This window comes from Trichosurus vulpecula, chromosome 3 (assembly GCF_011100635.1).
Source record: "Trichosurus vulpecula isolate mTriVul1 chromosome 3, mTriVul1.pri, whole genome shotgun sequence".
NCBI classification, from domain to species: domain Eukaryota; kingdom Metazoa; phylum Chordata; class Mammalia; order Diprotodontia; family Phalangeridae; genus Trichosurus; species Trichosurus vulpecula.
Genome location: NC_050575.1, coordinates 250,002,207 through 250,074,295, shown reverse-complemented (window position 1 = coordinate 250,074,295; position 72,089 = coordinate 250,002,207). Strand labels below are relative to the sequence as shown.

The 72,089-nt window shown below is 38.3% G+C and overlaps 1 protein-coding gene across 1 annotated transcript; it reads right to left on the bottom strand.

Moving 5' to 3' along the window:
• Positions 1–44,090: 44,090 nt before the first annotated feature.
• CLN8 (CLN8 transmembrane ER and ERGIC protein) lies at positions 44,091–60,090 on the bottom strand. Its single transcript, XM_036750300.1, has 3 exons — positions 59,902–60,090; positions 50,440–51,091; positions 44,091–47,028 (listed from the first exon to the last, which is right to left on the bottom strand). Exons 2-3 carry the CDS (start codon positions 50,980–50,982, stop codon positions 46,705–46,707), a joined length of 867 nt encoding a protein of 288 aa, XP_036606195.1. The 5' UTR covers positions 50,983–51,091; positions 59,902–60,090; the 3' UTR covers positions 44,091–46,704.
• Positions 60,091–72,089: the final 11,999 nt, after the last annotated feature.

The window sequence follows — 72,089 nt, the reverse complement described above, 5'->3', positions numbered from 1 at the left end:
AACCGTCCTGTTTGTCTAGGCTTCCTTCCAAATTTCCTTGTTCCTGTGCATTTAAAAAAAAAACGACACTTTAAACACTTTAAAAACACTTTTAAAAAGTGTTTCAATAGCCCTATTTTGGGGGGCAGCACTAATACTACTACTCCTCTGACTTCCTCTCCCCTCTCTCTACTTTCCCTAATTAACTGAAATAAAGAAGAAAAGAAGCTTAATATGTTGGGGGCATACTTGTATAATAGTAATTACTTTGACCTTTACTGTCTGAAGGCCAGATATGTTACATTTTGCCCCTCCTCCAGGGTTCTCTGGTGTCATAAAGGGGGTTTGGGGGTGCCATTGTCTCCATCTCCCACTAATTATGTTTCCTTAATTTTAAGGGTTCCCAAATCCCAGTTCCAGTTAACCACTTAACAGTCAGATTGGTAAATGTTCCTTTACAAAGGAATATTTACTTCAAAGATATGACAAGAGCAAATATAAGTATTCTCCTCTAACACCTGGGAGGGCTACCTCATCTTCTTTGAGAGGGGCGAAAAGATTAGGTTCACAATTTTCAGTTCCTATATAATATAGGACTATGAAGTTTCAAGCTAATCAAAGAGCTTCTTATTCACCACAGGATTAGCAGACTGGAACAATTCCAGAATATCTAAATCTATTCTAAAGTCTCTCCAAGGCACTTCTATTTACATATCATCATGACTCTTAGAAACAGACTCCTCATCTTTCTCCAAGTGGGGAGTTGTATGTGCCAGTCCCTGTAACTAAGTTTTCCAGAACCTTCTTAAGCTAACTCAGAGAATAAAAACTTCTCCCAATGCCATTCAAACCACTATATATGCATAAAACTTTGAAATACAAAACCCTTAAAATAAAGAATAAAATGTGCAGGGACATCTTTGTATAATAGACATGTACTAAGTAAACATGTCTGTGATTTTTGTAACAGAAGCTCATTTTCTATGTAACAAGAGAATTCATTATTTTAAATACTGAATAGTATTCTATGAAGAGAATAATTTAATATTTTATTTCTTTTCTAACTGGATTCTCATGTCAGTTTTTCATCATTGGGTATACTCATACTGAGAAACATACACTGTATGTGTAGTGTATCAAAGTTTGGCATATGCCTAGACTACCAAAAAAGCATTACCCATGTGGGAAAAACTTAGGACCTGCTCTTTGGAGACAGGAGTGGTGGTTGCCTGGACATTTCAAGTTAGCCTAACATGAGTTGGGAAACAGCCTTTTTACATTAGTTGCTTAACCAGAACAACCTGGGTTTGGATTGACTTTGCTGAACACAGTCACTCATTCTCCCACATTTTTCCTACATTTATTTAAGAATAAATTACTCACAGTGGGTGATATCATGCATTACAGGGGGGGGGGGAGGGTGACTGTCATCTCCCCTTCCTTTTAGGCAACGTGAACCTAAGAAACAAATTGCAGTTTTAATATTGTTTTATTTTTCTTGTTCAGTTCTAGGTTCAGGGAATAGAAATGCAACCCGAAGGAATTACCAAAGGAAATAACTTCTGGTCCTGATGGAGTCACAGGGGAATTCTATCTAATGTCTAATGAAAAAGTAGTACCAATACTATGCAAATTATTCTCAAAAACTGAGGAAGAAAGAACTCTACTAGACTCCTTTCATGAGACAAATATAGTCCTAATACCTGAACAAGGGAAGGATAATGCACAGAAAGAGACCTATTTACCAATATCATTAATGAATATTGATTCAAAAATTTTAAATAGATTTCTGTCAAACCTACTACAATGATTCATCTAATAAATCATTCATTATGCCAAGTTGGATTTATACCAGGTATGAAGGGATGGATCAATTTTGGGAAAATAGTCAACATAATTAATTATATTAAAAACTAAAACATCTAAAACCATGTGATTATCTCAACAGATGAAAGAAAAATTGTTGACAAAGTACAACAGGCATTTAGCATTTTTGTTTCTCTTTAAGGCTTGCAAAGCACTTTACATGTGTTATCTCACTTGATCCTTAGAATAACCCCATGATGCTGGTGCCTTTGTTATACATATTTTATAGATGAGGAAACTGAGACAGGTAGAGAGTAAGTGGCTTGCTCAGGGTAACATGGATGGTAAGTAGCTGAGACCAGATTTGAACTCAGGTCTTCCAGACTCTAAGTTCAATATCCAATGTGCCACTTAGCAGCTATTGATAACCCTACAAAGTATAGGCATAGAGGGACCCACCCCACCTTTTAAAATATCATTAAAAGTATCTACTATAAAACCAAAAGCAAACATCATGTTCAGTGAGTATAAGCTTCTCAATAAATAAAGGCATATCCAGCTTCCCTGCTATTGATTATTTTACATAGAATTTTTTTTGTGAATTCTTTTTGTAAATTTGTAATTTTGTAAATTGTAAATTTCCAATTTGTAAAATTGTAAATTTTGTAAAATATTATTTTACATAGAATAGGAACAACAATAATACAAGAGATAGGAAAGGAATAAAAGAAGATAAACACAAGATGATACTACTCCTATTTGCTGATGTCATGGTGGTTTACTTGGAAAACCCTAGGGAATGAGCAAGGGTATTAATTGAGACAATTAATAGCTCCAGCAATATTGTGAGCTAAAGAATAAATCAGGAAAAATCAATAGCATTTCTGTATAATTACAAAATCCAAGAGGCAATAATAGCAAGGGAAAAACCATTCAAAAGAATCACAAACTACATATGATACTCAGAGATCAGTCTACCAAAGCACACAAAATCCTTATACAGATTCAATTACAAATTGTTCTTTAAAGAAATAAAGAACTTGAAGGGCTGGAGGAATATTCATTGGTCATGACTGGGTCATTCAAACATAATTAGAATGACAATATTACCAAAGTCAATTTACACCTTTAATACTATACCAATCAAATGTCAAAGAATACTTTGCAGAACTTGATAAAATAATAACAAAACTCATTTAGAGAAACAAAAAATCTACACTATCAGGAATAATTAAAAAAGAGATGAAAGGGAAATGGCACTTCTAGATCCAACACTAAATTATAAAGCAGAAGTCACAAACCATTTAGGATTGATTAAAAAATAGAGAGGTAGATCAATGGAACAGACCAAACAAGGAAGAATTAGAAACAATGGAACTTAACAACCTAGTGTTTGATACATTGTAAAACATAAATTACTTAGGAAAGAACTCCATGTTTTAGAAAAACTGCTAGGAAAATTGGGATGGAAAAATATATATCAATAAGTTTAGGTAAGAGTATAATTTTATTATATTGGCCCTGCCTACCCATGAATTTCTCCAATTGTTTAAATCTGATTTTGTTTGTATAAAAAGGTTTTTTTTTATAATTTTGTTCATATAGTTTCTGTTTTGTAAATTGGAAAGCAGTCTGAGAAAAATGAAATTTAGACCAACAAACTTGCATCATATTCCACAATACTAAATTGATTCACGATCTTAATATTAAAGATCATATCTCATGAAAAATTAGAAGAGGAGTATATATCTTTTCACCATTGGGGTAGGAGATGTATTCTTCAAGAAACAAGGGGAAAAGTTCATTACAAAATGTAAAATAGATCCTTTTGGTTTCATGAAACTGAAAAGCTTCTGCACAAACAAAATTAATGCAACAAGAATAAGAAGGGAAGCAGTTGAATGGGGCAAAATTTTGTATTAAGTTTCTCAGTTAAAAGATTGGCATGCAAGATATATAACCAATACATGTTTGTGTGGTTTGTGTGTGTGTGTGTGTGTGTGTGTGTGTGTGTGTGTGTGTGTGTGTGTACTAGATAGTAGAGTAGATAGAGTATGTAGCCTGAAGTCAGGATTTATATCTGGCCTCAGATACTTATGAATAGTGTGACATTGTGCAAGTAACTTAACATTTGTCTGCCTCGATTTTCTCATCTCACAGATAAGGATAATAACAAATAGGGATAATAACATCTACCTTGTAGAGCTGTTGTAAGGATTAAATGATTTAATATTTGTAAAGTGCTTAGCACAGTGCTTGGCACATAGTAGATGCTTAATAAATACTTATTCCCTTCTATATATGTGTATGTCTATGCATGTACAAAACCAAAAGTTATTCCCCCCAATGGATGTGGTCAAATTAAACATTTCTCAAAAGAATTACAAACGATTAATAACATATTAACTACAAATTGGCAAAGATCACAAAAGATGGGACTAACCAATGTTGGAGAGGGTGTGGGAAAATAGACACATCAGTACAACCATTTTGGAAAGCAATTTGGAATCATGGAAATAAAATGACTAATATGCCCATATACTTCAATCCATGTACATATATATATTCATATATACATATATATATACACACACACGCATATATACATACACATACACATATATGTATATATATGTATATACACACATACACACATAGATGTATACATACATATATGTATGTATATATATACTTATAGCATAAGGAGGTAATTGATAAGAAGAAAATCCCCATATATACAAAAATATTTACAGCAGCATTTTTTGTGAAAGCAGCAAATTGAAATAATAGAAGGCATTTATATGTCTCTTTAAACTTTGCCAAGTGCTTTACAAATATTATCTCATTTTTGTCCTTATAACAATCCTGTGAGATAGGCACTCTTATTGAGACAGACAGAGGTTAAGTTACTTACTCAGGGTCATATACCTAGTAAGTGTAGGAGGCTGGATTTAAATTTAGATCTTCCTGACTCCAGGTGCAGTGCTTTATCCACTGTGCAAAGGAGATGCCCATCAATTGGGGAACGGATAAACAAATTTTGGCACGTGAATGTAATGGAATATTACTGTGCTGTAAGAAATGATGAATGTGATAAGTATAGAGAAGTATGGAAAGATTTAAATGATCTCATGCAGAGTGAACTAAGCAGAACCAAGCAAATAATATTCACAAAGAAAATAGAAAAACAGCAACCACAAAACAATCAAAAGTAAATTGTTGCAAAATTACAAAGAATAAGCATAACTCCAAGGGCAGCACTGAGCCTGGAGTCAGGAAGACCTAAGTTCAAATTTGGTTTAAAACACTTACTATCTATGTGACCCAAGGAAGTCACTTAACCTTTATTTACCTCAGTTTCCTCAACTGAAAAATGGAAGTAATAATAGCATCTACCTCACAAGGTTGTTGTGGGGACCAAATGAGATACTTGTGAAGTGCTTAGCACAGAACCTGGCACACAGTAGGTACTTGATAAATTTTTATTACCTTCTCCTTGCAAAATTGAGATATGAGAAGACACTCCCACCACACTCCTTTGCAAGGTGAGAGGACCACAGGGGTGGTATATTGCACATATTACCAGACTTTCTGATGTATTGACCAGTTTTGTTAATTTTTTTTTTCTTTTTGTTTTCTTAAAAATATTTATTATGTGGGATGGCTCTCTGGGAGCAGGGAAGGGACAGGATTTTGGGAGATATTTTGATGATCTAAAAAAGGTATCAATAAAAATATATTTTAAAAAACAAGACTTTTAGTAATCAGAAACTTTGTCTTCTGATCATACAGGTTAACAAACTGATTGCTGTACAAAAATTTGAATGATATTTAAAGTCTAAGGAAATGCAATACTCTATAGCATTTGTGTGAAAAGCAAAGTACAGCATAAAAAATTAACGAGTGATATCTTCCATTCAAACATACATTAAAAGGACAAATTGTCTTTCTCTGGTATAATCTTTTTATAATGTTATTGTAATTTCCCTTTCCTGGGCCTCAATTTACTTATCTGTAAAATAATAAGTTGGACTAATTGATCTCTAAAGACTCTTCTACTTCTGAAATTCTCTGATTTTAAAACCACGAACACGAAGTGTAAAAAAAGCTCTTTATATAGTTTATAGGTCCCTATGTTCTCATGAAAATACTGCCACCCTGTGTAAAGAAAGAAAAAAGACAGCTATGAAAAGACCCAATATTTCTCTCAGCACTTGTTGAATTTGTGGATTCCTAGAAAATCCCTGAATTGCTTGACATTTTTATTTTCCATACTTAAAATAAAAATGAAAGAAGACCACATCATTATCATGCTGGTTTCACCAAACTGAAACACAAAACTGATACAGCCATACAATTTTGTGTGTGTGTGATGTTTTTGTACTTTGTGCACCACCAGTTTCTTTTCTTGTGATTTTTGGATGCTTTGAGTCAACATTACTTCCCCTACTAAAAGTAGCGCAGCAGCCTGTCAGTTTTTATGTCCTTGTAAATGTGGCTATTTGACTTCGTACACTCACCATCACCGGGCCAGGCTTCTATATTTTCCCCTCAGAGTCCTAGTAGTTCCCCCGCACCCCGCCCCAGTCTCTTTTATGCTATCAGCTTCAGCTCTCAATAATTGTATTCCCTGCTTCCTCCACCCCCACCACTGTAAGCTAACAGTGACAAAAGCCACAGTTGCATTTAATTTCAACTTAATATCAATCAGCTTTTACAATAGGGTTTTACATTGAGGATATAACAATAACAAAAGTACAAACATTTCCTCCCAGTACATCCTTCCCTATGCTGTCTATGGGGAGAGTGGGCTCAGACTTAGCAGTTTGTACATTTCATTGGTCCCACCAAAGCTTGGGTGCAAATGCAGCATCCCTGATGGATGAGTCCTCACTGTGTCTAGAAATTCTCTCCTCAGGGTGCCGATATTAAAACTTCTTGGAATGAAAAAAAAATTGGCATGGAATCCACCGCTGACTCCTAGAGGCTCACTCCCCTGAATTTTAAACTTATAAGGCTATAAAGCCTATGATTAATTTCTATCTAAAGCAAAGGAACGAATGTTGAGGCAGGCAAAGAGCAGAATGTGGTGTTCATGGAGCTGTATCTGAGCATCTAAGGGAGAACAACCATGACCTGTTTCCTCATAGCATTGTCTCTCTTCGGGTGCTGTCAGCCAATGAATCTAACCCCAGAGGGAGACAAATCAAGCAGGACCAAGGCCTTTTGAAGGTGTCCCCAGTTCCAATTCTATAATGACAGCCTATCAAAGAAGGTGCTGTTCTTCTCCCCCGCTTCCTCCCCCACCCCCCATTTAGCAGACTGGAAACAGTTATAGAATGTCTTCACAAGGTCCAAAGTCTCTCTAAAACACTTAGTTTACATGTCATCACAATTCTCCTGGAAACAGACTCCCTGCCCCCCCCACCTCTTGCATTTGGGGAGTAGTACCAGAGGCAAACTTCATATAAGCCAGCTCCCATTACACAAGCAAAAAAAAACAAAACATAACCTCTCGTCTTACATTGGGCACAAACTTCTGTTAGCTGCCATTTTAGAGATTCCATTCACAACCAGGAAGGCACTACAACTGAGCTGCGAGAGTGGCAAGGCAGCACTTCCTATAAACAGACTCTAGTGCTGGGTTTGCCTAGTGCCAAGCACATAAAACCTCAGAGAAGTTGGTGGTTTGCTGCTAGTCCATCACACTGCAGTTGGAGAGGTGGTAGTCTTTAAGAAGAGGAGGAAAAAGAGACATAGAGGGAGACAAGCGAACCATGATCATAGCAGGGCAGCAAGGAGCAAGTTTTCATTTATGCTGTTCAGTGCTGTGTGAAGAGGAATTTTGTGTTACGTTGTGGTGCAAGATGCCTGAAATTTTAGGGCAGAGGGCACATTTGGTAGTTGATAGCTGTGTCACAAGGTTAGTGACAGGTTTTTCTTTGGCCTCCTGAGCCATTCCCAATTTTCTGAGGGGTGCTTCTGCCAGAGTCTCATGACCACCTTTCTATAACACTCTCTTAAGAACAAAATGTTAGTAGTGTTAGGAAGAATTAGTGAAACCTCTTTATTCTCTGGAAGGGCAAACTAAAGCCTAGAGTGGTCATTTAATATGATCAAGGAGACAAAACTAGTTAATAACAGAATTGGTCTAGAGCATAGGTGTCCTGAATTCCAACAAGAAGTGTGCTGGTAAATCTTTTAATTACAAGCTCTCTGGAAAAAAAAAATATATATACATATATATATATATATATATATATATATATATATATATATATATATGTGTGTGTGTGTGTGTGTGTGTGTGTGTTGTGTGGTTGTGTGTGTGTGTGTGTGTGTGTGTGTGTGTACACACAGGGCATGCTTTAAAATTTAATATACATTATTAACATTTTCTTAAGTGTAGACAATCAACATAATAAATCAAGCTGATTTGTAGCATTTGCTGTAGCATGTGTAGGTGTAATGCTCACACTGAAAAATGAACAATCAGCTCTCCTGCCAGTAAGAGCTGGCTCTAGCATACTCCTTATTCTAAAAGTGAGGTAGCATGATTAGCTCCAGAAAAGACCAAGTGAGTAGGCAGCATAAAATATCTGGGGGTATACCTGCCAAAATTAATCTAGAAACTACATGAACATAATTATAAAGTACTTCTCATGCAGATAAAGTCAGAGTTAAATAATTGGAGAAATATTAATTGTTCATGAGTGACCAGAGCCAATATAATAAAAATAACAATTCCACCTAAACTAATCTACTTATTCAATGGCACTCCAATTAAATTACCAAAAAATTATTTTATTGAGCTAGAAAATATAACAACAAAATTCATTTTGAAGAACAAAAGGACAATAATATCAAAGTAATTAATGAAAAAAATGTAAAGGAAGGAGGTCTAACAGTACCAGATCTTAAACTGTACTATAAGGTGGTAATTGTCAAAATGGCCTAGTATTAACTAAGAGATAGAGAGATGGATCAATGGAACAGAGTAGACATAAAATATTTTCTTCTTTCTTTTTTTTAATCAAATTGGCCAAAGGTTTATCAATTTTATTGGTTTTTTCATAAAACCAGCTCTTTGTTTTATTTATTAATTCAATAGTTTTCTTGGTTTCAATTTTATTAATCTCTCCTTTGATTTTCATTATTTCTAATTTGGTATTTAATTGGGGGTTTTCAATTTGCTCTTTTTCTAGCTTTTTCAGCTGTATGCCCAGATCATTGATCTCCTTTTGCCCTATTTTATTCATGTAGGCATTTAGGGATATAAAACTTCTCCTAACTGCTTTTGCTGCATCCCATAAGTTTTGGTATGTTGTTTCATTATTGTCATTCTCTTGAATGAAGTTATTGTTTCTCTGATTTGTTCTTTGGCCCACTCATTCTTTAGAATTAAATTATTTAGTTTCCAATTAGTTTTTGGCTTATTTTTCCATGGTACTTTATTAAAAATGATTCTTATTGCATCATGATCTGAAAAGGATGCATTGACTATTTCTGCTTTTCTGCACTGGATTGTGAGGTTTTTATGCCCTAGTACATGGTCAATTTTTGAGTATGTGCCATGTATTTTGAGAAGAAAGTATATTCCTTTATATCCCCATTCAGTTTTCTCCAGAGGTCTATCATATGTGCCTTTTCTAAAATTCTGTTTACCTCCTTAACTTTTTTCTTATTTATTTTGAGGTTAGATTTATCAAGTTCAGAAAGGGGGAGGTTGAGGTCTCCCAATATTATAGTTTTGCTGTCTATTTCTTCCTGTAACTCCCTTAACCTCTCCTCTAAGAATCTGTATGCCTTACCACTTGGTGCATAAATGTTAAGCAATGATATTGCTTCATTGTTTATGGTGCCTTTTATCAGGATATAATGTCCTTCCTTATCTCTTTTAATTAAATCTATCTTTACTTTTGCTTTGTCTGAGATTAGGATTGCTACACCTGCTTTTTTTACTTTAGCTGAGGCACAATATATTTTACTCCAGCCTTTTACCTTTACCCTATGTGTATCCCCCTGTTTCAAATGCGTTTCTTGTAAACAGCATATTGTAGGATTATGGTTTTTAATCCATTCTGCTATCTGCTTCTGTTTTGTGAGAATGTTCATCCCCTGCACGTTCAGGGTTATGATTTCTATCTGTGTCTTTTTCTCCATCCTAATTCCCCCTGTTTATGTTTTTATTTCTCCCTTTCCCCTTCTCCTCCTCAACAAAGTTTTGCTTTTGACCGCCGCTTTCCTCAGTTAACCCTCCCTCTTTATTCCCCTCCCTTATCTTACCATTACCCACTTGCTACTTCTCCTCTCCCTTCTGACCACCCCCCTCCCTTTTTCCCCCCTTACCCTCCCACTTCCCGTAGGACAAGTTAGATTTCTAAACTTATCAGAGTATGTTATTCCCTTCTTGAACTAGATCAGATGACAGTAAAGCTCAAATACTGCTCTTCTCCCTCCCTTCTTTCCCTCTACTATAATATGTTTTTGTGCCACTTCATTTGGTGTAATTTACCCTTTTCTACTACCTCCTTACCGCTTCCCTCATAGCCCTCCCTTTATATCTCTTATATTTTATATCTTTACATCAGTTAATTTATACAGGCATTCACAACCTATGTATATCCTTTTCAATTGTCATAATAGCTGTACCATTCTCAAGAATGACTTATATATGTGTATATATATATATATGTATATACATATATACATATATATATATATATATATATGTATATATACACATAACATACATAAGATGATATAATCCCACATAAAGATGTAAACAACCTGCCCTTATTGGTTAATAAGGTTTGTGGGGTTTTTCCCCTTGATTACCTTTTTATGTCTCTCTTGAGTTTTGTATTTGGAGATCAAATTTTCCATTGAGTTCTGGCCTTTTCATCAGGAAGGTCTGGAATTCCCTTATTTCATTGAATGTCCATCGCCTTGCCTGGAAAATTATGCTTAGTTTTGCTGGGTAGTTGATCCTTGGTTGTAGTCCCAGCTCCTTTGCCCTTCGGAATATCATATTCCAATTTCTCCTGTCTTTTAATGTGGAAGCTGAGAGATCCTGCGTGATCCTGACTGTAGTTCCACGATATTTGAATTGCTTCTTTTTGGCTGCTTGCAGTATTTTCTCCTTGAGTTTATAGCTCTGAAATTTGGCTATAATATTTCTTGGTGTTTTCAGTTTGGGATCTCTTTCAGGGGGTGATCGGTGAATTCTTTCAATGACTATTTTGCCCTCTGGTTCTAGGACCTCTGGGCAGTTGTCTTTGATAATTTCTTCGAAGATATTGTCAAGGCTCTTTTTTTCATCGTGGATTTCCGGTAGACCAATAACTCTTAAATTGTCTCTCCTGGATCTGTTTTCCAGGTCAGTTGTTTTGCCAATCAGATATTTCACATTTTTTCCTATTTTTTCATTTTTTACATTTTGTTTTATTACTTCTTGGTGCCTCATAGATTCATTAGCTTCCACTTGCTCAAGTCTAATTTTTAATGAGTTAGTGTTTACATTTTGCTTTTGAGTTTCCTTTTCCAATTGGTTGATTTTGCCTCTCAGGGTGTCCTTTTCTCTCTCTAGGTTCTGAATCTCTGTAGCCATTTCGCCAATCTTATTCTTTAGGGACTTGATTTCATCAGTGGATTTTTTTTCCCTTTTTTCCATATTTTCTTTTAGCTCCCTAATTTGGTTTTTAAAATCCTCCTTTAGCTCTTCCAGCAGTGTTTTTTGGGCTGGAGACCAGTTCATATTACCTTTTGAGGTATCTGATGTATCTACAGTATTGTTACTTTCCTCTTCCAAATTTGTATTTTGATCCTGACTGTCTCCATAAAAAGAATCTATTGACCTCGGTTTTTTTGTGTTCTTCTTCATGTTGGTTTGCCTTTTGCTGGCTTTACAACGAATTTCTATCTGTGGGCCTCAGGGCTTTCTGTCCCAGCTTTCTTATTCTGGGGGTTGTGAGTCTAGAATTATAACCTTCAGTTTCCTGAGGTGTGGGGGAGGGGTCTGGCTCCCTGGCGTCTCACTCCCTGTGGGTGCTCTCCAGCACTTGCTTTTCAGCAATGGTCTCAGCTGTTTGTTGTTTGAGCTGATGTCTGGCACTTCCCCTGGGGGAGCAAGGTTACGACTGGGCTCCTGGCGTTGACCCCTGCCGACTCTGCCCCTATGGGACTAATGAACTTCTGCTATTTGACCACTGAAGCCCCACTACTTTCTGCTCAGTTCCAGCGTTCTTTTTTTTTTTTTTTCCCGAGGGATTCTCTGGGTGGGGAGGGGAGGGATTAGAGCTGTTTACCTGGCCATTAAGGCTCCCGGAAGTTCAAGAAGCCCCGGTTCATTTGTGTGGGCTGCAAACTTCTGGAGACGATATTTCACGGCCAGTGGTGTTGCGCTGCCTCTCGTCGCTTCCACAGACTGCCGTCCTGTGTTGGGAGTCCTGGGGATCTCTGCCGGTTTCGGGTGCCCAGCTTTCTCCCAGCCCGTCTCCCACATGGATTTCCCGGCCAGCCGCTTCCGCCTTGGTCTGGAGCGGCTCCGCACCGAGCACTCGCTGAGCCTACAGGTTCGTGCCTCCAGCCTTTCAGATTCTCCGGCTCGGAAATTTGCCCCACGCAGACTGCTCGCAGTTTCTGACTCTCTCAAATCTGCTCAAATTCACTTTTTTATAGGAATCTGACAGACCTTGTGAGAGAGCTCCGGTAACACGCTGCCTTCATGCGGCCATCTTGGCTCCACCCCGTAGACATAAAATATACAATAGTAAGTGATTGAATTGGAAATCAAGGGGATGCCCATCAATTAGGGAATGGCTAAACAAGTTGTGGTATATGAAGGTAATGGAATACTATTGTGCTACAGGAAATGAGAAGCAGATGGACTTCATAAGAACATGGAGATACTTATATGATCTGATGATGAGTGAAGGCAGCAGAACCAGGAGAACATTGTACACAACCACAGACACATTGCTTCTGTGATGACTAACTTTGATAGACTTGGCTCTTCTCAACAATGCAAAGTTCTAAGACAGCTCGAAAAGACTCATGATGGAAAAGGCTATCTACATCCAAAGAAAGAATTATGGAGTCTGAATGCAGATTGAAGCAAACTATTTGCTCTTTCTTTTTAAAAATTTTATTCAATTTTATTTGAGTTTTGATTTTGTTTCATCTTTCTCATGGTTCATTTTATTGGTTGTAATTCTTCTTTACAACTTGACTATTGGGAAAATAAGTTTAATATGAAAATATATGTAGAACCTATATCAGATCACAGGCCATCTTGGGGCAGGGGGGAGAAAATCTGGAACTCAAAAACTTGTGGAACTGTTGTAAACTAAAAAGAAATTAATTAACTTTAAAAAAAGAATTGTTGGAAAACTGGAAAGCAGTCTGGTAGAAACTACTTATGGATCAATCTTTGCCAAGATGAGAATACATGACTGTAATGACAATTTAGATTTGAAGTTCTTTCCTACCCATTAATAGGCCATGTGACCTGCTTATGTCACAGGAAGCCTAAGTCACATGTGGTAGGAGGAGCTTGCTGAGAGGAAAAGGAAAATGTGTCACAGGAAACAGAGAGAGAGAGAGCAGTTAGAAGTGAGGGAGAGAGCAGATGTGTGGTGACTGTGAGTGTGTTTGAGGGAAGGCCCCAGCAGGAGGGTGGATGCTTATGGGATAGAGTGGTTCTCTGCTGTGATATTGTGTATTGAATTCTTTGCTGCTCTGATGGATTAGGCTTATTAGTTCTGGGATCTAGTTCTCTGGTGTCTGAATAAATGATTTACTTCTTCTACCTTCTATGTGGAGAGTCTTATATTTTGTGAAACAGAACCACATAGGCATTTTGACAATTATCGTCTATATTGTGATTATTGCCTTGCTAATACAATGACCTAGACATAAAGGGAGACATCATGAATAAATTAGAAAAACATGGAACATAATACCCATCAGACTTATGGATAGGAGAAAAACATTGTGAGGTATAAAATTGATAATTTAGATTGCATTAAATTAAAAACGGTTTGTACAAATAAAACCAATGCAGCCAAGATTAGAAGGAAAGCAGAAAATTGCTTAGGAATTTCTCTAATAAAGGTCTCATATCTCAACTATATAGAGAATTTTTTCAAATTTATAAGAATATGAGTCATTTCCCAATTAATAAATGGTCAAAGAATATGGGCAGGTTTAGGATAAAAAAAATCAAAGGTATATATAATCATATTAAAAAGGCTTTAAATCACTATTGATTGGAAAAATGCAAATTACAACAACTCTGAGGTACTACCCCTCACCTATCAGATTAGCTAATGTGACAAAAAAAGGAAAATGCTAAATGTTGGAGAAGATGCGGGAAAACTGGAACACTAATGCAATGTTGGTGGAGTTGTGAACTGATCCGACCAATTTGGAACTCTTCCCAAAGGGCTATAAAACTATATATACCCTTTGATCCAGCAATAGCACTTCTAGGTCTATATCTAAAAGAGATCATAAAAATGGGAAGAGGACCCACATGTACAAAAATATTTATAGCAGCTCTTTTTGTGGTGGCAAGGAACTGGAAATTTGAGAGGATGTTCATCAATTGGGGAATGGCTGAATAAGTTGTGGCATATAAATGTAATGGAATGCTACTGTTCTATAAGAAATGATAAGCAGGCAGATTTCAGAAAAACCTGGAAAGACTTACCTGAACTGATGCTGAGTGAAGTGAGCAGAACCAGGAGAACATTGTATGCAGTTAACAGCAACACGTGTGATGATCAACTTTGATAGCCTTAGGTCTTCTCAACAAAACAATGATCTAAGACAATTCCAAAAAATTCATGATAGAAAATGCTATCTACATCCAGAGAAAAGCCATGGAATCTGAATGCAGATCAAAGCATACTATTTTCTCTTTTGTTTATTTTTGTTTTTTCTTTCTTGTGGTTTTTCTCTTTGTTCTAATTCCTCTTTCACAACATGACTAATGTGGAATTATGTTTAATATGACTGTACATGTATAACCTATATAAGATTGCTTGCCATCTTGGGGAAGGGGAAGGAGAGGAGGGAGGGGGGAATTTGGAACTCAAAACCTTATAAAAGTGAATATTGAAAGCTAAAAATAAATTTTAAAAAATTATGAAAAATTCTCTAAATCACTATTGAATAGAGAAATACAGATTAAAACAACTTTGAAATATCATCTCACACTTACCAGATTGGCTAAAATGATAGAAAGGGAAAATAACAAATATTGGAGGAGATGTGGAAAAATTGGGACACTAATACACCGTGGGTAGAACTGTGAACTGACCCAACCATTTTGGAAAGCAATCTGGAATTATGCCCAAAGAGTTAGTTATAAAATTGTGTATACCCTTTGACCCAGAAATACCATATTAATTCTGTTTCCCAAGGTGATCAGGGAAAGAAGCAAAAAACCTATAAATTATTTATAGCAACTCTCTTTGTAGTGGCAAAGAACTGGAAATTGAAGGGATGCCCATCAATTGGGCTAAACAAACTGTGTTATATAATTGTGATAGAACACAACTTTACTGTAAGAAATCAGGTTGATTTTAGAAAGAAACATGGAAAGATTTGCATGAAGTAATGAAGGATGAAATTATCAGAACCAAGAGAATGTTGGATATAGTAACAGTAGTATTGTTTGAATAACAGTCAACAACTAAGCTATTCTGAATGTTATAAATATTCATATCAACTACAAAGGATCTATGAAGGAAGATGCTATCAACCTCCAGAGAAAGAAATGATAAATAGAAATATGTATAGTATGGTTTTATATATATCTATATATTTGTGTCAAATGGTGGTCTTCTCTAACGCAGGGTAGAAAGGGTGAGAGCTTGGAACTTAAAAGTGTAACAAAAGAATAAATTAAATTAAATTAAAGAAAGAAAAGAAAAGATCAAGTGAATAAGGACTGGTCCACAATGAACTCATTTCCTAGAGAGGACTAGAACCATCTTCCCTCCTGTCCCTCAGACCAGATTTATAGAAAACCATATGAATGTCTTCCTACTATGTGTGTTGATTCACTAAAATAGATCCCCCTCCAGCAATTCTGAGAACCTAGTTTTCCTGAAATATCAGCTGGAATCCTTATAGTCTAGTAGCATGACACACCATATTGTGGAAAGCATTTTTGCCCAGAGGATATGTTACTAAGAGTCTAGGCATACGTTTTTGTTTGTTTTCCCATTTAGCTATCACTTTGCCAAAACTTCACATGGAAGACACCTAAAAAAGAGTGGACATACAGGAGTCTCCATAGGGAAGATATAGAATGATCAAAATGAATGTTGCATTTCTTTTAAGTTTAAAAAAAATGTCAATGGCAAATGAACTGGAGGTATTGAAAACACAGTAAATTTGCTAATATGTCCAAGTGTTCAAAGTATGCTAATATGACACTTTAGCCAGACATAAACACATAACTTTCTGAACTTACCCTAGTAGATGGGGAAATGATGGATGCTAAATGAAATACAAACTCCTTAGCCTAGTATCCCATTTACTCTACCATCTGGTTTTACATCCTAGTCATAGAATCATAAATCAAGAGCTAGAAGGAACCATAGAGATCTATTCCAAACATTTAATTTTATAGAAAAGGAAACTGAGGCCCAGAGAGGTAAGGTGACTTGTCCACAATCACAGGGGTAGTAAATGGCAGGTCCAAGACTGAGCCTGAGTTCTCTGACTCCAAATTCAATGATCTTTCCATTGTCCCACATGGCCTCCTTATCTTATACAACTCCCTCTTTGTGCATCCTGTGTGCCAACCAAATTGAAACATACACAATTACCCAAACACTTTCTAAACTTTCTCCTCTCATTCCCTATGCCTGAAAATTCCCTCCCTCAACCTCTCTATCAGTTGAAATACTCACCATTCTTTAGGATTTAATTCAAGTAAGTCTTCCTTCATTGTCTTCCTCTTGAACCAGCTTGAATTTATCACTCTCACCTTTGAATTTCTCTCGCCCTCCCCACCCCCTGTCCTTTCTTATTATTGGCCCAGATCTGTGATTTCATAGGTCTAAAAACTCTCAGTGAGGCATCTTTGTCTGCCAATGTAGATTGAAATTCTTCTTCTCCTTCTCCTCCTCCTCCTCATCCTCTTCTCCTTCTCTTCCTCTTCCTCCTCCTCTTCTTCCTATCCTTCTCCTCCTCCTTCTCCTCCCCTCCTCCTCCTCCTTCTTGACTATTCTTATAGAATTTCCTGGGGACATTGAAAAGTTAAGTGACTTTCCCATGGTCATATGGTATCAAAGATAGGCCTTGGACTCACATCTCCTGATGCTGAGATTCAGTTTCTAACTACTAGGTCATTCTGCTTCTCATTCTTCTCTTAAATAAAATCATAATAAGCATTAATAATAATAATAATAATACCTCACATTTATGTGTCACTTTACAATTAATAAAATTTTATATTCACTATCTTGTTTGATCTTTACTCCAACCTTGGGAGATAGGTAGGGAATAGGTGATTTACCCATAGAGCTACTAAACTTCAAAGGTAGGACCTGAACCCAGGTCCTCTGATTTCAGAGCCAGCGATCTTTCTATTGTACCGTGCAGACTCCACACATTTTGTTCATCTTTAATTCATTCTTTGATGCCCAGCACTATACCTTGTACATAGAAGACATGTTTAATGCATTTGGTGGATTTTTAGTTTTAGGAAAAGTAACACTGAAGTAAGTCTATTTTCAGTAAAAACCAACAAATCAAAAATTTTCTTCCCCAACACTGACATCTTTGTCCTGTCAGATGTCTTAAATGTATACAAATGTTTCAGCTATGACCATATTTTCCAAGCGAGTAATTTGCCAAAGATGTAGAGGCTGAAACATTGATGCCAGTCTCAAACTGTCAAAATGCAAATTGAGAGTTAATTGAGAAAGATATGTCTGTCCTCTCTTTTAGCTCACTGGCAGGAAGCAGAATGAATGAATGTTTGTAAAGAAACCAATGCCAGGGTCATAAAATTTCAAAGAAGAAATAGTAAGTAAAAATCTATTGATTGCGGAAAAATTCAAATTAATGAGGGATACATGGCATAAAGGAAAATTTCAAATATCACATAAAGTAAAGCATGTATTATAAAATGATAGATAATTGAACCTAATGTGAATATAATAGGGAGTCATGCGAAGGTCAATTTTTGTCCCCAAGATTAGAGAATGAGAGACTCATGCTCCATTAAAGACAAATTGAGAAGAAATACTCAAATAAGATAGCTTAAAGGGAAAATGTCATAAGATGATCAGCAGCCAAGAGAAAGAATTGAAGCCATGGTATTAAATGTCAGAAAAAAAAGACTTCTCAGGTATTATCTGAAATTCAGTGATGCTGATGACAATACTGACCTTTAAACACTGAGCATGAACTTTGAGATTTTTCTCTTTTTTTCCAAATAGTGATGGATAAGCAGGACTTAGCATAGTGACTCCAACATTTAGTCCAATAACTGGCACACAGAAAATTCTTAATAAATGCTTGTTGATTTGGCTGCCTTCTTTTACCCAGTCACCATTGTGGCGGCAAGCAGGGTAGGACTTTCTGCTGTTTTTTTTTTCTTTTGGAATGCTTCTCAGCACTGGGGAGATCAAGTGCCTTTGATTGAGTCTTGCCTTTGTCTCAATCAAGAGTCTCTGATTGAATCAAGAGTCTTTGATAACCTGCTTAAGTCACAAGAAAGCCTAAGTCATATGAGTGAGTCATATGGTTGTGACACCCTCTGACCCTGAAGAAGTGTATATACATTCTGAGGTTAGCATTTTGCTTTGCAGGCTCACTCATTGAAAGAGTGGAGACTCTGGGTAGCTGTTAAGGAGGCCCCCCACCCCCACCCACAACTTTGCAAACCCAGATGTTGGTGCTTCTCTCTCTGGGTAACTATGTATGTATTGCTATGGTCAAACAGAAGCCTGTCTGTTGATTTGTGTTATTTTCTCTGTTTATAATTTCTGCTTGTAATTTCTGTTTGGATTCTCTCTGAAGTCTAGGGTGCTAGCTTTTCCCCCTGAACTAAGTGAATGACATATGTATGTTTAATTAAAGTAAGATTATTAACCCCTTAAAGTTGCTTTCCTTAGAGAAGCAGATCAAAGAACCTGTGCTAGCAGCCCTCCTATGTGCTGGTGTTGTTGGTCTTGTTGTTGGTCTTACACCTCCACAGCAGCTGCTAGTAACATTGTTGCTACAACCATTTTGACAAATAGGTTTCTTTTCCAAGATGGTTTATCACAGAAGCACAATCTGATGTTCGCTAAGCTCACATATGACCTTGGCTATATTAGCAGAATGATTTGATTCACTGAGATCAGGAGCAAAGACACATAAACTGTATGGGGTTTTCTTGGCAGAGATACTGGAATGGTTTGCCATTTCCTTCTCTAGCTCATTTTACAAATGAGTAAATTGAGGCAAGCAGGGTTAAATGACTTGCCCAGGGTCACACAGGTAGTAAGTGTCTGAGGCTGGATTTTGAACTCAGGTCTTCCTGATTCCAGGCCTGGTGCTCTATCCAATGTGTCATCTTGCTATCTTATGTGACTATACATACTTCTGACTTTAATTCTAAAGGCCAAAAAATGCCATGTAAAGACACTTTTAAAAATCATCCAAGCAGCAAAACAATACAAAGCCATATCAGTTCTTCAAATTTGATCCTGAAAAGGACCTCAGAGATAATTTAATTGAACCTCTTAATTTTACAAATGAAGAAACTAAGACTCACCCTGGTGGTAAATAATAGAGCCAGGATTCAAATCCAAGTCAAATGACACCATATCCAGTGCTTCTCACTACTCCATGCTTCCTCTATCTGCTAAACCCCTAACTCAGAGAGGTTAGGGAAAAATAAAAATACTTTATGAAGTTAAGAATGAAGGCTGCTATACCATAACTGTCAACATATTAATTCTCAACAAGGGAGTGTGGTGGACTATAAAGAACATTTGATTTGTAGTCAGAAGAGATGGGTTCAAATCCTCTTTCCTCTACTTATTAACCCTGAGACCTCTAGTAAATCATAGGATCATAGGTTCATAGATTCAGGGGTAGTTGTTCACCTGTTTTCAGTTGTGTCCAACTCTTCGTGACCCCATTTGGGGTTTTCTCGGCAAAGATATTGGAGTACTTTGTCATTTCTTTCTTCAGTTCATTTTACACATGAGAAACTGAGGCAAACAGGGTTAAGTGACTTGCCCAGGGTCACACAGTCAGTAAGTGTCTGAGTCCAGATTTGAACTTGGGAAGATGAGCCTTCCTGATTCCAGGCTAGGCACTCTACCCACTTAACATAGCTGCCTCAAAATTTAGAGGTAAAAACCTTCAAATCATTCCCTCATCATACAAGTAAGGAAACTGAAGCTCAGAGATGTTAATTTACATATCCATGGTCACCTAACCAGCCACTGTCTGAGGCGGAGAACTTCTCTCAGTCTCCTAGAATTTCTGAGTCTAAAGAGACATCGAAGGCCTTGTTTTCTAATTTGCTTGTGAACAAGAATTTAGAAGCTGGAATAGAGTCATTTAGGCTTTGTGTAAAGATTCCAAAGATGGGTCTAACTTCTGAAGCCCCGCATTCTAGTTTTGGTTAGCTCTAATTGTTGGAATTCTTTATTTTCTTATGTTGAGCAACTTCTAAGTTTTCTCATCTTTAAAATGGAGATAAACTACACAACTCAAGGATTGTTGTGAGGATAAGGTGAGACAAGGTATACCTGAATGTGAATTACTATTATTCAAATGGATCTATAATATCATCAAAGTGGTTACACCATCCAGTAGTGCAGATTGTAGTCCATTCATGACTTATTCTCTATGTTTCTTAAACATATCCTCCCATGAATTTTGCATAGAACATCTACCCCATGCATGAGAAGCTTTTCTCTTGATCTTTTAAAATTCTATGAGTATGAGTGTAGCTTGCTTTCATTTCATAACCAGCCCCATTACTTTTCCATTTGTACATTTCCTGGACAATTTTTTAGGCCTCTACTTGTAGGCAAGATCAGAGGATTCAAAAATCACAGAGTTAGAGCTGGAAGTAATCTTAGAGGCCATTTAATCCAACACTATCATTTTATAGATGAAAAACCTGAGACTCATAGAGCTTAAGTATCTTGTCTACAGTCACACAGCTAGTGAGTGTCAAAGGTGAGGTTTGAATCTAGGTCTTCTTACCTCCAAGTGAAGATCTTCCATTTATAAAAGGCCCCTAGGGCAGACATGTAGTCATTTCCTACCTGGTTGCTTTCCTGAACTTCATGATTTCCAGAAACTAATCTTTCTACAGGATGACATCAATTCTGAAATTCACACTTCCTCAGTAACCCCTTGCTCCTGGTGCCATTCTCTCCTTCTAATTGGAGAGTGTGGAATATGGACATCAGAGACCTCTTCACAGGTCTTCCTCCAGATCCTCCAGTTAAGGAAGCCCCCTGTAGCAATAATCTGGCTAGCAGCTGCTGTGTTTGTGTAAAACCAGCAACAACCAGCACACAGAAGGCCACTAACACAGGTTCTTTTGATCTGTTTTACTAAGGAAACTAACTTTAAGGCGTTAACAATATCACTTTAATCCAACATACAAATATCATTCACTTAGTTCAGGAGGAAAAGCCAGCACCATGAACTTAGGCAAAATGCAATAGAAATTACAAATATCAACAGAGACAATATGAACAGAACAAATCACAATTCATAGTTACCAAAGAACCAATGGGTCTGGGTTAGCAAAGCCAGGGGGCAGTTATGGCTTGGCCAGAATCTCAACACTCCTTCCATGAGTGTGCCCCAAAAGTCAACCACCAACCTTGGATCTTCTATACTCGTCTCAGGGCCCTGGGGCCCTTGATTACCTCATTGCTGAGAAGCATTCAAACAAAGAACAGTGAAAAATCCCATTTTGCCGACCATTACATTTGAAAGGCAAGACTTATCAAAGGTATTTAATTACCTCAGGATTCCAAAGGAGAAGACAACAAAAAGTCCTGACTTGATTACCATTACATCCTCTTAGGGCTGAGGAACACTCCAAGACAAAAAGATCCCATTTTACCTGCCCCATTCAAACAAAGGCCAGAATCATTAAAGACATTTAAGAGAAGAACAGCAAAAAGCACTGCCCTGATTACCATTATACCTCCTAGAGAAGCCTTCTCATCATTTCTCAGAGCTTCATCTTGCCACCACCCTCCTTCAACTTTTCAACTTTCTTTTATATGTTGTCTTTACCCATTAGATTGTAAACCCTTATGGGCAGGGACTGTCTTTTGAATTTCTTTGTGTTGTCAACACTTAGCACAGTGCCTGGCATATAACAAGGGGCTTAATATTGACTGACTGCCACACTATGCATGTTTTAACCTATTTATACCTATTGTTTATCTCACCACTGACATTTTGATCACCCACATACTCATTCTTTAGCGCTTATGATTGTCCCTGATATACAGCCATATAATATCACCAGAATATCTGAATACTACACAGTCTTAATGAGACCCATGACCACACAAAAGAAAATCACCTTAGGAGGCTTGGGGGGCAGAGCCAAGATGGCGGCTGGAAAGCAGGGACTTGCGTGAGCTCCCCGCCAGGTCCCTCCAAAAACCTATAAAAAATGGCTCTGAACAAATTCTAGAACTGCAGAACCCACAAAATAGCAGAGGGAAGCAGGGATCCAGACCAGGACAGCCTAGATGGTCGCTGGATGAGGTCTATCAAACACGAAGTGGAGGGGAGCAGAGCTCAGTGTGGGTGGCGGCAGGACCAACCAGACCAGGAGCCGGGTGGTACAGGCCCTAGCACCCTGAATCAGTGAGCTGCAGCAGTTACCAGACTTCTCAACCCACAAACACCAAAGACAACAGAGAAGCTTAGTTGGAAAAGCTGCAAGGGACAGAGTGAAGAGAGTTCACAGTTCGGCCACCACCCCAGGGGCAGCGGGGGTGGGGAAGCTACAGAACTGCAGCTGCAGTTGCTGCTGGCCCCAGGCCCACCTGGTAGGAGGAATTCAGTGGTGGATCAGAGCAGGAGTGCAGAGCCTGCTGAAGATCTGAGTCCAGTTCGGGTTGGGGGTTCTTGGGGAAGGAGGAGTGCTGGTGTGGCAGAGCTGGCTGTACAGAAATAGCTCTGAAATCAATGACGCATCCCCTCAAGCTTGGAACAAAGTACTCTTTACTCTACAAGTAGTCATACCCCAACAAAAAACTCAAGGGTCAAGTAAGTTTTCTGGGAACATGGCCAGGCAGCGAAAACGCACTCAGTCAGTCTCAGACTTTGGAATCTTTCTTTGGGCACAAAGAAGACCAAAACATACAGCCAGAAGAAGTCTACAAAGTCAAAGAGCCTACATCAAAAGCCTCCAAGAAAAACATGAACTGGTCTCAGGCCATGGAAGAGCTCAAAAAGGATTGGGAAAGCAAGTTAGAGAAATAGAGGAAAAATTGGGAAGAGAAATGAGAATGATGCGAGAAAATCATGAAAAACAAGTCAATGAATTGCTAAAGGAGACCCAAAAAAATACTGAAAAAAATACTGAAGAAAACAACACCTTAAAAAATAGACTAACTCAAATGGCAAAAGAGCTCCAAAAAGCCAATGAGGAGAAGAATGCCTTGAAAGGCAGAATTACCTAAATGGAAAAGGAGGTCCAAAAGACCACTGAAAAAAATACTACCTTAAAAATTAGATTGGAGCAAGTAGAAGCTAGTGACTTGATGAGAAATCAAGAGATTATAAAACAGTACCAAAGGAATGAAAAAGTGGAAGACAATGTGAAATATCTCATTGGAAAAATGACTGACCTGGAAAATAGATCCAGGAGAGATAATTTAAAAATTATTGGACTACCTGAAAGCCATGATCAAAAAAAGAGCCTAGATATCATCTTTCAGGAGATTATCAAGGAGAACTGCCCTGATATTCTAAAGCCAGAGGGTAAAATAGAAACTGAAAGAATCCACAGATTGCCTCCTCAAAAAGATCCCAAAAAGAAAACTCCTAGGAATATTGTCGCCAAATTCCAGAGGTCCCAGGTCAAGTGCAGATAGACTAACCTCATGGTAGGTGGGGAGCCCTTGCCTTTGTAGACGCCTTCATCAGGAAAAGAGAGGAAGGAGGAGCAGGAATAAACGTGGCAGGCGGCAACAAAACGGTACTGGGAAAGAAGCCGCTGTAAAAAATGAGAAATTCTGATAATCAGCATACATCTGTAGGATTTGTAGGGGCCGTCCTTACTTCTCTATTCCATCTGCTATTAAGCCCCTTATCTAGGTACATTTTGTATAGCTTATCAGTGGGAATACCATATTATTCCAAAATCTACCTCTGCTCTCAATAAAGCAGTAAACATTGCTCATCTTGTCACTTCATTCTGACTTTGCACCTGCTGGTTATTCACTCTTGTCTCAAGAAAATTTACCTTTTCCCCAGTTTCCTAAGTCACTTAATAATTAAATCTTATCTAGCACCTCTGAAATACGGTGCCCTATCTGCCCAATTATCAGAGTCAGAACTAAGTGTTTATAAGCAGGAAGAACTATCTTAACTATCCTATTTCTATGAGAAACTCCCAAAGGAGTCTAATGTTAAGCAGGGTGTGACATTTTTTACTGTTTTCTCTTTGATAATGCCAAAGTAATCAAGTGCCTTTGATTAAGTCTTGCTAGGTGTGAAGCCCCAGGCCCATACCCTTTTGCTGATTATGTGTGAAGCCTTCTGGCCCTAAGAAGGGTATATAAACTCAGAGGTTAGCATTTTGTTTGGGACTCGCACTCACTGGAAGAGTGTTGGTGTGGAGACTTTAGGTAGCTGCTAGAGTCCCCCAGCTTTGGAGAAACCCAGATGTTGGTGCTTCTCTGGTAACTGTGTATTGCTATAGATAGACTGATTTGTGTTATTTACTCTGTTTATATAATGTATATTTGTAATTTCTGTTTGTATTTGCTCTGAAGTTCAGGGTGCTGGCTTTCCCCCCAAACTAAGTGAATGATCTATGTATGTTTGATTAAATTTAGATTGTTAACTCCTTAAAGTTGCTTTCCTTGGAAAAGGAGAACAAAGAACCTGTCCTTGCAGGTCTTCTGTGTGCTGGTGTTATTGGTCTCACATAGCCACAGTAGTGGCAAGCCACATTCTTGTTACAGGGAATATCAAAATAATCCTCGGCATTTCTGGTCATCATTGCTGTCTTCATTACTTCCTCCTTTAACTATCTCCTAGAGTCCCTAAGTGAATACTGCAAGTAGCCAAAAAGAAACAATCTGAGTATTGTGGAAAAACAATCAGGATAACACAGGATCTAGCAGCTTCCACATTAAGGGATCCAAGCGCTTAGATTACGATATTCTGGAAGTCAATGGAGCTAGTATTAAAACCAAGAATCACCTACCCAGCAAAACTGAGTATCATGCTCCAAGGCAAAATATGGATTTTCAAGCTTTCTCAGTGAAAAGACCGGAGCTGAATAGAAAATTTGACTTTCAAACACAAGAATCAAGAGAAGCATGAAAAGGTAAACAAGAAAGAGAAATCATAAGGGACTTACTAAAGTTGAACTGTTTTGTTTACATTCCTACATAGAAAGATGATGTATATGATTCATAAGACCTCAGTATCAGAGTAGCTGAAAGGAATATGCATATATATATGTATCTATATATATGTATGTATTTATATATATATACATGTGTGTCTATGTATGTATTTATGTAGGTGTGTGTATATATATGTGTATGTGTATATATATGTAGACAGAGGGCACAAGGTGAGTTGAATATGAAGGGATGATATCTAAAAAAATAAAATCAAATTAAGGGATAAGAGAGGAATATATTGAGAGAGGGAGAAAGGGAGAGATAGAATGGGGTAAGTTATCTCTCATAAAAGTGGCAAGAAAAAGTAGTTCTGTAGGAAGGGAAGAGGGGGCAGGTGAGGAAGAATGAACTTGCTCTCATTGGATTTGACCTGAGGCGGGAATACCATACACACTCAATTGGGTATGTTACCCCATAAGGGTAACTTTCCAGAAGGAGGAAGAAGATAAAAAAGGGGAGATGATAGAAGGGAGGGCAGACAGGGGGAGGAGGTAATCAAAAACAAACACTTTTGAAAAGGGACAGGGTCAAGGGAGAAAATTCAATAAATGGGGATAGGTTAGGAAGGAGCAAAACATAATCTTTCACAACATGAGTATTGTGGAAGGGTTTTACATAATGATACACATGTGGCCTATGTTGAATTGTTTGCCTTCTTAGGGAGGGTGGGCAGGGAGGGAAGAGGGGAGAAAATTTGGAGCTCAAAGTTTTAAAAACAGATGCTCAAAAACAAAAAAAAAAAGTTTTTGCATGCAACTAGGAAATAAGATACACAGGCAATGGGGCATAGAAATTTATCTTGCCCTACAAGAGAAGAAGGGAAAGGGGGATGGGAGGGGAGTGCAGTGACAGAAGGGAGGGCTGACTGGGGAACGGGGCAACCAGAATATACGCCATCTTGGAGTTGGCAGGGGGATAGAAATGGGGAGAAAATTCATAATTCAAACTCTTGTGAAAATCAATGCTGGAAACTAAATATATTAAATAAATTTAAAAAAAAGAAAAAAAGGGAAAAAAATCACCTTAATATTCACACAGGGATAACTAAATGGATGGAAACCACCTATTAATACAGTACTTTAAGATTAGCAAAATGTATTCTGTAAAGCAATTTGGAACTATGCCCAAAGGGATATAAAACCATGCCTACCACTTGACCTAGCAATACCACTATTAGGTATGTATACCCAAAGAGGTTAAAAAAAAAAAAAGGAAAAGGACCTATATGTATAAAAATATTTAGAGCAGCTCTTTTCTGGGGGTAAAGAATTAGAAGTTGAGGGGATGCCCATCAATTGGGGAATGGCTGAACAAGTTGTGGTATGTAATTGATGAGGTCAGAGTTGGGAGAGCTGGTTCACCAAATGTGAAAGAATTCACTTAGACCTCTGTAGCCACTGGGAACTTTACTGATGCAAAAGAAGCTGGCCTGAGATTTAGCAAGGAGCTAAACAAAGGCATTATGTAGGGAAGGGAGCAGACTTATATAGACAAAAAGCTATACAGCCCATAGGACAATTTTAGGGTTTTTAGGGATAGGATAAGTCTTATGGGGTAAGGACAACAATTGACACGAGATAAGGGAGACATTTTATGACCCAGGGTGGGACCGGAGACAAGGAATTCCATGGTCCAAGATAAGGGGGAAGTTATGTGGTAACTCAAGATAAGGGGAGGAAACTTTAGGATGACTTCAGGCTCAGGAGGTGCCTCACAAGGTACTGAAAATCAACCCTTAATATTATTTTTAATCCTTAGGGATCCACATCATAATTATGATGTAATACTATTGTACTATAAGAAATGATGAGCAGGATACTCTCAGAAAAACCTGGAAAGACTTGCATGGGCTGATGCAAAGTGAAATGTATTGTGTACAAAGTAATGCAATATTGTAAGATGATTGGCTGTGAATGACTTAGCTATTCTCTGCAATACAATGATCCAAGACAACTCTGAAGGACTTAGGATGAAAAATGCTATCCATCCCTAGAGAAAAAACTGGTGGTGTTTGAATATAGATTGAAGCATACTTTTTTTCTTTATTTTTCTTGAGTTATTGTTTCTTGTTTGTTTTCTTTTACAACATGACTATCATGGATACGTTTTGCATGACTACACATGTATAACCTATATGAAATTGCCTGCCTTCTCAATGGGAGGGAGGAAAGCAGAGAATTTGGAACTCAAAGCTTTAAGAAGGAACATTAAAAATTGTTTTTATACGTAACTGGAAAAAACAAAATACCAGTTTTTAAAAAAAAAAGATTACTAAGGTATTTGAAGTACATTTGTTAGGTGTGTATTGCCCAGGTAAGATGTGTATATCTAGATAGGATGTCTAATTGTATAAACGAGTAGCTGAAGGGGAGGCATTGATAAATGTGATCTGAAGTCTGGATTGTCTCTGAGGAAATAGGGAGAGCCAAAGAGATAGCCAGCTGGCAAGTCCCAGAGCACTTGGAAATTAGGATCTTTCTCTAGTCTCCAAGAAGAGTATTTGACTAAGATTTTATCTTTCTGCCTACCCATCCCCCACTAAATTTTGGTGGTCTAGAGTTCATAGGTTCATAATAACGCCACTTTCCTGGCCTCTGTACCTTAAAGGGAGGAAGGTAACACTTAGTTTACACTCTTCAATTTGACTGCTTCCCACCAAATGCTAGTTATACAAATGACTCTCACAGATAGTGCATAGCAAGTAAATCCGTATACCTAAACAAATAATAAACAGAAATCAGAGATGTTATTCAGATTAGAATATATCAGAAAACACACAAAGTATATGAGCTTATCCACTGAAAACATAACTCAGCTCAGTCCAAGGGAGAGAGGCTTAATCTCATCCAAAGGGAAATGTCCCCAAAGTCACTAGGGAGACAAACTAGAAATCAGGGACATTTTGAGGAGCTGGCCTGTCCTACATGTTGGCCACTTTTAAAGTCTGAACATCTCCACTTGTCTAGAGTCAGTCTCTGAGACAGTTTGACTGTCTCTCTCTTTTCCAAAACTCTCATACTAATTTCTCTACTCACAAAGTCATGTCATATTGCAACAGCATTTTTTCCACCAATTAGAAGTGTCTCATGGAAAATGCTCCAGACTTGGCTACGTGATAGGAATATTCTGGCTCAGGCTCTCTGTCACCACTGTGTTGAGAAAATTCTGACCCAGACTCTATCTTGTACCTCCTGACATTGTTTGATCAAAGTAAGCAGATCATATACCCTGCTGAAGTTAAAAATCAAGCTGGAGACATAAATGACAGCTTCAGTTTTAATAACATAGTTCCCTGATTTTCCTGATGCAGACATCCTTATCTTTCTCTTCACCTCTCCGAAAATCTCCACCGTACCCACCCTGCTTCTGTATTCACAGTCTATGTAAGGTTGCTAAAACTGATGCTCATGGCTCACTGACTAATTGGTAAGTCACTCTGAGCATGATAAACTGTCATTTCCTCTCTTATCTCTGCATCGTTGATTGGTGATTAGCAGCAGTATTTAGTCAGTGGACTCTTGGACAACTTTGTCACAGCTAGAAACCTGAGTGACACTTTTATCTCATCTGATTTTCACAGCTGTGTGAGACAGGTACCACAGGTATTATTGTCCCCATTTTACAGATGAAGAGACCGAGGCTCAGAGAGGTTAAATGACTTGTTCATAATCATACATCTAGAAGTATTGGAGGTAAGAGTTGAACCCTGGTTTCCCCTGATTCCAAGACTAGAGCTCCAAAGGCAAGTAACATATAATGAACAGAATGTGAAGCAGAGTATTGGAGTAGATGGAGGGCCAGTTTTGGTGTCAGGAAAACTTGGGTTCACATCTTATTTTTGTACCATGCTTGTTATGTGACCATTGATATATCCTGTCATCTCTCAGTACACCAGACAATTCTCAAGGACTGGTTGCTGACATGCATTGGTGTTCTGAGTTTCTACACTGGAAGTTTCCGTTACATGCAAAACCATAATTCTAGATATTTTACCTCCCTTAAAACAGGTAATGAAATAACTTTTTTTTTCTTTTAGTATAGATTTGCAAGAAGCGGCAGCTATTTAGAGTGACTGGGCAAGATGCTTTCCCTCTCCTCAATTGCCTCATATTTACGAAGAGATAACCTCTTAGATACCTTTCAGCTTTAAATTTATGATTCTATGATCCCATGTTTCCAAACTATTTTTCTTCGCTTTAACTATGTTCATTGCTTTAAAGGAATTTCTTTTCCACTTCAAATGTAATCTGGAATAAAATACGATACGGTTGCCTTAAAGGTCACATTGATGTTCAATGTCAAGAGATCTAGAGAAAGGCCCTTCTGCATGTGAGGTAAATTTCTCCTATGAACTATTTATGGTAGGACTTTAGTAGTAATGATAATTATGGCTGATATTTGGGAAGTGCTTTGAAGTTTACAAAGTACTTTATATGCATCATCTCATTTAAGCCTTACAAAAGCCCTGTGAGGTATTATGAATTAATAATTGAATGAATGAATGGAAATCCTTTATTAAGTGCTTTATTGTTGTTGTTGTTCAGTTGTGTCCAGCTCTTTGTGACTTGGGGTTTTCTTGGCAATGATAGTGAGTGTAATGGTTGGGAGACAGTGTGTGAAGACTTATCAGGGAAGAAGAAATATATATATATATATGTACATATATTTCTAGATTTACCTAAATGAATTTATAAAGGCTCAGGGATTATAGATAGGTATTAGGATCTGTGTGAGTGCTGGGGTCAAATTACTCAACCTCCAGAAATTCAGAATCCAGGGTGGAGTGGTGAGCTCCATTTTTTTTTTAATATCTTCCTGTTCCCTCCTCAGAACTAGCATGGAAAACTTACCAAATAAGAAAAGGGTCTCTGTGACCTGCATTCTTTTGCTGAATGAGGCCGGAGGAATTGACCCCCTCTCCTCTCCTCATTTCCTCTCCTAGCCCTCTGGACAGCTGAGTTCCAGATAAGAAAAGCATGTATGGACCAGCTCTACCTGATTTCCCGGTCTATAGTTTTTCCAAGCCTAGATTGTAAGCCCGCCTCCCAGCCAATGGCGAGAGGGGATAGATGGGGGGGGGGGGGGCATCTTTGTGTTAGGGTATATTTACCGATGTATTTTCTTTGTTCCTTGCCTTACTCTCTAAAGTGCAGTGCTGAGATGTGACGCGCTGCCATGAGAGGTTGTAGCCAATAAATTCATTTTGTTTTTACCTAGAGAGCCTCTCCCATTATCTGATTTTTTGTCCCACACAATAGTAAAGTGGTTTGCCATTTCCTTCTCCAGCTCATTTTACAGATGAGGAAACTGAAGCAAACAGGGTTAAGTGACTTGCCCAAGGTCATACAGACGGTAGTGTCTGAGTTATATTATATTGTATTAGGCACTGGAGATACAAATGCAGAAACAAAGTCAGTCCCTGCTCTCAAGGACCTTATATTTTAATGGGGAAAACAACACACAAAGGAGCATGGTACTCTGAGAGGGGCACTTTGGACATGAAATTATACAGGATGATTAGTGAGGCTGTTGGAGAATAGATTGTCAGACTGAGATCAGAAATAATGACAGATAATTTTATTATGGCTCATGACTCCAGAAGTGGGTGGAGGGTGGGGTGGAGGAAGAAATTATTCTCACATGGGCAGAAAGGCAGTTATTAAGATGCCAGGAGAGTAACAAATTAAACACAGTCAGGGATTTCCTGAAATACTGGTCCAGGAGAGGCTGTCACCAAATAAGACAATGAGGCACCAGGGTAGAAGTTTCTCATTTTGCAGATGAGGAAAATCTGAGAGATAAAATGACTTGCTCACAGTCCCACAGATTATCAATGGCAGGATTTTAATATATATCTTTCTGACTTGCAGTTGACTGACTTGCAGTGTATATATATATACACACACACACAAACTACCCCTCTTCCATCTGGACAGCTAAGTGGGTGCAATGGATAGGGTGCCAGGCCTGGAGTCAGGAAGACTCATCTTCCTGATTTCAAATCTGACCTCATACACTTACTAGCTGTGGGACCCTGGGCAAGTCACTTTGCCCTGTTTGCCTCAAGTTCCTCATCTGTAAAATAAGTTGGAGAAGGAAATGGCAAACTACTCTAGTATCTTTGCCAAGAAAACTTCAGATGGGATCATGAAGGGTCATGAAGAGTCCACATGACTGAAACAACTGAACAATAAACAAAACTTCCCACCTATTTGCACAGCACCTGGAACTTAAAAGGTGCCCAAAGAAGAGACTGAAAGATTAAATAATTAGTGAGGTAGCCTTGTTAACTTAATGTGTCATTGTACTCCTAAAAATATTTCCACTCATTCCCACCCTTGTTTTATACCAATCACAATGTTCAAGGTTATAACTTGTAATTTTGTGCCCAGAACACTTGGCATGAAATACATCCTTAGTTAATTTAGAGGTAAAGTAGATACTCCCAGGACACCATGAGTCTGCAATTTGGGAGGCTGCCGTTGTTGGGTAGGAAGCCACCATTTGGCAGTTTTCAATTTTAACTAATTATTCTTACTAATAAGGTGCCCGTTGCTTCTAGACTACTGAAAGATAAAAAGTGGTGTTATGTCCCCTTTTCATAACCTGGAGCAAAGCCCTGGATAGCCCACTCTAGTTGTTGCTCTGAGAATGCTGGTTGGTGACCTCAGGTGGAAAAAAAATGTAATCAATGAATATGAAAAATAGAGTAGATTGGTGAATTTGGGTACGAAATTCATGGTCTTATTTTTATTCCCATCTGTGAACAGAAGTAGTTCTTTTCTTGTACGAATCAAACACTAAATCCCTAGAAGCTCAAAAGAAATAATGTGTTGGCAGCCACTCAAATCTATTTATTAAGTGGGTCAATCAGCTAACTTGACTAGGATTATAGGTCTAAAGGGAGCCAGTTCAGGAGTTCAAGTTTGTACCACCCGCCCTGTTAGGCTGCTGTATAAAGGGTCACAAGAACAAACTCTTGCTTGAGAAACCAGTTTACAATCTACCTCCACCCTGAGATAAAATAAGCATTACTTTTCCATTCAAAGTTAATATTTATTAGTTTTCTGCCATGCATCTTATATATTACACTTGCAAAGAGGTATCAAAGAGTTCGGTGAAAAGAAACTGTATCTTAAATAATGAGCTAAGAGATATTACTTTTTTTCTACCACTGTAGTTTTGCAGAAATTTTATCCTTTGAATGGAAATATATATACAGTATTTAAAAGTAATGATGGAGATTCACAATATTAATGTTATGCTATCAATTCTTAAGGGTAACTTTTAGGATAGAATTCAAATAATCTCTGATTCTTGATCATTTTAAAATGTTGTAAATGCCTTAGAGGAATAAAATGTACTGTGAAGCAATTTGAAAACTCATCCATTCCCCCAAAAGAAAACACTTCTGTGCTAATAAATTAGATTTCATATTAAAAATGAATAATAATTCTCTGCTATGGGCACATTTTTTTCTTGTAATGTTAGATGATTGGGGACTAAACTGACAGTATGTAATTGGAAATTCTTTGTATATATTAGCCAAAGGTGAAAACAGAGGTGGCCATTAAGTTATAAAATGGGAAGTAATACATACGAAAAGAAAATAACTAGTTAACTACGTCCTTTACATTTTTCAAACATTCCAAATGGTGCTGTCAATATCGAGAGTTCTATGGCTGGAAAAGGCTAGTCAATCATATTGAATAACTTAGAGATGGCAGGCAATAACTTAAGGATGGTCTGTGAGGTATCCATACAATGTTAAGAGACCTAGAGAATGGTCCCTACTCTGTTGGGTAGATTGATTGTGGAGGATTTACAGGAGAACATGGACAGGAGTCACACAAGCATGAATAAGCTGTTATCTATATTAGTGGAAGAATTACTCACCTCAATTGGATTATAATGCTATTGAAGTATGACTAGTACATAGTAGGCAATTAATAGTTGCTTCTTAACACGTATAATAGGACATTTCAAATACCCGGGGAGTGACTTCACACAGAATTTGCTGATATAGTATGCTGGGAGCCAGGAGACCTGGATTTTAGCTCTGCATCTGACTTTTCATCCCTTAGTAAAGGAACTATTTTTCCTTTCTGGAGATGGCAAGATAAAATGTAAAAACACATGGGGCTCTGATGACCTGTGTGACTTTGGAGCAGGGATCCTTTTTTTGATAATGGCGTGGACCAGAACTAGGCCTCTTCTAACTGAAATTCTATGATTCAGTTGAATTCAATATCAACATGTGTAAATGGATGAATGAAAAAAAATTATTAAACATATATCAAGGCTCTGGACTCACTCTTTTAGAGTAAGACCCTCTAAATTTCTCCCTTATGGTTCTGGGAATATACCTGTGGGGTATACCTAAGTATACTTAAGCCTTCATTGTGGTGTATTTTTTCCACAATCAAGCACCCCAGTTTCATTTAACTAATTAGCTTTTACAGAAATATATGCTCTGCAAAGACATAAACAGGACGAACATCTCCCCTTCTCCCCACAACATTTGGTGCACATTTTTTCTTATGCCACCTTGGTCCCTGGGGAATTCACTCTCTCCGCCCCCCTTTTTTTTGATGGGGGCAAGAGATTGGAACTGGGTCTTCCCAGGCTAGAAGTTCAGTGGACACTTATGGGCCCAGCTAGTTCTAATACTGAAAGGCACAAAAACTTTTGCCTTGCTGTTTCCAATCTGGGCCAGCTAAGCCCTCATTAGACCACTTGGTACAGTATTACTGTATATACCTTATCATGTTAGCCCCACTGGAACTCAGAATCCTTAAGCTCAAGTGATGCATTACTTCATGCTCAGTTTTGAAATTTGTTCACCCACAAAAAGAGAAAGGCAAAGGAATAGGGGGCTATACCCTTTGTCTGGACACAGTCAGGAATAATTAAAGTAGATCTCCTTCAAAGGAACTGTTTTCCATATTCCAGAATGACAACATAATATCATGGGGGGAAAAATGTAAGATTTAGATTTCCTGTGTGACCTTGGTAAAAACTGTTTCCCTTTTCCAAAGGTGGTATGTCAAGAAGATAAAGCTAAAACAGGCCATTTATTGACCCATAATTCATGTAAAGGCTTTTAAAAAATTATTTGCATTTTCATTTTGCACCATACTTCTTAGGACACAACAAATTATAAACAATTGTATTCATGATGAATAGTAATTAGTGTTTTAATAACAATATGAAAGTACACATTATTTCACCGGAACAGCTTTAACTTGAACTATAGCAACTAGACAGCTTACAGAATAGCTCACATTTTTATGGTGCTTCATGGTTTATATAGCTCTTTTGTTGCGACAATCCTGTTACGTTGATAATATATGTATTGCCCCCATTTTATAGTTGAAAAAATTGAGGTTCATTGAGGAACAACTTCATGACTATCATACAGGTAGTAAATGAGAATGCCCACACCTGAATCCATCTTTTCTGACACCAAGACCAGAGAGAGTGCTTTCCAGTTCATCTTACAGAATTAAAGATCTAATAGGTAGCTAGGGAAAGCAACGGATAAAGTGTTAGACTTGGAATCAAGAAGATTTCAGTTTGTATTCTGCCACCAATGTATCACCAGGTGAAACCACCATCAATGAACTTCCAAACGACATAGAACAGCATTGTGGTAAAGGCTTATAACAGAACAGCAATGAACTTGGAGTACGGGCATTTTAGTCTAAGGCCAGGAATTGAAACTGAACAAGATACATGACACTGTGCTTAAGTTGTTTTACCTCTTGGAACTCAGTTCCATCTTCTGTAAAATGATGATGAAAGGCCTAGGTGACTTTTAAAGACCCTCTAAACTCTGGCTTTTTTGAATTCCTGAGCCGGAGTGCTAAGTGAACTTCAGTCACTGGGCATGGCAGCTAAGTATAATTCTGCAAAAAAGTACATGGACAACTTTAAAGTAATAATAATGAACTTGAGGACTCTTCTCTGAATTTATTGCTCCTCTAAGAAAATGCTATCTAACCAAAAACCCTGAGGGTCTTCCCTTTCCAGTTTGATTTTTTTTTCCTTTTTTTGAGTAGGCAAACTAGGTCATCTTTTGCCTTATTTCTTACCTAGCCTCAAATCATTGAATGGGTGTAGCTTCAGACAAACTGAGAGCTGGGAAAGACCTTAGCTTAAAAAGGCCCAGGTTTCTCACTGCATTTGGGGTCATCTCCAGTTATCCTGATCTGTCTTGCCACTGGACTCAGATGACTCTGGAGGACAGAGTGAGACTGATGACTTTGCACAGCTCTGCCTCAACTTAAATCCAATTTACTTCCAAGTCAAGACATCACCCTCCTGATGCCATTGATCCTCTTCCAGAACAAAGCACAAACAACTAGCTGGGAAGGATGGATTCCTTGCTTTAGTTATCCTGTATACCAGTAACAATCATATTTCACTGCCAATTTATGGTAAGGTACAAAATGCTTTCTCCACCACAACCTTGTGAGGTATGTCATTATAATCCCATTTTGCTGTCATCAGAAAATTGTCAAATGAAGGTGAAAATTGTTACTGGTGTAAGTTTCTGATCCAGGATTAACAGAACCAGATTCAGAGCTGGAGAGGACTTTGGGATGCATCTGGCTCAATTATTTGGAGTCAAAAGGCCTGAGTTTGAATTTTGGCCCTACCACTTACTACCTGTGTGATCTTGGGAAAATGATATCCTCTGTGAGCCTCGGTTTTTCCAGCTTATAAGGAATTAGCCTGGCATCAAATAACCCCTTCATTTTGTGCTTGAGGAAACTGAGGCTCACTGAGGTAAAGTGATTTGAGGCAGCTAGCTGGTACACTTGATAGAAAGCTGGGCCTGGATTTAGAAAGACCTTGGTTCAAATCTAGCCTCAGACACTTATGAGCTATGTGACCATGGGCAAGTCATGGAAACCTGTTTGCCTCAGTTTCCTCATCTGTAAAATGGGAATAATAGCACTTACCTCCTAGAGTTGTGAGGATCACCTAGGAGGAAAGCACTTAGCATGGTGCCTGGCACATAGTAGGTGCTATATAAATGCTAGCTAGCTATCATTGTTGCTATCATTATTTGTTGTAAATGGCAAAGTCAGGATTATAGACTCACAGAATGTTAAAATCAAAAAGGATCTTACAGCACATATGCTCAAAATAGAATCCCTTCCGCACTATAACAAGCAAATAGTCACCTGGCTCCTAGCTCCAAAATCTGTAATCTTTTCACAAGTCTTCTAACTAAATCTTAAATCTTTCACTTTCTAATTGTGAAACCTTAGACAAGTGACTTAAGCCTTCTGGGTCTTACAGCTGTCCTCTGACACTTGTTTGTGTGTCCCTGGGAAAGTCCCTTAACCCTGTTTACCTCAGTTCCTCATCTGTACAAGGAGCTGGAGAAGGAAATGGCAAACCACTTCAGTATCTTTGCCAAGAAAACCCCAAATAGGGTCATGAAGAGTCAGACACGACCGAAACAACTGAACAGCAACTTAATCTGCAACTGAAGATCTAGAGCTGAAAAAGGCCATTAGGGATCATCTAGTCCAAAGATGTCAAAAAACAAGCAGCATTGTTGGCCACCTTCCTGAGTGTGGTTGAACTGGATTTAAATGTAATTGGGAAGTATTTAATAAAATAAATAAGAAATACAATAGAAGACATATTTCATGTCTTTTTCTAAGCCAGTATCTGGCCAGATGTATCATTTAATGAGCCCTGTTTCTATTCGAATTTGGTATCACTGATCTAATCTTATTTTACTGATGATCAGAGAGGCTGTATCTTGCCCAAGGACGCGAAACTAGCAGAGAAAGTATTTTATAGGACTGATTAGACTAGATCACCTCCAAGTTTCCTTCCAGCTCTAAATATTATGATATTAAATATGTCCACAGGGTTCTTAGAGATGAACACCAAAGAAACCTCCCTGATTTGCCAAAGCTCATAATCAATTACCTGTAGCTGTCTGTTTAGAAAGCAAGGTCTTCCTTTTTAGATATCACCCATTTAGCACACTATAATTAGCCATCCCGGTTTTGACTACTGGAGATTCAGTTAGTGCAGTAATGAGACAGTGTGATGATGTTTGGAAGTTTCAGAGTAACTGTGAAATCAGGACACAGGATAAACACACCTTATAATCTATCACAAGACAGCCTTTCCTCAGCAATCAGAATTTCATATAATTACATCATCAAGCCTTGATGACTAATTGTTCATTTCCCATCTATTCTTCCTTTTTTAAAAGTACAGAAAAATCTAGCTGCTAAATATTTCCCTTGAGAAAAAAATCTTTGCTCCAAGTTTCTGAGAGTCTTATTTCCTACATGCATACATATAGATTGAACTGCTTCACATTTACAAGAATAATTAGCAACAGATAATTAAGGGGGCACACCTCAATTAAGGAATGAACAAATTATGTTATATGAATGTAATGGGATACTATTGTGCTACAATCATTTCTAAGAAACCCAGGAAAAACTACATGAACTGACAACAGAATGAAGTAAGCAGAATCAGGAAAACAGCGTATACAATAACATTATAAAAACAACTCTGAAAAACTTAGGAACTCTGATCAGTAAAATAACTCCATGATTTCAGATGAAGCATTCTATTCACCTCCAGATAGAGACAGTGGACTCAACAGGGGCAAAATGAAATGTGTACTTTTGGACTGACCAATGTGGAAATTTGATTTGCTTCACACTTTGGTTAAAAGGGCCTTTCCCTCCCCGCCCCCTCCCCCTTTTCTCAATTGGGGACAGAATATACAATGTGTTAAAAACAAGGAGAGAATGAAATCAACCTTCATGTTACAATACCAGTTATATCCAAAAGTACATGAGAGGAAAATAATCATATCAGAAACATACAAAGTGATGAATATTGGCTAAACACAAAAGAATAAATTTTGTACTCAGAATTAGAAAATTAGATCTTATGTCAGTTATTTTCAAGGTAAAATGAAATTACAAATGTGGCTTGTTTTCTCTTGTATTTAAAACAATTCTTATTGACAAACTAAAATATCCAGGAAGTAAAGTAGAAAATAAACAAACAAATACACACACACACACACACACACACATTTCCCCTTTGAGAATCCAAACCTATTTGAAAAGTGAAACTTGTATAGTACAGAAAAGCTCCTATCATCAAGAGTTTCCTTAAGGTACCTCAATGTGCTGCTTTTGTTCTTCAATGAAATGCAGGCCTTAGCTTTGGAAGTTAATTTGCTTCAAAACTGGGATTCAATTGGTTTGATTAATAACAACTTTAATCTGAACCTGTAATTCTGCTCCATTTAACCATCTCACTAGGCTCCCTCTGGCTTTCAACACAATACTCAGTGCTACTGCATTTCTATGTAACAAAATCCAATAGGTAGTAATAAAGAGAAATCCCATTCTAAGTACTGTAAACACATAATTCATTAAGTATCTGGGGATTAATCTACCAAAGCACACAAAATACTTGTATAGAACAACTTAAGTAACTAGAGGATTATTCAGAGCTCATGGCTGGGTTGTGCAAATAAAAATATCTCTCTATGCCTCAATTTCCTTATCTGTTAGGGTCAAGGGAGAAAATTCAATAAAGGAGGATAGGTTAGGAAAGAGCAAAATATAGTGAGTCTTTCACAGCATGAGTATTGCGGAAGGGTTATACATAATGATATCCATGTGGCATATGTTGAATTGTTTGACTTCTTAGGGAGGGTGGGTTGGAAGGGAAGAAGTGAGAGAATTTGGGACTCAAAGTTTTAAAAACAGATGTTCAAAAACAAAAAGAAAAAAAGTTTTTGCATGCAACTAGAAAATAAGATACACAGGCAATGGGGCATAGAAATTTATCTTGCTCTACAAGAAAGGAAGGGAAAAGGGGATGGGAGGGGGAGTGGGGTGACAGAAGGGAGGGCTGAATGGGGAACAAGGCAACCAGAATATATGCCATCTTGGAGTGGGGGGGAGGGTAGAAACGGGGAGAAAATTTGTAATTCAAACTCTCGTGAAAATCAATGCTGAAAACTAAATATATTAAAGAAAAAATAAAATAAAAAAAATGGAGCATCATTTGTTCCAATAAACTGCTGGCAATTATGACTGACAAATAGGTTAGAGTAAAGCCAGAAAACAGAAAAAAAAAATTTCCTTATCTGTTAAATGGGCATAATAATAGTCCTTGCCTGGCAGGGTTGGTGTGAGGATTAAACGAGATAATGTATGTAAAGCTCTTTGCAAACGTTAAGGTACTTGTAAGTATATTTTTAAAAATGACAATATCACCAAAAAGTAATGATGAATCAAATCACCAAAGTGACATTTTTTAGAACTTGATAAAATAATGGGGAAAAAAAGCCATTTAGAAAAACAAAAGGTCTAGACTATCAATTGAAAAAATGAAAATAGGTAGGGATGAAGGGGGATTGGCACTTCCTGACCTCAATCTAATTAACAAAATTCCACAGCAGCAGTCATCAAAACTATCTGATATTGGTTAAAAAACAGAGGTAAGATCAATAGAACACACTAGACACAGGAAAATCAGAAATGAAGGAACTCAACAACTCGGTGTTCCATAGAGTAGAAAATAGAACTTGATTAAGTTAAAAAATATCCCTATTTGATGAGAACTGGTGTAAAAACTGAAAAGCAGCTTGGTGGTTATTTCTGTTATACTTTACATCATATTCCGTTCTAAAGGGATACATAACCTAAATATCAAAGATCATAGAATAAAAAAAATTAAGAAGTCAATTATATACTTCATAACTATGGGTAGGAGATGTATTCATAATCTAACAAGTGGCAGAGGCAATTACAAAAGATAAAATAGATAAGTTTACGTGAGCTAGTTTCTGTACCAAAAAAAAAAAAAAGAAAAAGAAAAAGAAATGAACCTAGAAGAAAGAAACTGCATGAATCGGGGAAAATTTTCCTATCAAATTTCTCTGATAAGGGTTTGGTATCCAAGAAATATAAACATAAAACCAGTTAGTTCCCAATACATAAGTAGTGAAAGGATAGGAACAGAGTTCTAAGAAAAACTGAAAAATATTAAAAGAACACGAAAGAATGCTCCAAATCACTAATATGAGAAATGCAAATCAAAACAACCCCCAGTTTTCACCTTACATCTGCAATTGAGAAAGATGACAAAAAAATGACAGTAGTCAATGTTGGACAAGCTATGGCAGGATACATATACCAGTATATTATGGGTGGAGCTGTCAGTCAGTCCAACCATTTTTGAATGCAATTTGAATGATGCAAATAAAGAAATAAGGTGTCCATACCCTTTCACCCAGATATCCTATCACTACAGCTTATACCCCAAGGAAGCCATTGTTAATAAGTCCCTGCACATACTGAAATGTTTATATATCAGCACTTTTTGTGAAGGGAAAGAATTGGAAATAGAGTAGACATTCAGATTGGGGAATAGCCAAAGTGTGGTACATAAACGAAATGGAATGGAATGTGCATGAATGTAATGGAATGATGCATGGAGAAGTAAGCAGACCGAAGAAAATAACATGCACAATGACTACAGCTATGTAAATGAAAAGAACTGTACCTGTGGCAGATACACACACTTCAAAAGTGAATTTTATCAAATTATAAAGAACAAGCCTGGCTAAAAAGGGATGAGAGAATGGTGAGAGATCCATAGGTGTTATAATGTTTTACATTTTCAGATTTTTTCTCTGTATTGATTGGTTGTTGATTATTTTTTCTTTTTTATCTTTTAAAAATGCTATTTGTTATTTGACATGTCTCTAGGAAGTGGGGGAAGATGTTGGAGAAAACTAAAATGTAAAAAATAAGACATTAATAAAAACTTATAGTCAATCCTGCAAACCATCTGAAACTATCTTCCCTCATTGCTTTTTCCTTTATTGCCCACAATTTTCATTCCTTTCCCCCACAGTGAATTTCTTTTCTTCTTTTCTCTAACCACTTCCCATAGTTCTAGGTAGCTATTTCCCTATACTGCATTAAACACTCAAAGTGTCATTTCATTAAGCTCTAAGATGGAAGGTTAGAGATCATCTAATCTAGATGTTCTTAACCTGAGGTCTGTGAACTTTTAAAAAAAGACTGTGGTAATTATCTCAATACAATTGGTTTCCTTTGTAATCTTATGCATTTACTTAAAATACATATGTATATATAAATGTATTTGATGCATGTATTTAAAAATGAAAACATTATTCTAAGGGGTCCAAAAGAAGGTTAAGAAATTCTCCTGGTGCCTAATCTGGGACACTTACCCCTTGCAGTTTTAAGGGAGTTTAAGGCTAGTGGTAGAAGAAATAAAGATGTTAAAGTTTCAGGGACTGCTCTCGATGTGGGGCATGTGATGGTATTTCCATTTTGGGGTTGACTACTATATATTTACTTTCAGAGGCTGTGCTTACTGATTTATCTTGAGGGGAGCCTAGTTTTAATGCTAATTTTTTTTTAAATTGTAATATATATTGGGGCAGCTGGGTGGCGCAGTGAGTACAGCACCAGCCCTGGAGTCAGGAGGACCTGAGTTCAAATCCGGCCTCAGACACTTGACACCTGCACTAGCTGTGTTGACCTTGGGCAAGTCACTTAACCTCAACTGCCCTGCCAAAAAAAAAAAACAAAAAAAAATAGAAGAAAATTAAATTGTAATATATAAAATCATACAAGTCAATGCTGGATTTTGAATACTGTTCATATTTTTGAATTCATATGTTTTGAATACTATTTTTAGTATTATTACTGTTCTGATAAAAAGTAGCTAAGTGGCTCAGTGGATAGAGTATCAGGCCTAAAGTCAGGAAAACTCATCTTCCTGAGTTCAAATCCAGCCTCAGACACATACTAGCTGTATGACCCTGCAAAAGTCACTGTCTCAGTTCCTCATCTGTAAAATGAGCTGGAGAAGGAAATGGTAAACCACTCTTGTATCTTTGCCAAGAAAATCCCCATGAGTAAGAGTTGAATGAACACTACTGAAAATGACTGTACAAAAACCTTGCTGATAAAACACTATTCATTTCACTTGAAATACATGCTTCGGAAAAGAACAAAAACAACACTTATTACTTGATGTTATGACTACATCCAGATCCCAAATACTGTAGCAGCAAAATAGACACTTGGCTTTATACTAGAAATAAATAAAAAATAAATTAATTGAACCAGTATCTTCCTTTCATAGAAATCATAAAATTTAGATGTGGAAGGGGATCTTAGAGGAAGTATTTTAATAGTAATGTTAACTGATACTACAGTGATCATAAGATATGAACTTTGAGACATGAGAGGACAGATTAAATCCTAGCTCAGAAACATAGTAGCTGTGTTTGCTAAAGGCACTGTGCTAGGTATGTGATGAGATACAAAGACAAAACAGTCTCTGTACACAGATACAACATTTAACACTGCAAACTGTGAAAAATTAGAGAACTATGATCAACACAATGACCAAACATGACTCCAGAAGAGGAATCATGCTTTCTACCTCTTAGCAGAAGTGAGAGCCCAGAGATATAAAATGAATCACTCTTTTTCAGACTGCCAATACATGGATTTCTTCTGGGTCACTATACTTATTTGTTACAAAGAAAGGCTTTTATCATTATTATCATTTTAATAAGAGAGGAGGGGTAGTGATAGTCATAGCAAAAGGGGAAGGGAATGAACATTAATTAAAAGTGTCTTAGATATACCAGGCCCAGTCAATTTAAATAAGAAAAGGGCTTGCATGGCTATTTCACAAGACTTTAGGAAGGAAAATCTCTTTGGAAATCTTGAAACACTAAAGAAAATTAGTATTAATGAAACCATAGATTTAAGTATTTGAAAAGATATAGCTACAGCATGGGAATATGGGCTGGTCACTTACTTTATAAAACTTTATGTCTAATACTAATAACTATTTATATTTCTGAGGCACTTTACAATCTACAGAGCGCTTTCTCCACAGCAGCCCTCTGCGTAAGTAGCATAAGTTTCATTAGGTTAAGTGACCTATCCATGGTCACAAAGGCAGTAAATATGAAAAGTGGGATTCAAATGTATACCTCCAGAGTCTCAATACTTTCATCTCTATATTTCAATAGTATACTGTGTGCTAACATTTAGCATAGTTCCTGGCACAGAAGAGGTGCATAATAAATGATTACTGATTGATCAAAATTGTCAAGGTATGAAGGGAACAAAAGGGAAAAAGGATGACATCATCTGGAAATGACATTCCCCCCTCCTAATAAAAGTGAGATATCAAAATCCCAAGAACAAAAGTTTTAAAAAATCTAGTGTATCTGTGATCTCATCAACTTGAACATTCCCTCTAATGATGAAGGTTGCAATCCATTCATACCTGTGTTAACTCCTGTCTCTGTCCTTCTGTATATTTACCACAAAGGGTTCACCCAAGGTGTTCCTCTCTATTATGAGATATCAATGAAACAATTGGACCACCTGCCCAACACTTTGCACGCTCAACCACACGTTGAGTCCTTTACATATTATGGATTTCTCTGATCACAACTTTTACTATTAAAAATTAGGCTAAAAACTGCAAAACAAACTGAGTTTTGTAGTCACTCAAGAATGCTGATCACATTTTTATATCTTTCAGAAATAAAATATCCACAACTAAAGCTCTGTGATAAATAGCAAGGTTAATTTATTGTCATATATGAACTGGGATTCCACTTTTTGGTACTGCTAATGCAAGTCGCATTTTCCTGCTATTGAAGGGAAAGTTAATAGTATTAGCAATCACAGAGCAAAGGATAAATTGCACAGAAAATATTCAAGTCATTTGAGGAGTAGGTAGTTAGTAGGCTGTATTTTGATAGTGTTAACATGACCTCTAGGTTCTAAAACCTTAAATTATTTAAAAAAAAAAACAACCCGATATCAATAGGTTTTATATACATTGACCTAAAATTTCACCAATGACTTCCAAAGTTTGAAGCAACACTTTTAAAGAGCACATTTAGCACATTCCTATCCCAATTCTAATCATGTATATCACAGGTTGAAATTATTTAAGATATCCTCTCAACCTTATTAATTATGCAAGCATTATAAAGGTGTTTTTCAATAAAATTCACTTTATACAAAATGAAATCTGGAAAACCTTAAAATGTGTGAAAACTATACATTTAATAAGTTTGAATTCCTTTGATTTGAATTTTTAAAATATTAGAGTTATGCAACTGAGTATAGGTAGAAAAATATGGTCAAGAGTTCTTGAGACAATCATCCCCATGAAGCAGTTCAGGGATGATGCTTTCAGAACCAGATTCACTCTTTCAATAGTGAATACATATAAAATTATATTAAAACTTCTTTTGTAACAATTCATCTTCCATTAATTAAGGTCCTCTGATGTCTTGGCTCAGTATGGGGATGACCCTAAGGTTTCAAAGGCTATGTTAGTGGAACACCAGCTCTGGCAATCTGGACATGCAGGAAAAGCTGTATTTGTGGCAGTGGCAGACTATTTTGTCACCCTAAGATCAACCAAATTAAGTTTGGAAATATCATAGGGATTAAGACTAACTAGTTTTTTTTTAACCAAATAATAAAAAGTAATACTTATATAGCATGTTAAGGATTGTAAATTTCTGAACAAATATATCTTCATAATGACCCTGGGAAGTAGGAGATATTATTTTCCTTATTTTATAGATGAGAAAACTGAGGCAGATAGAGGTTAAGTGACTTGCCCAGGATCTTCTGACTTTAGGCCCAGCATGCTACGCACTGTACTATTTAGTTGACCCAGTGTAAGGACTTTGCTGCTAACATAATGAATTATTGAAGTACTTGAAGTATATATAAATATAATTCAGCAAGAAAATAAAGGCTAAAAATATTACAAGATTACTTTTGGCTCTCGTAATATTATTTAAATAATAAAAAGTATAAGGGAAAAGAGGCAGTATGGCAACATGGAAGAGCCAGGAAGTTCTCAGAGCCAGGAAGAATGGGTTCAAGTCCTGTCTCTGACATACTGATAAGGTGACTTCAATGTTCTGTGCTATTCTCTAAGATTCTAAGTTGCAGAGAAGGGGCTGACCTGCATTAGTAAATAGAGTTTCCTAGGTAAATGAAATCACAGATCCAGTTCCTATGTACCAATGATTATGGACATTTAAACAATTACAAGCCAGAATTAACTCTTAATACATTAGTACTTTAAAAATAAAGGAATGACTATTTTGACAATTTTGATAGGCAGCCTTGATATCAAAATCTTAAAAAAAGAAAACACACCTCAGAGAAATTACTTGCAGCAGCATCATTTGTTTTCCAATAAGTAATCACTAAGTATTTGACCCAAATAAAAAATAAAATCATTCTACAGCAAAGGAGTAAAAAGATATACCTTGCAGAAAAATATGAAAGTTAATTCATTTATAACATCAGTTAATCATTACTACTACTCAATTTGGTCTTCATTTGGAAGATTCACCTAGAGAAATATACTTGTCCAGAAAACAAAGTAACTACCCCAGTGTCTTGTAGAACATTATACAGAGCATTTTATATGAACTATTATGACACTATGAGGACCTAGTTTGGAGTCCAAATTCATAGCTAAAATATATGAATCAGAAACTTTTCACATCTCTTAATGTGCACTAAAGTTCTTTCAAACATTTGCTTTGTAATTCCAACTCCACCACAAAATTCCTTCATTTTAGGGACCATTATTTCTCTCCAGGGTTTGTCATTTGAACCTTGGAGAATCAGTTGGCTCATGTATCATTCTGCCACTAGGTGACACTGTTACACACGTGGCTTTAAAAATGTAACTGTAATATTTAATAGGGCTACAAATCACATTACCGAATGAAAACAAGAACAGATAATGAATGCTGATTCAAAGTTAATCCACAATTTGAGAGTTCCTTATATGAAAAGACAACTCTATGAAGTAATTTCAAATTTGATCTATGCCTCACATTTCTTAATGCTACAATTAATGAACCCAACATGGGTAAAATTTACTGCATCAAACCCTGGAAATGAAAGGAACTTGTTATGGTGCAAAATCCACTTCTAAAGCACACTGAGGTTTAAAAACAAAAACAAAATACTTTATGGCTACTTCAAAACGAACACCAAGAAGATATAAAAATCAAAACAAACATCTATTTACCACTGCATACTGACTTTAAAAGAATTTTCTCATAATTTCACATCCTATGTGTCCCATTTAGTTTCCAGTTCTTAGCAGGCACTTCATTGTTCTGGCAAAATTACTGCCTCTTCCTTTGTAGAGTCTGGCCATTCACTTTTACAGATTGACTGTTTTTTGGTCCTGAATGAGCAAAGTTCCAATCCACTGGATTGAGCAGCTGCTGAGTCTTCTTGTGTGTCCAGTATGGGTTCATAATTAATGTAAGGAGGGCCAGTCCAACAAGGAAAAGTGCAAAGTGTGGAAGAGCCAGAACAGTGACTAGGCCATCCCAATGCTGAAAACATACCCACCACATATGGTAAGTCAAAAACATGCGTCCATGAAACATGTGGATCATCAACCACTGATTTACCTTCCAAAACAGAGAATCAGCCCAGCCAGCCTGCAAAGAAAAAAAATAAAATACTATTTTCATATCATGCTGTCAACACATTTTTCCCTATAGATTTAAAATTAATTCTATTTTACATTTATTAAGGACCTCATAAGTGCCGTGTCACCCATGCTATACATTAGTGATGGAGAGGTGCAAGCTTACCATCTAATAAGGAGAATATAACACGAACACAAATAAGTTTGAAACATAGCAGAAGGTGGTAAAAACAAAACACTCCAAGAAAATCTGAGGGGAGGTCACTTTCATGGTGCTAGAGATGAGAAGAACAGCAGGGGATGCATGTGGGAAACAGTCTTAGAGGAGTTGGAGGACATACAGCTTATACACATGCAGGGAGGCAGGAGTTTGCAGGACAAGATAAAACAAACAGTTTGTCTAGTCTGAAGAGAATGTGAAATAAGGCTTGAAGGAAAGGTTGGAGCCAGACCATACAAGCTCTTAAATGATAAAGAAATTTATCTTACATGCAAACAGGAGCTACTAAAGGTTTCTGAATGATATGGTCAGAACCTGTGAATTCAGGAAAGTAATTTGGCATGTAACATGAAGGATGGTATATAGAGAAAAGAGGCTGGAGGCAGGTGGACTTTAGTTAAGAGGCTGTTATAGAAATCCAGATGAGAGAGGTTGAGGGACTCAAACAGAGTAGCAGCCAAATGAATGAAGAAGAGAGTGTAGATGTAGAATGGCTGCTATGTAGGTAGGTAACTGATCAGATTTGCGGGGTGGGGTGTAGGAGAGGGAAAGTCAAGAATTGCATGAATTATTCAGAATTTCTGAGTTTTGTTACTAGCTTTGTATGACTGGATTAAGTAACTGATGCTAACTCTTCAGGCTGATAAAAATGAGGAGGGAACCTTTGCAGTAACATTGGTCCTAGGATGTAAGAAACAAAATTTTTATAAAATAGCTTTGCTATTTAGATAACAAAGCCCTGGCTGATCTTCCACTAAAGTCCTCTGGTGCTTCATTGTGGCAAGGAGACTGTCTTCTTAAAGATGACTTCTTAGAACTAGAAGGAAAGGTGGTTTTCCAAGAAGTGAAGCCAAAAGGTTAAGTGTTGATCAAGGTCACACAGATAAGTAAACAGAGTCACAGTCCAAATCCAAGACCTTTAACTCCAAATCCAACACTCTTTCCACTGTACCACAAACCCACCATGCAAGGTAGCATGCCAGGTACTGGGGATACAAAAACAAAAAAGACAGCTCATGTGTCTCATGAGCCCAACTAAACTCAAAATGCTTTATGGTTGGGTGGACTTCAGGGTCAAGTTTTTGGTTATACTATCTCTTAAAATTATCGCCTCAGTCATGGAGAGGGACTGATTGACACAAGATAGCTCCACAAAGCACTGAAGCAACTACTGTGATGCAAGAAAGCTTCCAAAATAACACTGGAAAACTCAGGTTTTGAAGATACTACAGGGAGGTCCATGGTAATGAAGGTAGAGGCCCAGAGATCATTTTTTAAAAAGTATCATTTTGGCATTATTTCCAGCCTTCTTCCTTGATTTCTTTCAAATCAGCATCCAATGGAATTAATTCCTCTCTCCTACTCCTGTGGTAGAAAATCATTGATGTGGTCATCAAGAACAAGCAAGCAATAAATAGAATTCTGTTAGGCTCTCAATTTATTATGAACCCACAGCACACCTACAGTGTACAAAGTAGTTTCATAAGCAGCTGGAAAAATACAGAAAATAAGCAAGAGCTCCTTACCTGAAGCAAAAGTGAACTAAACAGTCAAAGGAACAAACAATTAGAAGACAAGAGTGGCAACAAGAAACTAACTTCTTCCAAGGACTATACTTTGTGTGCATGCAGACAGAGGTGGGTGAGGAGCGGGAGGGATACTGTTTGAGCAAGTGTCTGGATGTCAAAACAAAATAATGTAGTGCTTAGAAAGCACACATAAAGAGACTTTGGTTTAAAATTTCAGAAGGCAGGCAAGGTGAAAGTTCAGGAAGTATTTCCTTTCTGTCTTTCCAGCTTCCAGCAGAGAAAACAAAGTTTATCAGGTAAGAGGAAGGATTAGGCTTGAGGGCAGAACCAGGAGGAGTAGGTAGAAATTTAAAAGGCAAATTTAAACTTGAGGTTGAGAACAACTTCTGGACAATTAGGGCTTTCCTAAAGGTTGATGGTTTCCTTCTTCTGGGAGGTCTTCAAACAGAGGGCTGGACAACCATTTGCCAAGTTAGGATTTACTAGGGATTTCTTTCATCTATGGATTGGGTGGCCCCGAAGGGGGATAATCTGCAACCCTGCCACCTATGATGCTTCCTTAGGCAAATCACTTGCCTTCCCCATTTCCTTGCTTGTAAAAGGAGGAAGGTAGTTGGACTAGAAGATCTCTAAAGTCCTTTCCATTTCTACAACAATCATCAAAAATAACATCATAACAAATGTAGGAACTATTAAGATTCACTTTAAAACCATAATTTCTCTTTTTTACAAGGTGGTAAGAATTCTATTAGAAGTAGACAACAGGCAAGATGGTCAAACTACAGTGCTGAATCAGCTAATAAAAAGTAATGAACTTTAGCATAGGGGAGTGTGTGTGTGTGAGAGAGAGAGAGAGAGAGAGAGAGACACAATTTGAGGGATCTCAAACAGATTTTATAGGGACATAGATTTACAGCTGAAGAGACATAAGAATTCTGTAAGTTTATGCCCATTACTTCTCAGAGCTTTTTAAATAAGTATTAAATTATTTCATGATCACAACTCTTACAGAATTTTAGAGCTGGAAGAAAATTAAGAAAATCTAATATAATCCTTTCACTTCACAGATGAGGAAATTGTGGTTTAGAGATGCAAAGTTCCAAGTTGTCCAAGGTAACAAATGCAGTAAAGTAGCTAAATTTGGATTTGAACTCACATCTTAACTCAGAGGCTAGTTCTACTACATTAATTTTTTTTGGTTTCTACTCTCATAGGATTCTAAGCATAGACATAAATAAAGTGAATCAAATACTGGTGAACACATTAAGTACACTGTTCTCCAGAGAACCCTAGATTCTAAGCCAACATGAGAGCGTTGGATGACAATTTGCATAGGATTTGAAGATTTATAGTACTTTTCTCATAGTAGGCCTCACTTTACAGATAAGACTTAGAGAAGTGATGTGACTATTTCAATGCCAAGACACAAACTCAGGACCTGACTCCAAACGTAGTGCTATTTTGCATGAAGGAACTTACTTAATCTCTCTGACTTTTGGTTTCCCCATTTAAAGGATGGGGCTAATACCTGTAGTATATCTATCTTAAAAGGCCACATAAATGGCAATTTCTGTAATTATCCCCTAACAAATATCCTCGATGCGCCCTTCATCCTGTCCTGACATGCCCAGGTAGCACAGTAAGTAACATACCTTCAACGAGAAGCACTTACCTTTAAAAGCATCCAGGAGATGCAGGTAAAAGGGGTGCTCATCTCCAGTAGCAGGGTTGTCATGGCTAGATAGTGGCCAGCTTTGAGATTAATCACTAACCCAAGAAATCCAAGGAAGGCAAAAAGATGATGGACTACTAAGAACATGTCACATGTCCAGAAAGCCAAATTTGACACATGAACAGCAGCATTTTCAAAGAAAAAGAAGCCAGTTGCTGTTGCAATATTAAACCAGCACCAGTTCTGCTGTGAATATGCTTTATTAGCAGAAACCACAGGATCCACGAGCAAAGCACATAGACCAGCAATGGTGCCTTGAACTCCAAAAACTGCTCGAGTAGCAGCAAGATTCCAGAAGACCTTCTCCTTAGCTACCAGAGATCGATAGGTGGCATTAAGACAGGAAGAGAGCTGATGGCAGACCACAAAGACACCCAGGTAGAAGAAAAAACCAGCCACCACTAGTGTTAAGCGGATTTTCCATGAAGCATAGTCCATGTCAAAAATGCTTTTAGATGGTGTACTGTCACTTTCAAGATTCATTTTTCTACTTTAAATTTTAGCAGCGTCTTATATAGTTCAACCACTTTTTAGTCCAGTGCCAATGCCTCTTTTTTCTGGCTTCTGGGATCCTCATATGTCTCTCTTTAATCTGAAAAAAGAAAAGATAGTTCACTAATATGGACCAAGTAGAATCTGGAACATAGAACTACTGTGCTTCCCTATGTCATTAAAATACCACAGCATTTTATAAGAGGAAAAATAAGGAATGTAAAATCATGTTCCCAAATAGATGAGTTCATTTTATGCCTAACCAGCTGGACTAGATAGCCTCCAAACTAAGGTCCAATAAATCAACAAGCATGAAACACTGAAGATAAAAATACAGAAATCAGACAACTTTTGACATCAAGGAGTTTACTACTAAATTTACTCAAACTCTCTGAAGTTCTTCCCATGATTCTATGAACCTTTGGCAAGGGCTAGTAAGAGAAATAAGGAAGGAAACAAACATTTGCTTACTATGTGCCAGGCATTGTGCCAAGCACTGGAAATACAACAATAATAACAGCTAGTATTTATTACTTTAAGGTTTGCAAAGTGATATGTGTTCTCATTTTATCTTTACAACCCCATGAGGCACTATACTATTCTTATTTTAGAGATAAGGAAACTAAGGCTGAAAGGTTGACTTGCCCAGGGTCACACAGCTATGAAGGGTCTGAGGGAGAATTGAACTCAGACCCTCCTGACTCCAAGTCCAGTCCTCCAGCTGTCTCTAATACTAAAAAAAAAAAAAAAAAAAATCAAAACTAGTTCCTGCTCTCAAAGGGCTCCACAGTTTAATGGGGGAAGAAAATATGTTCACATCCACACATCAACAGGAAATATACAAAATAATTGGGAATAATCTCAAAGAGAAGGCACTAGGATTAAAGGAACAGGGAAAGGTTTCTAGAAGGTGGGACTGAGTCTTAAAAGAATCCAGACAGCCAAGAAGCAGGGATGTGGGAGAGCATTCTGGGCACGGAGACTAGCCAGTGAAAATGTATTCAGTTTGGAGTGACATATCTTGTTGCAGCAAAGGAGGCCAGTGTATCTAGATAGTAGAGTACTCGGAGGGAAGTAAATTATGAGAAGTCTAGAAAGGATGAATGGGGAAGGTGTGATAATAAGGGTTTTAAATGTCAAACAGGATTTTATATTTGATCCTGGACATAATAGGGGTGTGTGTGTGTGTGTGCGCGCGCACGAGAGAGAGAGAGAGAGAGAGAGAGAGAGAGAGAGAGAATGAGAGAGAGTGAGAGTGAGAGAGAGAGAGAGAGAGAGACAGAGACATAATGAGAACTATGTTTTAATGCCATTTGGTAGCTGGCTAGAGAGGGGAGAGACTTGAGTCAGGGAAACCCAACAGCAGTTTCAGGAGAAATGTTGTGGAGGTAGAATCCATAGGACTTGGCAACAGATTGGATGGGGGGGGGGAGGGCTGAGAAGTACAATGCCAGTGAAGAGCTGAGGAAGACACTTGGTATGCCATCCTCAGTAACTCCAAGGATGGTGGTATCCTGGACAGTGATAAGAAAAAATTTGGAAGTGAGCAGAGTTTTAGAGGAAATAAGTTTAGTTTTGGACATGTTGAGTTTTAAGAAGTCTATGTGACAATCGGTTCAAGACGTCCAAAAGGCAGTTGGAAAGGAGAATGGAGGTCAGGAGAGGTTAGGGTTGGATTAAAGATTGGAGAATCACGTGTAAAGAGATAATGGCTGAATCCATAATGAGGTCAACAAGAAACATAGCATAGAGGGAGCAAAGGGCCGACAACAAACCTTGGGATACAACCAAAGTTAGTGGGTATGATGAAAAGGATGAAGATCCAGAGAACAACAAAAGTGTAGTGTTAGGAAAACTTAAGTATCAAAGAGAAGAGGGTGATTGACAGTATCAAAGCCTAAAGAGGTCAAGGAAGATGAAGATTGAGAAAAGTATATTAGACTTAGCAATTAAAAGATCACTGGTAACTTTGGAGAAAGTAGCTGGCAGTCTAGTGAAACCTACGGACTCTTTTTTAGCATGTTTTTAAAAATATAAAATACACAGAATTATAAAACAATTATGTTGAAACAGTAGTCAAAATATTAAAAAAAAAAGTTCACAGACTTCATATTTTAATATCACCTGATCTAAGGTTGAGCAGCTAGGTGGAACAGTGGATAGAGCACCTGGCCTTGAGTCAGGATCCAGACCTGAGTTCAAATCTGGCCTCAGACACTTACTGTGTGATCCTAGGTAAGTCATTTAACCCTCTTTGCCTCAGTTCCTCATTTGTAAAATGAAGGAGAAGGAAATGGCAAACTACTCCACCTGGCAAACCACTATGCCAAGAAAACCCCAAATGGGTTCACAAGGAGTTGGACTCTACTGAAAATGACTGAACCACACAAATTCCTGATTCTAGATCCCTCACTCTATATTTACTATGTCACCTTGGTGTCTCCACCTTTTAATCAAATCAACACTTCAACTATTACTGAAAAGTATATATTAACTTTCCAATAGCACTTTTATTTACCTTTGTGATTTACTACAATACCCCTCTCTCTGGGAACCCTCTGTGTCTTCCTAGTTAATTAAATGGGTACACATATTTCCAGCCTCGTAAACCAATTCAAACTAAGTCCTTAGGGAGGGGCTGTAAATAAATTTAAGTTCAAGATAATAAAATAAATTAGGCCTATAGTTTCACTGATTAAATTAATCGAACTAGGAATCATTTTTGTATCTTAAAGATTTTTAAATTACATCTGAAATGACACTACCACAGTATGGGACACTTGCAAAGTCTTCAAATACAGCTAAGTACCTGCTCCACCACTGAGTCAAACAAAGTAGGACTGGATTAGAAATATTTTTGAGTGTTGATAATGTTGAACTCCCAGGGGGTATCAAAAGAAAATGACAGCTTAATAGAACTTTCATGTGACAATTTCTTTAAAACTCATCTTCCCACAGAAGCCTCTGCCTAACGTCTAGCTCTATGTTCCTTCTTAGTACCCAGAACTGCCTATTGCCTGATAAAGCTGTGAAATACTTGATGCCTTTCCCACAACATGTTGGTGAAAGTGGCAATCCTGCATGTGCTGTAACTGAAATCTAAATACTGAAACAAGTTCAAAGTGGAAGTAGATCTAAAATTGAAACTTCCATTACTTCAATGACAAATCCAGTCTCTTAAAACTGCAAAACAACCTAAAAGCCTAATGAAAACCTCATATTCAATAAGCACCTAAACCTTCTGGAAATGGAATAATCTCTTCCATATATATGCATGTATGTATGTATGTAAGTATGGCATGTATGTATGCACATATATAAATACATATCACTATTTTTTCAGATGTAAGTAAATGCTGGTGTGACTAATAAAACAGACAAGCCACAAAAACTTTCTGTCTTCCTGTATTTTCTCAAAGACCATTGAGTACAATTTACTACCAAGTAAGGTGGGGGGGGGAGGGGAAGAGGAGGGGAGAGGGGGAGGGGGGTGGAAGAGAGAGAGAGAGAGAGAGAGAGAGAAGGGTGCCTGGAATTTTCTGACATTAAAAAGGGGTCTTCATACTCCAAAACAACACAGCATAAGAGAGGGCAGGTCTTACAATCAGGAAGCACTCCATACTGCCTTTGAACCATACAGAGGGTGTGACAATCAAAATTTCTCAAAGTCCTAGGCAAGGCTCTAAGAGTGTAAATTAAAGATGAGTTACTGGCATGCATCTGAGGCCCTGACAGAATCAGGTCTTAACCAAACAAAACCCATACTCAAAAATGTTGGAAACTATTTTCCTACACCATGCTGCCTTAGCTATACTTCGTATCTCTCCCAGCTCCCAGGAAAAGGTTTTGCCCAAATAAGTGCTTAATAAGTGTTTACTTTATTGGCTAATGTCACTCACTGAGGCAGTGACTGAGCAAGGAATTAATTCTGTGACTCCTGTGTCTCAGCATAGTGCTCTTTCCAGTATACCCACTTTGATTCTGGTGGAAAGTCTTCTTTCCATTTTCCATAAGAACTTGGTTATATATTTAAAATATTAAAGATCAATTAGTCAAAATAATCTTCATGATTTTCTCCCTTCTCTATTTCTCTGTAAAGTCTCATCCCCCATGCCATACCTTCCTTACCTGTATCTCAGAATCTCCACCTTCCTTCAAAGCTCAAATTAAGCCCCTCAACCTATGATCTGTTCAGATTTCCCCCTCCCAATTGTTAGTGTTTTCTGCGGAGAAATTGTTTTTTGAAAAATTTTGCACCTAAACTTTCTATGTATTTCTCCCCAATAAGATGCAAGCTCCTTGAAAGAAGGGTTTATTTTTTTTCCTTTTAGTTTTCATATCCTCAGCTCCTTGTACAATGTCTGGTTTACAGCACTTTCTACAGAATGACTGAGATGAATAAGTGTGTGATTTTAAGTTAATCCATGAATATACATGATACAACAATGCAAATTGAAAGAACATCACAAAATAACTGAAAATGAATGTTATAAAATTACAAAGACCAAACAACCACAAAGAGCTATGAACACTGTATATAATATGAGACTGGTTCTGCTTAACCGCCTCGCCCCGCTTCCTATTTTATTTTAAAAATTGTTATAAGGAATGCCTCTCTGAGAAGAGAGACAATACAGGGGGAATGATCCTGAAGGGAGGAAAACAAGGTCAGAAGCAGCAGAATACAGCCTGTTGTTGTTCAGTTGTGTCCAACTCTTTGCGACCCCATTTGGGGTTTTACTGGCAAAAATCCTAGAGTGGTTTGCCATTTCCTTCTCTAACTCATTTTACAAATAAGGAACTCAGGCAAAGAGGGTGAAATGACTTGCCCAAGATCACAATTAGTGTCTGAGGCCAGATTAGAACTCAGGGAGATGAGTCTTCTTGATTTAGGCCAGGTACTCCATCCACTGTGCCATCTAGCTTCCAGTTGCAATCTGTGCAAGCACCAAGGGCTGGAGGTGTTGGAAGTTATGAGAGTAAAGATTAGGTAAAGGAAGAAGAGTGAGGCATAAGGAGAGACAGAATGATAGCAGACTGTGATGAGAAGGGAATTTTGTGAATATATGGTTAGAATGTGCTTCGAGTTTCTTTTATGGCTAATAGGTGGCCTAGCCACAACTGCAACAAGTCATTTAAAAGTAAAGACATTCTAGATTCAAAGACAGTTCTCTGATCATCAACATAGCACAGTGCCTCGAACAGAGCAGGCACTTAATTAATATTATTGATTAATTGGTTGTTCATCGGTGAAAAGGTAGTGATCTATTGTCTGTTTTCCTATCTTCACCAATTTCAAGTGACCTTTCTAGCTCTAAAATCTGATGACTCTTTAAATCTGTTTAACAATTTAATGTCTACATCAGAGAAAAAAATAAGAGTACATGCATCTTTAAAGGCCTCTTTCTAGCCCTAGATTTTATAACTTCAATATTTTAACCCAAAACACATAGGACTTTTCCCCCCAATGCCAGGAAGGAAGGTCAGTCATTTCATTGCCTGAAGGAGATTAAGTCATTCATACCATATCACCTCTAATATTCTTAGAAGTCTTAAGGCACACTTGAAAATTAATTTATAAAAAGTTTAGAAAGCCCATGTTAAGTATCTCTCAAGAACACTTGTCAAGAACAGCATGGCTCTCCAGATATGGATTTATTCAAGCCTTATCGCTTCTTGAGTGTAACTAAAGTTTAAGAGAGGTTTGCTTAGGGTGGCTGGCTCCCTGAAATGTGCTAAAGCAATACAGCAGTAGAAAGTAATCTGATCTTGAAGTTAATCTGAGTTCAATCCCATTTAAAACACTAGCTGTGCCTTTAATTTCTCCATCTATAAAATGGGTGGTCTATTTCTTGCCCTAATTTCCTCACAAGGTTATTATGTAAAAGGTACATTATTATAATCTTTCTGCAGCAGGGACAGTTTTCATTTGTCTTTCTATATCCCCAATGCCTAGCATTGTTGTTGTTCATTCGTTTCAGTAGCATCCGACTCTCCATGACCCCATTTTGGGGTTTTCTTGACAAAGAGTGACTTGCCATTTTCTTCTCCTGGTCACTTTACATATAAGGCACTGAGGAAAACGGAGTTAAGTGACTTGCCTGGAGTCACTCAGCTAGTTAAGTGTTTGAGGCCACAATCGAACTCAGGACAGCTGAGTCTTTCTGATTCCAAAGCTAGCTGCCCACCTTAGCACAGTGCTTAATATAGTCTTGTGATTTGGAAAGTTTAAAATATTGGATTACAAATTATTATTCATCAGAATTCATTCAACATGCATTTATTAAGCACCTGCTTTGTGCTTGGTACTGCAGGAGTGGTACTCTATCAGGATGGGTAATAGTCTGATACACAAACTTTTTATTACATTAGGGATAAGGAACAAAGGACTATCACTGTTGTTTCGGATGCAGAGGAACTAGTGAATGAAGAAACTCCTGATATAAAGGAAATCTGCATCTTCTCTGCAACTTATAGTCTTGGAGAGTTGCCTAGAGCATTGAGTGGTTAAGTGACTCGTCCACAGTCACACAGTCAATACGTATCAGGGGCAAAATTAAACCCAAGGCCAGACCTTCTACTAGCCCAGACTGCCACTCATCTCTATTTTACAGGTAAAGAAAGTGAGCCTCAAAGAGTTTAAGTGACTTGTCCTTGGGTACACAGCTGCATGAGTGTTGGTACTGGGATTTAAACCCAGGCCTTCTGACCCTAAATACATTTTTCTTTATATCGTATTCTCTTAACCAGACTAAATGTATTTCTTTGAGAAAACCACTTCACTTCTCTAGGATTGTTTCCTCACCAATGGAGATAGATCATCAAGGCCCTTTCTGTCTCTGCCACTGTGGGATCTACTAAAACCCAGAGAGATGAAGCAAATGTGTACTGAAATCAAAAGATCTGCTTTTTATCTTCCACTTATAGCAGGCTTAGACACATTACTTCTCTAGGCCAAAGTTCCCTGTCTGTCAAAATCTGGCCTAACATACGTTCCCTCCTCAGTTCCACTTTTCAGAATCCTTTCAAAACATAGCTCAAATGTCACCTCCTTTTGATCCTCTCTCCAAATTATAAGCAAAACTTTATGCATATTTAATGTACATGTTGCCTACCTCTATGGAATGCAAACTTCTCAAAGATAAGTGTCTTTGTATCCCCAGTGCAGAACACATTCCCTGGCATTATAATATATGCTTAACTGACCAGTTCCTTTCCAACTCTGAATCTATAACCCTACAAATTCTCCACATCACATGAAATAAGCTGCATTACCCAGGTCTACTGACAGCCAGGTCGGGGCTCTCTCTAATGCATCATGGTTGGAAACAGGTTCCTTGACAAACCACTGTTAATTCCCAGGAAACGAGCTGACTTTGGCCCCATACTCACACGATTCATGACTTAAAAAGTGGTATAGTGCAGAACAAAAAAACCTCACTGATTTCTGAGTCATGAGGCCTGAGATTCAAACCCCAGCTCTTTCACTCACTAGCTGTAGGATCTTAGGCAAGTTATTTCACGTTGCTGGGTGCTTTGGTTTCCTCATCTGTAAATTAAGAGGTCTAGATTTGATAATCTCTAGCTTTCCCTCTCCAGAAACTAAATCTACTATCCTAAAGTGGCAAACTTTTCTGGCCACGTACTTTTTTGACCTTAGACTGCTCTTCAGAGAATGCCACTGGTCTGATATTCAAAGCCTTTTCTAACTTTGGGCAAATATTGAGCTCCACTGCCATAGCCTAAGAGAATTATCCTCTTCTGAAGAAAAGGGCTTGAGGTTTACACTCAAAGTAAGTAGAAATGGGGAACTTTCTCTCTTGTCCCATATTTAGGAGAAAGCAATACACTTCAAATTTTCCCAGAGTGTGTTGCACGGGTCTCCCCTTTGCCCCCAATATATTTTGTACATGTATGGCTCATTTCCCCAAGAAGTAAAATCTAAGTAGAATGAAGGCAAGACCAGGGTCATTCTTTCATCTTTACAAAATTACATCTACCACAGGGCCTCACACATAGTAGGTGCTTTCTGTCAAACTCTATTGGAACCAAAGCTGAAATGGACTCAAGATCATGTAGATTTTAAGGAAACTGAGGTTTAGAGAGGAGGAGTGTCTTGCCCAAGCTCAAAAGTATTAAGTGGCAAAACTGACAGTGGACTTTTATTATCCCAACTCCTAGCTATATATCCAGTACCCTGTCCCCACATTTTGGAAGCTACAAAAGGAATATGTCGACTAATGAGAGCTTCAAACTTTTAGACACCTGCAGTTTTCTGTCTGCCCTTTCCCACAGCCTAGAAAAGCAGCTGACTTCGTAGATATGGACCCATGAACCAAAGCAGTCACCCCATCCCTCCAAATCGAAGATCACTCCCATTCGCAATACCCTCCCGGGCAATAGACATTCATTCCAAGGTCCGGGGTGGGAAGGAGCATATGTTGTATTCAGACTCATAGAATGGACAGGATCAAGTACACAACTTAGAGATCTAATGAAACCCATTCACTTTAGAGACGCAGAAAAACAACTGGCTCGTAATCCCACGCGGGCGGCCCAAATGAGGAGGTGCAGAAGGGATCCTCCGCTCTCCACCCGCCAGGCACTTATTGGGCTCCGGGGCACGCTCCAGGCACCAAGGGCTGGAGGACGCATTCCTAAGTGGCGCCTCTTCTCCGGTTCTTCCACGCATCCCCTGGGAGCGGGATGGGGGCGGGGGGAGGGCGGATGACCACTGCCTCCTCTAAGAGGGCCGAGGTTGAGCCAGAAGCCCAGCGGGCGGCTGCGCTCCAGGTGCGGCGGCCGAGCCACCCTCACGAGCCCGTCTCCTTCTTCATGATCTAAGCCCTTTGCGCTGTCTCCGCCACCCCGCCCCCGGCACCCCACATACAATTTTCGGGGGTTACTCACGCAGATCCGCAGGCCTCAGTTCCCTGCAACCTCGGGGCCCCTTCGCTTGCCTCTTATTTGCCAAAGTCAGCACCTGCACCCAAAACCAAAATTGCACGATCTCCGCAATCCCCGGGGGCCCGGCGGCAACGCCAGTGTCCCCGGACGCGCCTACGCAGCAGTCCCGGCTCGGAGGCCCGGGACGAGGGAGGAGCCACCGAGACTCAGAAACTCGTGAGCGAGCCCCGCCCACGTGACGTCCGGCCCAACGCGGCCCCGAACATTCCTGCCCGGGGCTGGGGGGAGGACCGAGGGCGGAACTGGACTGTACCAAGTGGTCGAGAGGAAGAGAGCCCGAAAGAAGAAACTTGAGGGCGGAAGTGTAGAATTCAGCGTCCATCCCATAAGCCTGTAGAAGCGATCTTTGAGGTAGTATCATAGTAGTTGTGGAGGTAAAAGAGACCTTAAAAATCTTCCGGTTTGGTCCCCTAATTTTGCTAAAAAGGAAAATGAGACCCAGGGAATTGAAGCGTTTTGCCTGAGGATCACATAGTTTTTGTAATTGGCGAAGGCCAGGTACAAACCCCCGTCTTGCGATGAAGAGGTTAAACTGGATGGCCTCCGAGGTCCCTCTCAGCTTTAGCGCTATGGGCGTGTGAAGGCAAATCCAGCACGCTTTCCCCGATCCCCCTCATTTGTCAGAGAAGGACGTGGAGACCCAGAGAAGTCACCCAGGCAATCCGTGGCAGAGCTAGCCATGTCTGCTAGGTGGACCAGTCATAGAGCGCTGCGATTAGCGGGAGGTCCAATGGATCTTGAGTTGTAATGCGGCCTCAAACTCTAGCTCCGTGACACTGGGCAAGTCACTTAACCCAGTTTGCCTTAGCTTCCTCATCTGGAAAATGAGCTGGAGAAGGAAATGGCAAACCACTCCAGTAAGTGTCGGGCACCACTGCAAAACAACAGTTATTTGATGTCAATGAGCTTTTCTCTGCAACATGAGCCTGTTTTTTTGTTGGTTTGTTTTTTTTGAGTAAATGCTTCATTCCTATCACCCGTGGATAAGACACTTTGGGGGAAGGCGATAAGAGGATTTATTTGCAAGCAGCCTAAAGCCTGTTAAGAAAAGATTCCTTAGGGAGGGGAGACCTAATCAAACAAAATATTACTTTTATTAATGAGGTTATTTGGGTGTAGAATTTGTGTTTGAAGTTCTCCTCACCCATTATCCCATCTCCAGATTCCTGAGGTATATGTATGGTAATAACTCCCATTTGTACAATTAATGTTTATGGGGGTCATACATGTAGAGTTGGAAGGGACCTTAAAGATCATCAACAAGATTAGACCATCCTCATTTTTCAAGTTAGGAAACTGAGTTCCAGAGTGGCCAAGTGATTTGCTCAAAGCTATAAAGGTATTAGATAGCAAAACTGACATTTGAACATAGGTCCTCTTAGAAGTCCAGTTCTCTTTTTCACTAAACCATACTGCTTCCAAAAAATGTACAAAGTGTTTTATTGATAATGATGGAAATTTATATTTCTACAACACTTTATTAAATCGCACTTTAGGGCTATTTTACTGATTCTCACAACATCCCTGTGGGATAAGTATTGAAGGGATCATTCCACTTTTTTAAAAATTTATTTGTTTAATTTATTTAATATATTTTAGTTTTCAGCATTGATTTTCACAAGAGTTTGAATTATAAATTTTCTCCCCATTTCCACCCTCCCACCCACTCCAAGATGGCGTTCACCAGTCAGCCCTCCCTTCTGTCACCCCTCCCTTCTGTCACCCCACTCCCCTCCCATCCCCTTTTCCCTTCCTTTCTTGTAAGGCAAGATAAATTTCTACACCCCATTGCCTGTGTATCTTATTTCCTAGTTGCATGCAAAAACATTTTTGTTTTGAACGTCTGTTTTTAAAACTTGAGTTCCAAATTCTCTCCCCTCTTCCCTCCCCACCCACCCTCCCTAAGAAGGCCACATGCTTATCATTATGTAAAACCCTTCCACAATACTCATGTTGTGAAAGACTGACTATATTTTGCTCCTTCCTAACCTATCCCCCTATATTGAATTTTCTCCCTTGACCTGTCCCTTTTCAAAAGTGTTTGTTTTTTGATTACCTCCTCCCCCATCTGCCCTCCCTTCTATCATCCCCCCTTTTTTATCTTCTTCCTCCTTCTTTCCTGTGGGGTAAGATACCCAATTGAGTGTGTATGATATTCCCTCCTCAGGTCAAATCCAATGAGAGCAAGATTTACTCATAACCCCCCACCTGCCCCCTCTTCCCTTCCTACAGAACTGCTTTTTCTTGCCACTTTTATGAGAGATAATTTACCCCATTCTATCTCTCCCTTTCTCCCTCTCTCAATATATTCCTCTCTCATCCCTTAATTTGATTTTATTTTTTTAGATATTATCCCTTCATATTCAACTCACCCTGTGCCCTCTGTTTATATATATATATATATATATATACATACATACATACATACATACATATGTACATACATACACACACACACACACACACACACACATATATATATATGCATATTCCCTTCAGCTACCCAATACTGAGGTCTCATGAACCATACGCATCATCTTTCCATGTAGGAATGTAAACAAAACAGTTCAACTTTAGTAAGTCCCTTGTGATTTCTTTTTCTTGTTTATCTTTTCATGCTTCTCTTGATTTTTGTGTTTGAAAGTCAAATTTTCTATTCAGTTCTGGTCTTTTCACTGAGAAAGCTTGAAAGTCCTCTATTTTATTGAAAATCCATATTTTGCCTTGGAGCATGATACTCAGTTTTGCTGGGTAGGTGATTCTTGGTTTTAATCCTAGCTCCATTGACCTCTGGAATATCATATTCCAAGCCCTTCAGTCCCTTAATGTAGAAGCTGTTAGATCTTTGGTTATTCTGATTGTGTTTCCACAATACTCAAATTGTTTTTTTCTGGCTTCTTGCAATATTTTCTCCTTGCTCTGGGAGCTCTGGAATTTGGCGACAATATTCCTAGGAGTTTTCTTTTTGGGATCTATTTGAGGAGACAATCTGTGGATTCTTTCAATTTCTATTTTATCCTGTGGCTCTAGAATATCAGGGCAGTTCTCCTTGATAATTTCTTGAAAGATGATATCTAGGTTCTTTTTTTGATCATGGCTTTCAGGTAGTCTAATAATTTTTAAATTATCTCTCCTGGATCTATTTTCCAGGTCAGTGGTTTTTCCAATGAGATATTTCACATTGTCTTCCACTTTTTCATTCCTTTGGTACTGTTTTATAATATCTTGATTTCTCATCAAGTCACTAGCTTCCACTTGCTCCAATCTCATTTTTAAGGTAGTATTTTCTTCAATGGTGTTTCGGACCTCCTTTTCCATTTGGCTAATTCTGCCTTTCAAGGCATTCTTCTCCTCATTGGCTTTTTGGAGCTCTTCTGCCATTTGAATTAGTCTATTTTTTAAGGTGTTGTTTTCTTCAGTATTTTTTTCAGTATTTTTTTGGGTCTCCTTTAGCAAGTCATTGACTTGTTTTTCATGGTTTTCGCATATTATTTTCATTTCTCATCCCAATTTTTCCTCTATTTCTCTAACTTGCTTTTCCAAATTCTTTTTGAGCTCTTCCATGGCCTGAGACTAGTTCATGTTTTTCTTGGAGGGTTTTGATGTAGGCTCTTTGACTTTGTAGACTTCTTCTGGCTGTATGTTTTGGTCTTCTTTGTCACCAAAGAAAGATTCCAAAGTCTGAGTCTGAATCTGGGTCCGTTTTTGCTGCCTGGCTGTGTTCCCAGCCAACTTACTTGACCCTTGAGTTTTTCGTGGGCGTATGACTGCTTGTAAAAAGTACTTTTTCCAAGCCTGAGGGGATGCGCTGTTGTTTTCAGAGTTATTTCTGTACAGGCAGCTCTGCCACACCAGCACTCCTCCTTCTCCAAGAACCGCCAACCTGGAATGGACTCAGATCTTCAGCAGGCTCTGCACTCCTGCTCTGATCTGCCACTTAATTCCTCCCACCAGGTGGGCCTGGGGCTGGAAGCACCTGCAGCTGTAGGTTTGTAGCTGTACCACCTGGGCAGCCCCTGGGGCGGTGGCGAATCAGGAACTCCTTTCACTCCCGGCAGCTTTTCCCACTAAGCTTCTCTGTTGTCTTTGGTGTTTGTGGGTTGAGAAGTCTGGTAACTGCCACAGCTCACTGATTCAGGGCTCTAGGGCCTGTTCCACCTGGCTCCCAGTCTGGTTGGTCCTGCCACCGCCCACGCTGGGCGCTGCTCCCCTCCGCTCCCAGCTCCATGGACGACAGACCTCACCCAACAACCATCCAGGCCATCCTGGGCTGGAGCCCTGCTTCCCTCCGCTATTTTCTGGGTTCTGCAGTTCTAGAATTTGTTCAGAGCCATTTTTTATAGGTTTTTGGAGGGACTTGGTGGGGATCTCATGCAAGTCCCTTCTTTCCAGCTGCCATCTTGGCTCCGCCCCCGATCATTCCCACTTTACAGCTGATTAAACTGAAGCCCAGAAAGTTTGAACAATTTGACCAAAGCTAGTAATGGTTGGAATAGGGGATGAGCTCAGGTCCACAGCCTTTTGTTGCTTCTTCTGCAATACAAGAGAAACTCAAGCTAATTGCATATTCGTTATTACTAATCAGAACAAGTTGTTATGTAGGGACTGTGTACTAATAGGCCCCCCAAATAACTGGGATAAATAAAATACATAAGTAAGGGGTATAGGAACTTATAGCTGAGGACTGAGACTGCCCAAATGGGGAGCCTAAATCTAGTTACAATGCTGGGATGCAATGGCACCAGGCTTTCTCTGGCTTATGGGACGTTTTGAACTAGATGTCTTGTATACATCTTAAACTCATCAAAACGTCCAAAACTGAACTTATCTTTTCCCCAAAACCCTACCCACTACTTCTAATCTTCTCCATGACTAACAAACATCACCATCTATTCCACTAGTCATCCAGGCTTTCAGCCTAGGTGCTTCCTCACTTTCCCCCTCTCTTGCCAGATCCAAGTCATTGCCAAGGGCTGTAGATGTTGCCATGGCAACATAGTAACAGTGGTTAGTGCCACCACCTAGATCCAGGTTCTCATTACTTCAGGCCTGGACTGTCATAGCCTGCTGATTGGTCTCCTGAACATGAGTCCTTTCCCATTGCATGCCATCTTTCATGCAGCTGTCAAAATGATATTCAAAAAGCACAATTATCATCCTCTCTACTCAATAAGGATATTTAAGGGCTTTCACCTCCAGGATCAAATATAAAATCTTCCGGGTGTTCAAAGCCCTTGATAACTTGTCACACTCCTCTGCCCTCAGCTCTCCAGTCCTCTTACATCTTAACCTTTTCCCAAACACACACACACACACACACACACACACCCCATATTCTTTGTGATACCGTGACACTGACCTCCTTGCCATACCCTCAAACTAGACCAGGGTGGGGAATCTTTGACCTCAAAGTAGACACTCCATCTCCAGAGGAACATTTTCTCTGACTGTTCCCAGTGCCTGGAACTCATCTCTCTGCCTTTTTGCTTCCTTGGCTTCATTCAAGTACTAGCTAAAATCTCATCTTCCACAGGAAGACTTTCTTTGTATCACAAATTCTAAAGGTAGTAAAGCTTAATAAACGCTAATTAATTTACTGTTTCCGATTAGATTTTAATTCACTTATCACAGGGTTCACCTACTTGGGAGGGTGCTTACCAAGGAAGGAGTGTTTTTATTATTCATTCTTTTTATAATGAGATTTATTTAGACTGACCTTACCTTAGCCTTTAACAAAAGTCCTGCATTTCAGCCTTTTGTCTTCCCCAAACCTAGGGATAACATGTCCTGTTTTGAATTTCTATTGTTGGATTTAACCTTTTTATAATTTTTTAACCTTCAGAATAGCATTAACCATTTCAAAGGGCCCCCTAAAGATGTTGAGAAGTTTAGAAAATGTGGACACATCTATAATTTTGTTTTTTGTATGATTCTTGCATGTATTTCTTGTGGAAGGAAAAGCCTAGATAAATGTATTTTGGAGGAACAATAGTCTGATTTATTTTAGCTAGACTTAGGACCACAGTACAAGGAAGGCATCAGTTCCTGCAAAGGTAGAAGAGGAAGTAGTGGGAGGCCTTTTGTATGTGAGAGCTGAGTTGGGAAGGGGCTTTGTGAATGTTTAGCCTGAGTAAAGAAGTTTGGAAAGGGGAGGGGAGAAGGGGAGATATAAAAGCTGTATTCAAATATTTGTAGGGCAGTCCTGTGGAAGAGGAATTTGGATTTGTTTCCCTCCCTTGGAAGGAACCACTGGTGAAGTTCTTTAAATTTAAATTTGTTATTAGTAAACGTTTTCTAACAATTAGAGGTGAACCAAAGAGAAATGTGCTAAAAAGGAAAATGGTGGGTTTCCCTTGCTTAGAAGTTTTTGAGCTGAAGCCTGTGAGCACTGCTTAAAATACCAACACCCCACTCTTCAGCATTTTCTCTGGATATCCCCTATGCCTGCAATGCTCTCCCTCCTCTGTCACTTCTCCAGCTTCCTTTTAGTCTCAATTCAAATCTTGGTTTTTACAGGAAGCTTTTCCCAACTCCTTTTAATCCTAATACCTTTCCTTTTTAAATAATTTCCTATTTATCCCATTACTTATCCTATTTTACAATATTTTACGCATTATATTTTTTGCATTTTTTTGCACATTATCTTCCCGTAACCTAATGATTGTGAGCTCCTTGAGGGCAGGGACTGTCTTCTGCCTCTTATTGTATCCCCACCACTTAACACAGTACCTGGCACATTTGCTGGTACTTAATAAATGTTTATAATTGATCTGTTGATTGACTGGACGGACCCAACAAAACCTTCCACATTCTAATTCCTCTGTCTGTCTGGGAGACAGTACAGGCAAAGGCACTGAAACTAGAAATGCAATGGTATGCTTGTGGGTGAGGAAAAAAGGGAGCCACAATTATTCTGTGGCAACTTTATGGACTAACAAAGTAAAAATTTCCCTAACCACTTGGTTGCCTAATATTAGTAAGTCTCCAACCCCTATGAAAGAAAGTGGTAAAGTTGATGGCCTCATCTATTATTATCATAAGTACTTGCTATCCTTGGATAAGAGACTTGCAATTTTACCTAAAAGGACTTCTTTCACAATTATAAAGGTATTTGGTCTCTTTCCCCTTTCTTCTTTCTTATTATTCTGATAATAAATATTACCACTTGAATTTCAAATACTCCCCATTTCTCCCTTGACTGATCCCTTCTTCTTCTATTCCTCCTGTAAAATACTTTACTTTTCTAAGTTGTTTCAGAATGCTGCTAATTGGCTGTGGGTTTGAAAGATTATAAAAATTGTAGCTGTGATGAGGGTTTGGGGTGAGAGGTGCTCGACACCCCAAAGTACCGACACACCGGGTCCTGCCGGAAGAATTCCACTCAAGCTTTCTCAGCCAAGGGAAAAGATAAAGTTTATTAAAAGTTAGCCAAATAGGCCTGCCCCAAAACATCCCACCCCTTGTGACGCCTGTAAGGAAAGCAGGCCAGACCAATCTGAGCTAGATTGGATCTGACCACCTTCATGGAGGCAAGATGGAGATTATATACACGAAGGTTGTGGGAGGGATTGAGGGGTGGTCTGGGGTGACCAGAGGAGGGTTCTAGGGAGGGACCAGGAGGAGTCTAAGGAGGAGCTTGAAGGGACTGGGATGAGGTCAGACTCCAGGGTGGGGGAAATAGCTGAAGGCTATATGGAAATGACAGACCATAAAGGGCTAGGGTAACAGAGCTAAGGTATAGATATTTTGATCAGATTAAGGATGGGAAACAGGATTAAGGGTGGGAAACAGCGGGACAATAGAGGACTAGGCAAGGTAGGCATTTGGGGTTAATGGTTATAGCCTCAGGCCAAGGCTAGATCAAGTGGGAAGATTCAAGGAGAGTTCAAGGGTTCAAGGGGTTCCCAGAGATTGTGCCCTCATCAGCTGTACCCTAAAAATATTAATTTGTTAAAAGGGAGAGAAGATTCTTTAGTATGCTAATGTATCTCTTTACTTTCAGTTTGGCCTCCTAACTTTGATCCACAGTCTTTGCCGCTGACAAGTATTCATCTCCCAGGAGGTGCAGAGAATTCCCCAACATATGCTGGGAATAACAAGACCGAAGTTGGATCAGAGAGTGGGGAGGGGAGTAAAGTGGAAGAAGTATGGACAGGGAGGAATGAATAGGTTATGAAGAGTTTTACGTGCTAAAAAGAGGATTTTGTATTTGGTCCTGGAGGTAGGTAATAGGGAACTACTTGAATTTGTTGAGTATGATGGTCAGAACCCTACTTGAGAAAAATCGCTTTGGTAGCTATAAAATAGAAATAATAATAATAGCAGCACCCACAACAGAATTGTTTTAAAGATCCAAAGAGAAAATATTTGTACAGTGTTTAGCACAGTGCCTGGCACATGGTAGACATTTAATAAATGTTTATTCCCTTTCCCCATCTCCAATAGTCATTACACAGTTCTATTCTTCAGTACTCCCCTCCCCCCAAACTTGAAAAATGTTTCTTCCCTGTAATCAATATCATCCTTTCTGAATGGAGAAGTGTGGGTTACAGTAGCATCATCAATTCAAGGGATGGGTCAGTAGCCCAGTCATCTCAGGATTGGGGAAGGCAATGATCTAATAAGAGTTATTTTTTGTTCAATGGTTTGGTTATTACCCTTAATCCAATTCCCCAAGAAAGGCCTTTTGTCCTATCCACTTTCCTGTAGTGATAAGATTGGATATGATGAGGGCACAGTCTCTGGGAACCCCCTTGAAAGAATTCGACTCAAGCCTTCTCAGCCAAGGGAAAAGAGAAAGTTTATTAAGGATTCACCATAATGGGCTGTCTTAAGAAATCCCCCCACCTTGTGATGCCTGTTTCCACAAGTGGGCCAGATTCAACCTACTGAATTAGATTGAATCTGAGCACCTTCATGGAGGCAAGGTGGAGATTATATACACAAATATAGTAGGAGGGATTGAGGGGTGGTGTGGGGTGACTAGAGGAGGGGTTTAGGGAGGGTCTAAATTACTTATTCCCTTTGCTTTAAAAAATTAAAATTTTTACTGAGAAAATTGAGACCATTTGATACGAACTCCCTCTTCTATCTCCAAATCCCTTAGACTACCTTGTATATGAAATCTTTCATGACTTTCCCTCCCCACTCCTGCCCTGGGGCCTCTAATGCTAGTCTTTTCTCTTTAACTTGTATTTTACTAATTTTCATTTATTCTCTCTAAATTTATTACAATATAATTCTATAATGTGACATTTTAATGAATGTTATAATTTATATATATCTAATTTATAAATATTATGTTTATTATTTATATTTACTTTTTTAGATAAGTACATGTTATCTTTTCCAATACAATGTCAAACAGAAAAGGGAAGGGGATGTGTCACAAAACCATACGTAAGGATCCCTGTGGGCCACATAATTGGCTTAGTTTTCAAATGTAATATTAGCTAGGTTTTATTTTATTTATTTTGTTAAATATTTCCCAATTACATTTTAATCTTATTTAGTGGCATTCAGGAGTGTAGTGGCCCCAGAGGTTTGACTAGAATATAAACTTCTTGGAACCAGAGATGATGATGATGATGATTTCTTCTTTCTTCTTTCTCCTTTCTTCTTCTTCTTCTTCTTCTTCTTCTTCTTCTTCTCCTTCTCCTTCTCCTTCTCCTTCTCCTTCTCCTTCTCCTTCTTCTCCTCCTCCTTTTCTTCTTCTTTCTTCTTTTCCTTCTAGTTCCTGGCACATAATAGGTGCTTAATAAATTCTTGTTAGCTCATAGGTTGATTAATTGATCTTGGACAAGGGGCCCAGCCAACCTTCACCTGAGGATCTCCACTAAAGAGAAGCCTACCAAAAGCCTCATGCCACTCTGGTTCAACCCATGCTATTTCTGCACACTGTAGTTATGAGTTTACCTTTAGATATAACTTGACTTTAATGAAGTATTTTTTTCCCTGTTTTGTCAATGTTTTTAAAGCAGGATTTTAACAAAGGAAGAGGACTAAGTTTTCTTCACTGGGCCCTAAATAGTTAAGCTACAGGAAGTCCTGGAGAGTAGTTAAAAACACAGAGTTAGATGATAATCAGTATTTAACTGTGAAGAAGGCATAGCCTAAGAGAAATCGGCTAGCCCTAGATAAATCTGTGTTTCAAAATGTTGCTGCAGCTATGCCAGTTTGAGCTGCAGACAAACTAGCTCCAGCTAGTAATTTACCATCTTAGCAAGGAGTGTCTTTCAATTTTGGAGCTAAGCAAAGTATTATTTGAATGGTGGAAATGCAGAAATATTCAATGAAATATTCAAGATTCAAAATTAATAAAAAGTGAAAAAAATCATTTTGAAAAACCTTAGACACCTAGCACTCTCATATATAATGTGAGCAAAGACTGCTGTGATATTTAGAGTGTGCTTACTCAATTCTTTCCTCCTCCTCACTTCTTTTATGTTTTCTCACTTCCTTCATTTTTTTCTTGCTTCCTCCATGTTTTTTTCTTGCTTCCTTCGTGTTTTCCCATAAAAAATAAGATTTCTTTATAATACAAAGGGAATAAATAAATCTGAACTTTACAACACCCCAGGAGGTGGTTACATTTCGATTAGTTATTTATCAGTTCAGAGTTGATATGTGAGTGCCAGACTTGTTCCTAAAGTTGCCATTTCACCCAATATCATTATCCCTATTTCAGAGATGAAGAAACTAAAGCTCAGAGATATGAAGGTGTTATTAAAGTCACACAGCAAGTAGGTGGTAGAGCCAGAGCTTTAACTACTTCTAATTTCAGCACTCTTTCCACTATATAATACTCTTTCAATAGTAAATGATATAGATGAGAACAGAAGCATCACCATAGCCTAAGGGCTTTTCAGATAATTAATATGGTTAAATATTTGAACTTTCAGTGTATTTTCTATTGACAGCAAATTGTTGATAATATATTTCCTCTGCTTCAGCTAGCAAAAACAATGAGGTTCTCATCACCTAAGGGAGACAATAGCACAATATGACCTGGAGTCAGAAGACCAAAGTTTGAATCTCAGCTTTTCCATTTACATGTGGGCCCTGGGGTAAGTCACTTCTCCTGCTCTGAGTTCCTAGTGCTCTCATCTGTAAAATGAGGAGTTTGGATTATATGGCCTTTGATGGCCCTTCTAGCTTTAAATTATGGTTCTGTAAGGTTTGGTGGAAGGGTAAAAAAGGTGTGGCAGATAATGACCGAGCTTGAAAACTAGGTGGACCTTGCATCTAGGATCACCATTCCTGTTTTTGTTGTTCATTAGTCTTTTCAGTCATGTCTGACTCTTTGTGACCCCATTTGGCATTTTCTTGGTAAAGATACTGGAGTGGTTTGCCATTTTCTTCTCCAGCTCATTTTACATCTGAGGAAACTGAGGCAAACAGGGTTAAGTGACTTGCCCAGAGTCATACAGCTAGTAAGTGTCTGAGGCCTGATTTGAACTCAGGTCTTCTTGACTCCAGGCCCAGCACTCTTCACTGTGCTACCCAGCTGCCTCTCACCATCTTGAATTAGCCTTTACTGTCTATTTGTTTTTCTGGAAAAAACAAAACAAAACAAACCTCAAAACATTCTAACGTTCATTTTTTTGTTTTTGTTTTTTGCAGGGGGGGAAGGCAGGGCAATTGGGGTTAAGTGACTTGCCCAAGGTCACACACCTAGTAAATGTGTCAAGTATCTGAGGCTGGATTTAAACTCAGGTCCTCCTGACTCCAGGGCCAGTGCTCTACTCACTGCACGACCTAGCTGCCCCAACATACATTTTTTTGAAAAAAAAATGAAAGGGATAAAATCTTTGGTGGTGAGCACTACTGCATATTAACTTTATAAACTGAACTTCCCTGGTTTAGGTTCCCTACCAGTCAGCAGGGCACCAAAATTTTGTTGATCCTAACTCTGAGGCTGGCATATGTAATTATCATCTGCTCATATAAGCTGTATGCTTCCTCAACCATTTCATGTCAGGTCAGTGAATGACCTTTAATTTAGAAGTGGTCCAAAAAGTACTCAGGAAGCCTAAAAGACTTAGTGGAGTTTCTGATTTAATCTAGTTAGGAGTACCCAGCAACAACAACAAAAAAAAAAAAAAGAGGAAAGTTCGTAGATAAGCCATGTT

What these genes read in the sequence shown, in the direction of transcription:
- CLN8 (XM_036750300.1), bottom strand. Translation starts at nt 50,982, where the DNA reads ATGAATCTTGAAAGTGACAGTACACCATCTAAAAGCATTTTTGACATG. An exon ending in TCTCCTGGATGCTTTTAAAG is followed by an intron (nt 47,029 to 50,439) that starts GTAAGTGCTTCT and finishes TTTTCTTTGCAG; the next exon opens with GCTGGCTGGGCTGATTCTCT.